General features: G+C 32.8%; 4 protein-coding genes across 7 annotated transcripts in view; 2 read left to right on the top strand and 2 right to left on the bottom strand.

Annotated features, from left to right (window-relative positions):
* Positions 1–7,676, bottom strand: part of LOC134232805 (E3 ubiquitin-protein ligase RNF213-like) — a 73,122-nt gene extending 65,446 nt beyond the window's left edge. For both annotated transcript variants that reach the window (XM_062714781.1, XM_062714782.1), the window contains exons 1-2: positions 7,597–7,676; positions 4,756–4,928 (exon numbers count right to left, since the gene is read on the bottom strand). In XM_062714781.1, coding sequence (XP_062570765.1) covers positions 4,756–4,918 — 163 coding nt within the window. In that variant the 5' untranslated portion in view covers positions 4,919–4,928; positions 7,597–7,676. The remainder of the gene's footprint in view (positions 1–4,755; positions 4,929–7,596) is intronic.
* A 5,216-nt stretch (positions 7,677–12,892) lies between these two features.
* Positions 12,893–19,477, bottom strand: LOC134232818 (pre-mRNA-processing factor 17-like). Its single transcript, XM_062714797.1, has 14 exons — positions 19,130–19,477; positions 18,862–18,948; positions 17,858–17,987; positions 17,669–17,707; positions 17,032–17,174; positions 16,771–16,867; positions 16,112–16,326; positions 15,541–15,688; positions 14,636–14,751; positions 14,289–14,422; positions 14,081–14,157; positions 13,589–13,689; positions 13,436–13,479; positions 12,893–13,171 (listed from the first exon to the last, which is right to left on the bottom strand). Exons 1-14 carry the CDS (start codon positions 19,289–19,291, stop codon positions 12,994–12,996), a joined length of 1,671 nt encoding a protein of 556 aa, XP_062570781.1. The 5' UTR covers positions 19,292–19,477; the 3' UTR covers positions 12,893–12,993.
* On the top strand, positions 19,346–47,654 carry LOC134232817 (uncharacterized). Its single transcript, XM_062714796.1, has 14 exons — positions 19,346–19,469; positions 28,547–28,835; positions 29,073–29,226; positions 29,622–29,745; positions 30,483–31,374; positions 31,617–31,784; positions 37,572–37,916; positions 38,137–38,334; positions 38,423–38,618; positions 43,811–44,082; positions 44,585–44,738; positions 45,701–45,824; positions 46,198–47,050; positions 47,255–47,654. The coding sequence occupies exons 2-14, from the start codon at positions 28,568–28,570 to the stop codon at positions 47,413–47,415; spliced, it is 3,909 nt and encodes a 1,302-aa protein (XP_062570780.1). The 5' UTR covers positions 19,346–19,469; positions 28,547–28,567; the 3' UTR covers positions 47,416–47,654.
* Positions 47,655–52,443: 4,789 nt separating this feature from the next.
* Positions 52,444–57,275, top strand: LOC134232804 (actin-binding protein WASF2-like). 3 transcript variants are annotated; one of them, XM_062714780.1, is made up of 6 exons: positions 52,444–52,549; positions 52,993–53,271; positions 54,944–55,097; positions 55,627–55,759; positions 55,870–56,716; positions 56,950–57,275. In XM_062714780.1, exons 2-6 carry the CDS (start codon positions 53,007–53,009, stop codon positions 57,126–57,128), a joined length of 1,578 nt encoding a protein of 525 aa, XP_062570764.1. In that variant the 5' UTR covers positions 52,444–52,549; positions 52,993–53,006; the 3' UTR covers positions 57,129–57,275. The 3 variants fall into 3 exon arrangements, with proteins under 3 accessions (XP_062570764.1, XP_062570762.1, XP_062570761.1); XM_062714778.1 differs by lacking the exon at positions 52,444–52,549 and adding an exon at positions 52,621–52,759; XM_062714777.1 differs by lacking the exon at positions 52,444–52,549 and having other exon boundaries at positions 52,803–53,271.
* The last annotated feature ends 225 nt before the right edge of the window (positions 57,276–57,500 follow it).

Raw genomic sequence — 57,500 nt, 5'->3', positions numbered from 1 at the left:
TTCAATGGGTGGCACTGTAGCTTTCCGGTCTATCAATATATTATGTTTTTTTTTCAGAAAGCTACAGTTCTGAAGCTAGTTGTTTGCTTTCTGTCAATTTTAAATTGGTACAATCTTATAAAAATACTGACAGGGGATTTTATACAAAAAGCTCCATAAAGGAGGTTAAGAAAATGAAAGATGCTGGAGTTTACTCTTATCCCACCTCCCGAATCAAACAATTGTCTTCTTTTTCATGTTTTTTCGCTTGGCAAATTCTTTTCAGGTAAGTTTAATTTAAAGTTAAGTTAAGATATACATTTGTATATTGTTTATAAATTTGTTTATTTAAGGTGATTTAATATAAAATAAAATAATATAATACGTTTTCCGTTCCGTTTTCCTTTCCTCGTTTTAGCAATTAGAACCCTTATCATTTTTCATTATTTTATCCATTTCAATATTAGTATGTAAATTGTGGAGAGGTGGATGGGTTAAACGATTGGGTACTAGATACACTCGTATATTTAATATCCTGACCTTGATTGACTGACACGCCCCCTCCCCCAACTGTTTTCAGTGGATACATATAACATTAAAAAAAAAAAACAATTTATCTCTGTCTGCAATGGTACATGTATTAATAACACCATTATGGTTATTCAGAAATAGTATCAAAAATTAATTTACACAGCCTCAAACAATTTTATTAATAATGTTTTGGCAAAATTTGATAGCCCCCCTCCCCCCAATTTGAATAAATATGAATCCAGTTGTAACGTGAAGCGGTCACCCATCCAAGGGTTAAACAGGCTCGCCGTTGACTTAACTTGCCTGGAATAGAGGGAGACACTACCGCATCACCAGAAAAGCTAGCTCACTGGCGAGACAGTATAAGTTCCCTATGTACTGTCCGCTACACAGTCTTTTATCGTGTTTATAGCCAGTTTTAAATTTTTACCACTTTGTACTGCAAACTAGCAAAGTTTTGGCTGCAGTAACGACTCATACTTTCTTGGGGAGGGGGGGATAGTACCCTCCCCCGAATAATTTTGCCAATATTTATCGTGGAGGGTCCTATATCGGTGGGGTACCTAAATTGGTGGCATCTCCTTTTGAGCTGATGATTTTTAATGTGAGGTCTGAACTTTATCAATATATGAATGTTACGTAACACAGTAGTTTAAAGTATGTAATGTAAAATTAAAAATATTCCTAGGAATGACGGTGTTTGGTTAACTCAAAAACACACTAAATTTATAAAACTTCAACAGTTTACACGTAGATTGAAATTACAAATTATTTTTGAATTTGTTGAGAGTATGCAATCAAATACCGGTTTGTATTCTTATATTTTCTCAAATGATGACAAAACAAGTTGCTAAGACACTAAGAAAACTATGTGCGTTTATATTGAAAATATATGATTTTAGTTAGTCATTCCTCCATGATTTTTCGATCCCTCATTTATTTCATTTTTACATGTTTCATATGTGTTTTTCTTTTCCTTTTCATATTCTGATTATGTATATCATATACTTGTCCTCTGACCTGAATGTATATGTTGCAAATATTTTTCATTTCCTCATGTACCTGAAATGGTTTGAGTGAATAAAATGATCTTGAACTTGAACGGGGCCAGGTGCCTTAAACAAAATATCGAATGTATATTTTGATTAAAAATATGTTATTATTTGATTTAATTTCCTATTCAATTGTACTTGTAAGGAAAAATTTTGTATCTGTTAATTACCATGAAATACATGTAGATTCCCCGAGGACAGAACCCTATAGAAAATATACCTACTACATGTATATGCCCAAAATAAAAAAAAACAACATCTGATGAACTTTTATCTTTTTATTACTTTCTATGGAATTCTTGGGTTTTTTTTATAGTTCATAATGTAGGTTGTCCCCCCTCCCCCACACTGAAATTGCTTCCTATGGGCCTGTTACATGTATTTGTTTATTCAAGCTAAATTGTTTTTTTTTTACATTCAAGTATCTTAAAATAAGTTTTCCCTCTTTCATAGTACAATAATACTCCACAACAACTCCCTAGGTGAAGAAAAAATGATCATACATGACTTTCTTCTTTCCATATTGACATACCTGTCACTTTTTACCCAATAATACAAAAGAGTTCCAACAAGGGGAGATAACAATTTAACTCCAGCAAATTGGTAACAAGAGTGTAAAATAAGCAAAAGAAAGTTATATGAAGTGTCCAAATCAGTTATTCCTCTTCTAAAAAATATATTAGATTAAGAATCTTCTCTTTTTCTTTGAATATCATAGAAATAATCCAAAAATATGGTAAAAGACTGTTATTTAAAATATGTGAAATTGTAGCGAAATATGGTATTTCAAAGTGAATTTACAGCATGTAGATATTATTTCCCAAGCTAAATATTTTAATACAGAGTAGACTTTAGATCATTCTTAAAGTAACAATTAATTTGATTTAATTTCAACCTTGGTCTTGAGAGAAACGAGCGTCTGAAAATGGCTAAAAAATCATACTCATTTACTTAGGATCTATAAATAGATGTGTAAAAAATAAAATATTCATTTGATTTAAGTTTTTCCTCATTAATTGTGTTAATTGGACAATGACTTTGACAATAAAACAAAATTTGAAAATAAACTGATGACAAAAGGTAACTTTTTGACTTGATCAATTTGTATACATTTTCCATTAAAGCCATATATGGCGTAACTGATCAAAAAAATATATTTTTGAAAAATACAAAATTAAGTAAAGAAATATAGTTAATACATTTAAATTAAAACTTTTCATACAATTCTGAACACGAAGAACACCTCGTTTCAACTAATAATACGATTTTATATTCTCTTTAATGTGTTATTTAAGTCTTTTGTATTTTCTTCCGAGTCGGAGAAAATTCCGAGAATCCGAATTAAATTGTGATATCTTTATAACGCAATCGACTTAGATTTTGTAATTTAGGGAAAAGTGCTATCTTTATATAAAGTAATGATACAAATAATAAGTTCTTATAATTTTAGTCTAATAATTTTCATTGTACATACGCCATATATGGCTTTAAATTTTGTGTGATTTTCGGCAAATATGCACATGAGCTGTTACTAAAAATAGATGCAGGGTTCGACATTTTTTTGTGGATATTCTGACTTCTACCTTTATGTAGAAAAATTTTAAGCCACTAAAAATTCTCAAGTTGCAACCTTTCATTTGGACGATTTTTTGAATTTTGCATGGTTTTCTCGCGGACTGGCCCTTAATATGCATTTCTCTTGGGTATGTTTCTTTTCACATTCTTAGATATCCATTGTTTTTTTCCTAAAATTTCCGTACATTGGCCGTCTTCCTGGATACCGATTTATACTTGAAAAAACAACATGTACATGAAAACGAGTCATTTTATATTCTATACCTAAAGGATGCTTGACAAATTAAACCCTTGTGTAGTCAAATTGCAATAGGCGGAGCTTGTAACTATACTTCTCCATTTCATTTATTTATACATGTAGCCTAATTCCAAGAAATTTCATAGCTTTGCAACTCTCTTTAGCCCCTAATATAGACAAGACACGCTCATACCAAAAAAGCACTTTAATTTAATCGTTGATGTTATAACCTCTCATTTTAGCAGGTACCTATATAATAACATTAATAATGGTATATAGTTCAGGGACTGTAGATGTAAAATTATTTTTTGAACAAATAGTACAAAATCTGTTTATAACTATGTGTATTTCGTTTTTTCTAGGCTCCTTCAATTTAACTCTGTCCATCAAACCAATCGGCTTTGAAAAGGTTGTCCAATAAGCGAGGACATTGCTTAACGCTGATCGGAAAAAAAGAGCGAAAATAAGCATTTAACTGAAATCTATGAGGCGCTGTTTTGGTATTTTCTGGCAAATAAGGGATATCACCTATTCGAATTAGTGATATCACTCGTTCAAATTTTAAATTGGTGATGTCGCCTATTGGAAATGAATAGGTGATATCACCTATTCGTGCTGAAAAGGTGTTATCACCTATTTATGCTGAAAAGGTGATATTACCTATTCGAATAGGTGATATCACCTATTCAATTTGAAATTGGTTATATCATCAATTCGAACTGTTGATGTCGCCTTTTGGAAATCAATAGGTGATATCACCAATTCGTGCTGAAAGGGTGATATCACCTATTTATGCTGAAAAGGTGATATCACCTAATCGATTAGGTGATATCACCTATTCAATTTGAAATTGGTTATATCATCAATTCGAATTGGATATATCACCTATTTGTATTATTTACAACAAGAAATATTGAATGCTCCCTAGACATGTAGGTGGAATCTCTTTTTCGAATAGGTGATATATGTATCACCTATTTAAAATCTGAATTATGTGACATCGCTTATTCGAATAGGTAATAAAACTTATTAGAATTGGTGATATCAAAAATTGAATATAGGTGATATCACCAATTGAATATAGGTGATATCACTTATTTGAATAGGTGACGTCACTTTTTGGCAGTAAATACCTAAACGGCGCCTCATAGAAATCTGTTATATCAGGTTTAATCTGTGGGCAGGGCTTGCAGCTGCTAAACCTCATGGTTAATCGTAGCAGTGCCGTCGTCAGGACCCAGCAAAACAAATAAAACTATGCAAATATGAATTATAAAGATACAGCAACATGCAGGAATAATAATTGTTTTATATATATGTAGTATTTAAATTTAAGCTTATATTTTTTTTAAATAAAACTTGCAATTAAATCATCCATACCATCTAGAGGATGCCTTTCTGCAGAAACAGGAGTTTGTGTAAACCATTTTGGATCAACTTTCTTTTCACATGCTGGGCATCTTTTATACCAAGATAAAAGGTCAACGTCGCACGTTCTTCCATCTTCTCCCTTTGTAGGGCATTTCACTTTTATTTCATCCATTTATCTCCATCTACGGCACCAAAGGTAAATTTATAATTCATCTAAGTTATGTTTAGATAGCTACAATAACTACGAGGGCGGGGTATTGGCCAGAGATCTTGTATTGCGATGTATTCGATATTTTAAACAGCAGTGCAGTATTTTCAGCGTTATTTAAATGGCATTGTACATAACTTAGCTGCAGAAGTGTAGCTCTCCGAAAAAAAATTAGATAATAGTAATTTTAATAATATATAATAGACTGGAGAGCTACAGTTCCACAGGTCGAGACCACTACCTTATATAGAAGGCAATTTTCAACACGTGACGATGTCTTCGTCACGCCCGTTCTCCAATCAAGTGAAAGAGTCCCAAAGCATAACAGTCTACCACGTGTTTACGATTCAATGGCTACACGTGGTTTTCGTCGGTTTACTGCACAAAATTTAACTCGTCAACGGAAAAACTGTAGAGCTTCTTTATAACTATATAAGACCGAAATTGAAAGATTATATTATAAAGACACTGCTCCATGCTCACATTTAATACTGGGGTTGTTTTAGATGATTAACAGTTGCTTCGAATATCGTACAAACGCTTTGACTTTTGCATATACATAAAACACTTTCTGATAATATTGAGGGGTTAAATAATAATTGCACACTTTCTCCTGCTGTCTAAAAACAAGGACAACGATAGCACTTATGTGTCTCTTTGAACAAAGATAATACTATACTAGGCCGATGTATTATAAGTTGATATAAGGCTTCATAATGCAAATTTTGTAAATGTGAGCATAAAAATGAAAGATTATGCATCATTTTAAATATTTCTTTCACAAATTTCAAAAAAGAATTGAAAATAAGTTTCCAAGGGACAATTCAAGTTGCCTTTAATTTTCAACACAGCTATAGGTACTTGTAGTAGCCCACAATGCATTGCGGCTCATTCAGCAGTAGGTAAAGTAAACATATTAGCTAATTTACATGCAAATTTATTCTGACGTCAGACAATCTAGTGGTCTCGACCTGTTCCGCCCATCGCAAAAAAAAAAAACAGTATATTTTTTGCGCACAAAAATTTGCGCTTGATTCTGGATTAATTCTTCCAAATTCTCAATCTCCCATGCGCCCGCGTGGCGCAGTGGTTAGAGCGTCTGTTCTAAAGTCGCGAAGTAAAGATTCAATCCTTACGTCGCGGGTTCGAATCCCACTGCGGGACGTGGAGACCGGTCCTTCGGATGAGACCGTATAAACCGAGGCCCCGTGTCGCAGTAGGTGCTGGCACGATAAAGATCCCTCACTGCTCAAAGGCCCTGAGTGCCGAGCATATAGGACAAAATTTGTAGCCCTCCACCGGCAAGTGGTGGCGTCTCCATATGAGTGAAAAATTCTCGAGAGGGACGTTAAACAATATACAATCAATCAATCAATCTCCCATGCAGAGTTGTCGTTCGTTCCTCTCTCATACACATCTCCCATGCAGAGTTGTCGTTCGTTCCTCTCTCATACACCTCTGCGATGGGCTCACGTCAAGATTTTTGACATAACCTATAAAACGTGCTATTTGAAGGATCGTTTCAATTTAAATTAATAGTTTTGTATTGATTTAGTCAATATCTATCTCAAAAATCAGACATAATCATAGAAATTGAATTATTATGAATTAAAACAAACGCACTATTTCTCGTGTTTAACACTGTGTATACGCGAGCCAACGACAGAGGTGAATGTATGAGCCGATGATAGAGAGTGCCAAATTCTTACCTCAATTGCAAAAAATCTAACTTTCCAAAAAGTTTTTCAAAAATATTTTTACGGAGAGCTACAGTTCTGCAGCTATACATAACTATGATACGTAACCGGAAGGGAAAAAAAATCATGTTGACTTCATTACAGTTACACAGTGAAATATACCTACATGAAGGCCTATACAACAGCTTCTGTCTTATGGTTTGGCTCAATCACAAAACTTTCTGACAACTTTCCTTTACATATAATGATAATTACTAGAGTATATATTAATATTACAATGTATTGCAATACGATATTTTTGTCAATGTTTTGCATTTTATCGAAATATCGATATTTTTGCCCAGCCCTAATAACTAAAATTAATAATTATCTTTTGTAAGTGTCTATGTGCTAGATTTTTTTTCATTTATTGTGTTACATCCAACTTACTGATAGTTCTCAATTCGCTTTTTAAGAATTCTTTTATATATAAAATTGTGAAACTTGTTGTAGAGTATGTAAACAGTTTGGTTTTTAAGGACATTTCAAACGTCGTATCATAGCCCACACACTCGGCCATCCCACCCTTGTTTTACATATTTAACCCCCAACAGGCATGTTGCTTTTAAACGTATAGCTAGTCAATAAATGTGTTTGTATGCACTATGTACAATTAAATGAGTATTTTTCGATTCAATTTGGTTCACTACAAATAAAAACATAAGACAAAATAGGACAGCTTTTATACTACATTTCTAATACCAGTACATATGAAAGGAGACGAGGGTATATCTGCTGAACCTCTAGGACATTTCTTGTCCGCATGTAGGCCTACATACGATTTAATATTCTTTCCCCAAAAAAGTTTTGATAACATTAAACAGTTAATTAATACATGAGTACGAAGAACAGCTAATATTTTGAGGAAAGAATTACAGTACTTTTACGTAAATGAAAACATCTTACCTAATCGGAATCCATTTTACAATACTGTTGAATAAACATTTTTTTTATGTATATATCGTCATTCTTTGGAGGCACATCCCGGTACGTTACTACATAATACATTACAGATATACAATTATAATAATATTCTCTTTCTAAACATAATGAAACCATGAGAAAATACACGAGTTATTTCAAAAAATCTTTTCCTTTGGCTAATCAATTGTGCACTATTAAATGAAATATACACAAATATTCCCCTGATTAACCCCAAACTGTTGTTATAGTCATTTTTTAAAAGTCAGCTAAAACGAAAGTATGATTCCTTGAATATAAACTGAAACTTAAAAGTCAATCAATAGTATAGGTTTAGCTATAATGTGCAGGAATCACTGACTATGTTGCACACGGGTGATCTATGTACCGATACTGGCGATAGAGATCAGTTGGGCGTATTCTAATAGGGCCTATATTTTTTATTTAACATAAAACAACAAACAACAACAACACACCACCACCCCCACCACCCAAAAAAAGAACAACAAAGAAAATGAAACGATAAAAATACTGAAATGTTTCCTTTAATATACAAAACAAAACATATACAAAGTTTTTTTATTTACAGATTATTAGATAAATGAAGAGTGGTGTGGGGAGTTCACCGACGGGGCTAGAACACATGTGCTTAATTGAGGACAGGACACCCCCCTTCGATATTGACCCCTGGGCCTTTCCGACTTTTTTCTCATAAATAAGCTTTCATTGACATATCTGCGATAAGATCTCCTAAAACAAATGTTTGATAAAATCTACCCTACATTATATATATATAAAATTCACATTAATTTATATAAATAGAGTGGGTAGAAATTTTTATAAAATTTTGTTAGTGTAAGCAAATTTTCCGAGTTGATAGACTGTACATATATCATAAATGCGTCATGTGAAAAAGGTCTACAAGGCCCGGGGGTCTATATGGGGGAAGGGGAGGGGGCCGGGGTCCTGTCCTCAAGCACCTGTGGGCTAGAAGAGGTAAATGTGTTGTACATTTTGCAAATGCTTATTTTTATGCCCACGTAAACGAAGTTTCGGGGATATATATACTCCCCGTCAATGAAAACGCAACACTCTAATTTTAGGGTGGAAAGTATATACGGGAAATAACTATGTACCAAAAAAGTTAGGACATCTTTTACTTTGCCAGATCAGTTATTTAATGGTTGAATGGTTTTCATTCCATTATCAAAAGTTGATTTTTTAGTCCTCTTAACAGATAACATTTAAATAAAACACCCCCCTTCCGACCATTTGATCAAAACATGCTAGTCCGCCATGTACAACATACATGTACGCAGTCCGATTTCTACCATGAATTAGGTTTATCAATGTCTTTATATGAAGCGAAATAAATATTCTTGGGCATTTCTAATTGCCTGTTGTTCAGATACTGCGGTCGAATTTTCTCTAACATGGCGTAGTGTAGTAACTCTTGGACGTTCGGTGAAGAAACTGTTATTTATGCTATTGAAACACATGAGCCTGATGAGTCGTTAAATAGTGTACATTTGCATCTGCAGCTCTTTTTTCTTTATTTTGAGAATCTCCAGTATTAGCAATGAAAATCAGTCATTTTGAGGAAATATAGGCATCACATCCGGTAAAGAAAGAAGGATTTTTTTCCCTGGGATTTTAGTACAATACTTATGATAAACAGCTACAAAACCTTGAAAACCCAAAATATTGTTAAAAATTTTATTAAAAATGCAAAAAATTGATTTCTGTTAAAAGGGCTAAAAAGCAACTTCCGGTAGAGGAAAGAAATTCATTCAACCGTTAAATAACTGATTTTGGCAAAGTAAAAGATGTCCTAACTTTTTTGGTACATAGTTATAACCTTTATATACTTTTCACCCTAAAATTAGAGTGTTGCGTTTTCATTGACGGGGAGTATAGTTTTTGTCGTGTCTGTCCGTCCGTATGTCTGTCTCTCTGTTTGACCACAAAAACTTTAACCTTGCCCATAACTTTTGATTTAGTGAAGCTCTGACTTTTACATGTGTATTTCTTGTGACAAGACCTTTCTTTGGGTACCACCAAATTTGACCTTTTGACCTTGGACTTTGACACACTTTAACACAATTATTCCAAACTTTTACTTTGGTCATATCTTTTGAACAGTAGGAACCAGGACAATTGTACTTCACATGTGTATTCTTTATGGAAAGACCTTTCATTGGATACCACCAATCTTGACCTTTTGACCTTGACCTTGTAGATTTCCGTACTTATGAAAAAACTTCAACCTTGGCAATCACTTTTGAACGGTGATGGCTAGGGCTTTCATACTTCACATATTTAGACCTTGTAAAAAGACCCTTCATTGGATACCAATAACCTTGACCTTCTGACCTTGGAGTTTGACCTACTTTTAAAAAACAAACCTTGACCATATCTTTCAAATGGTTAGAGCCAGTGCTTTCATACTTTTTTTTTATTTAATCCTTGTGACAAGACCTTTCATTTGATACCAAGACCTTTGAACCTGTGAGGGTGTGGGTTATACACCCTGATGAACTTACAAAAATCAAAAGAAGAACTTAAAAATTTTAACAAAATTTAATAACAAAATTAAAGAACAAAATAAACAGAAATTTTAACGAAGAAAATTAACCCAAAAAAAAGTACAAAGTAAAATAAATTGAAAATGTCTTTGTTAGTTGGTCCTGGTCCACGTCAGTCAGTGCGCATGTCCCTTTGGTATGAAGTGGTCCTGTTTGTCCTGGTCCTTCCGTAAGTGCGGAAATCCTTTAGGAATAGATTTTCCAGTTTCCTTTTTTATGGCTTCACGGAACAATGTTTATTGAAAAAGGACTGCGTGGCACACTGGGTTCCTCTCGGGTTCCAGAGACAATAGTCCGACGCCAGGCTCAACACTTTGAAATGTCTTTCAATGAAACTAAATATTCAGACTTATTTCCAAATTTACAATATTTATAATTCTCAAACTTTCACAATGTTTCGTTCATGTAATAACTTTAACTCAGATAATGAAATGTTCAACGTGGGCCACCCCCCGATGATATAACTCACAGAACTGGTTTTAGAGATGGGTCGTATTGGCCGCCAAAGTTCGCTCACACGCTACGGTCTCTGTCACACACCATAACATGGAAATGGCTACTCTCTAATTAAGAATTACAGTACCCGACAGTTTACATACTCTGTAAAATTCTGTAGAGAGACTTTAGGCATGAAAATAAGGCATAAGACCCATGTGGTTTTCTATGGACAGGCCCCCTGTTAGCACTAGACGAACACATCTATCGGCTGATGTTTTTCCCGGGTACTACCCAGAGCACGCTTTAACATTACTATTTAAAGTAAAATGAGGGCTCCCCATAGGGCTGCTATGTTACTATGGTAACTAAAGGAATTTAGGGGCTTCCCACAGGATTATTAAACAAATTACCGGAAGGGTGAACCAAGGGGATTTATTTACAATGTAATGAAGAATTTCAGTTTGTTACAGACCCTTTGACCTTGACCTCGGAGTTTGACCTACTTTTTAAAATTTTTAACCTTGGCCATAACTTTTGAACTGTTAGTGCTAGTGCTTCCATACTTTACATAATTATTCTTTGTGGCACTACTGTTTATTGGATACCAATAACGTTGACCTTGACCTTGGAGATTTCCGTACTTATGAAAACCTTTGACTTTGGCAATAACATGAACGGTTAGAACTAGGGCTTCCATGCTATGCATATTTATTCTTTGTGGCAAGACCTTCTATTGGTTACAAATAACCTTGACCTTTTGACCTTTACCTTAGAGATTTCTGAACTTATAAAAAAAACATTAACCTTGGCAAAAACTTTTGAACGGTAAGGGCTAGGGCTTTCTTACTTCATATATGTAATCCTTGGGACAAGACCTTTTATTAAATACCAATAACATTGACCTTCTGACCTTGATCTTGGTTTGACCTACTTTTAAAATAATTATTTGAAAAAAATAATATAACTAATAAAGCTTACAGTAAACTGAATAGTTAGAATACCAAAGTGATAAGAAGTTTTGATTTTTATAATTGGCCAAATGTTTATAAATAGTGTTATTTTTTTATTTAGAGCTCTCATCAGTTGCATTGGCATCAATCTTAATTATTAGTATATATGAAATCATCAAATGTGAAGGTCAAGGTCAAAAAGACGTTGGTCCAGGTAGGGCTTATATTTACTTGGGAATGGACATACACCTAAAACTTGAAGCGGCACACTGAAACCAGTGTTGGGGATCTCACTTTCACGAATGTGAGCTAAATATTTGTAAGTGGCAGTATCTCCTCTCTATCTAATTTTCTAAAGGAATCTAAGAAGAAAAACACATTCTTGAATGTTGATGAAGGTGGGTGGGCACTGTTGAAGATAGGAGAAGGAGATAGGGTTGCATCCCTTCCTAGTCAAAATATTAAGTGTTTTGAAATGACTCATGATTACCTTTCAATAATTTAATTTTAGTTGCAACACATCATATGATTCGATAAAAGATTTAGTCCATTTCCCACAACACAAGTTGCCTATGTCACAATGAGTTAGGTTGAAAAAATATTACTCTGCTTGATGTTTCTTTTAAAATATGCTCAGTTTGAAGCCTTTTCCTGTAGGAAACATTGTCTCATTGTCAACACTGAAATAAAATGATAAGGAATGAAGCTTATTTCAACTTATCTTAAACAATGTAACATAACTAGGGGCAGTTTACGCTATATAAACAAATAAGCTTCATTCCTTAAATAACCTTTAATATTTATGAGCAATTTTATCGAAGTTGTGACATTACTTTTGGATCAACCCTCCTATATTGCAAAAAAGCTTCGGATCCATATTATTTTCTAGTGTAAAAGTAAGTCATCAAATTCATTTGTAACTTGGATGTTGTTCTAAGTCAACTTTTGCTCCAAATTAATTGATTCAGACATTTCTAACAAATTAACAGAAATCTTAGTTTCAGTTATCGTTTCCTTTTATTTTTAATTGCCATAATTATATCTTAAGTATGTGGATGATCTGATGAATTGAAATAGTTTGAATATATTCATTTTAATGTAACTTTAAAGTAAACAATTTTGAATATGTATTCAGTAAACAATATTACATACTTTGATGAAAGCCTTTTCAAAATATTTATTAAAACATTCCTTTTGTATAAAAAAAAAGATCTACTTCTTTTGCTTTCTTATTCATATTTCTTATTCATATTCAGAATATACTTAAGTCCTGGTATTACAAATTCTTAATCATTAACTGCATAATTCCTGATGTGTATTTCATCACAAACAAAGCTGCCCTTTCACACTTAACACATATATCCATTTGACGAAGTACACTATTATTCTTCATGGAGAACTGTTTCTCTTCAATCCCAGTACTTGATGACGCCGTCCCAGCCACACGTCGCCACTTTTGATGTTTCATGAGGATGCCACAACGCACCGATACACACATCGTCATGTGCCTTGAATTTATTGTACAGTTTTGTTGTCTTCCAGTCCCAGATATATAATTTACCATCAGCATCACCAGAGATTAGGTAGCTAGTGAGAAAAATAAAAACAAGTTCAACTAAAAATTTTAAGTTTTCATGTAAAATTCATAAAAATATGAATATTCCTTTATCAACAAATGGCCTTTGGTTTAATTCATATTTAATTCATATATATTAATGCTTTGAAAAATGGCCAAAAAAATTGATTTAAATTTAATTTTAATAGTTTCTAAGCATGCATATGACATTTTTTTTTCAATTCCAGAATGAATATATACTTGTAAATGTTAAAATTTGGCAAAAAAAGTCCTACCTCATATCAGGAGAAAAATCCACACCACATGCATAACCTGCCACCTGAAATATTTAACATCAATATAAAGTAAAGCAAACCAGAGTTCACCTTGTTTAATGCATGAAATGGACAACTCTGACATTGCATTGACTTATCTGTTCAGTTACATACCATGTGACCTGTAAATGTCTTCTTCCTCATGTATTTAAATCTGTTCAGTACGTTAAAGATGATTATCTTGTTGTCCATGGATTGACAGGCCAGCCATTTACCTAAAAGAAACAACACTTTTACTGGTAAATGATGATAAAATATTTCTGAAAAATTCAAATTATAAATTATTTTGAGTAAATCCTGTCATATATTAATAAATATATTTACATTAATTTCACATATTTATATATGGAAACTTGCATTCCTTTTTAAGAACTTGAATACTATTCTAATGAAAGCTGAGGAACTTCCACTGCATTTTAGCAATGTTGCAAGTTTTGACCGTGAATAGGTACAAAATTCTCGTGTTTTTGAAATGTAATAGCCAATCAAAAGAAAAATAATTGCATTAGAATAAATGATTTAGATCTGCAGTGGCATTTAATATATAAACACTATTTTTGCTGTCACTTTTTCCCCTATGCCTTGCATTGGTATACATGTACTTACCATTCCTTGAAAGTTGTACTGCAGGACAGGAATGCATACTAGGATCAGCAATGTACTTAAAGTCCACAGGAACGTCCCTAAAAATAACATTGATTTTCAATAAAATTCACCAAAAAATTACAGTAACAATTTTTACAACAGTTGGTGTAGATTTTATAAGACAAGATTTTTATTAATGGGTTTATAAATTCCGCAGATGACTACTTGCCATTCCCAGACTCGTAAACTTTTGTCATCTGAGGTAGACACGAATCTCCGGTTCTGATCTACAAACGTGATGGTGTTGACGGCTCCTAGATGTCTGTCATACTCCTGTACAATCTCCCCTGACCTAATGTCCCACTGGTTATAAAGAACAGCAGGATTAATACAAAAGTTTAGTCATAATAATTTATAGATATGGTTTTCAAATAAATGAACAACTAAAAATCTATTTGAGAACCAATTTACTTAAAAAAATACATTTTTCCTAACTTGCTCTGAAAAAAATGTTCATCAATTTCTGACAGGATTTTAATTAATTTCCTTCGTCCGAGTTCACACTAGAATACTTACACAGACAATTTTTTTGTCTGATGTTCCTGCAACAAATAAATGTTGTTTGTCCTCCTCTGGGTGGTATTTAACGCAGTAAGGCACTTTCCGACTAGTAAAGCGAGATTTGCATTCACCTGTAAAGACATGATAAAAATTGAGATTTATCAGTTATAATTAAAAGATTACAGTTATCATGGTTATTTAGCATTACTGTTACACCAACAAAACCTTAAAAATTTGGTCATAACCCTATGTTGAAAAAAACAATGTTATACATATATAAATCACCAAACTCTACTGCAACTTTTGCCAGAGTTATGTCCCTTAAGCAATGGTAAAAAAGTGTGAGAGAAACTGAAAATTTTAGAGAGGAAAGATGCAAAACAATCGCAGCTGTCTAAAATTTGAGGACAAAAATAAGATTGTTTTTCAAAATTCTCTCCTTCTGACATAAACCTATTGTGTTTCTTTACATCGTACTTAATACTACTTATCAGCACTAAGGAAATGTTTATTTCATTAAATATTGTCTTTGTGAATTGGAATACAACGTGCAGGGCAATGGAATGAAAATATATTGGGACTGACAGACAGTTAATCAAAAGAATGGAGGCACTTTGGGGACATAGAATATATATAGAATGCATTCAATTGTATAGCACATCCTAAATAATGACTGTGTATTATTTTTTAAAGAAGTTTGGAGAGAGGATGGAAGTTGAAATAAGGAAAGTCTTTTTTATTTTCACCAGATAGTTAAAGGACTGGAGGCCAAAAAAACATTTAAATTTGTGACAAAAACTGTGTATTCACTTAAAATATTACAATCAGCAGATTATAAGAAAAGAAATCAAAGATGGGTTTTTTTTATGAGATATAGGTGGAAAGAGACTTGAATGAGGAGAAATTACTGAGATCCTCACCTGTTTCTGTGTCCCACAGTTTGATGTACCTGTCATACCCACAGCTCAGGAACTCCTTCCCAGAGTTGTTAAAGGTGATGTCCCTCACCGCCTGTTTGTGACCACTGTAGGTACGTATGCACCGCCTCTCGTTGTAAACCTCCCAGATCTAAAATACATTCACAAGTCAAGGCATTTTTTCTGTAGAAGATCATTTTTGGTACATAGCATCCTTACACATTTTTCAAATTTTCTCCATAAAAATGTACATAAAAACAATTAAAAACAGTGAAAGGAAGGTGACTTTGGCTTTCAGCTTTTGAGACTATATATATTTTATACTTTTGCATTTGAAAATAAGTACCGGTACAGTAAATGTAATTATTTCCCACATAAATGTACAAAAATCACATTACTTCAAGAAATGGGGAAACTCATACCTTTACATGAAAATTAAACACATCCAAGTTTCAAGATTTAACCTTTTAATCTCAAAATTGAATAACATTATCGTCTTTATAAAATCATGAGAAAAATTTCAAAACACTTTTGTGCTCAATACATAAAATCAAACAAAGAAACCATACAATACCTTTATTTTACAGTCCATACTGCAAGACAACAGTAAATGTGCTGACAATGGAAACCATCGAATGGCAGAAACCCCCTTGGTGTGCCCCGTCCAGGTGTGAATGTGTTTTTTGGGCAGGAAGCACTTTTCTGGTGGATCCTCTGACTTAAGGTTGACCCCAACATCTTGAGGGATGTGTAAGAATGATCTCCCTTGGTAGTCATAAGCATCTTTGACTGAAATTCAAGAATAGCAATATTTCTTATTTCTGTTATCTATAAATGTCTGCATGTTCTGACCAAAATATACTAGGTCAAGATAGGAAACGCATTTAAAAAAATTTTTTCACAAGGGAAAAGTATGAAGGACCATGGTCATTTCTATTGACCTAATAAAGTCCATTAAATGAAACCAAAAAAAAAAACTTGTTTTATGCATGTGAACATATTATAAATTTACTATTAATATGTAATCAATTCAAGAAAAATTTTAAAAGGCCAGGATAAATTAACTGAACGTGTTATTTTCATGTATTTTCCCTACTGAAGTAATTAACAGCTATATCTATTCACTTATACACCTGCATCACAATTTTAACATCAAATAAATTAAAGTGTGTTTCATGCATGTATTACATGTGTATTCCTGAAAGTATTATGTATTCCAAAAAAATTTCTTACTGTGAAGAGTGGTCTTTTCATCACCAGTCTTTTCTTCTGTTTGTTTTGTTGTTTTGCTTCTTTTTGCCAGAATTTCATCAAGTTCTTTTTTCTCTTCCTAAGAATGGATAAAACACAAAAATGACTTAAGGCAATGCAAAGCACTTCTATTATGCCCTAACTCGTGCATCCATTTTTTTAGTTGTGAGAAGGGTAATATTTATGTGTTAAAATCTAAAAATGGAATCTTTACAATTTTAAAGATGTTACAGAATATCTTACCTCATTTGGTTTCATGACTGTCTTTTCATCAACAAATTTTCCCCAGGGTCCTAAATATCCTTCAATATTGCCCGGGTCATCATTACGTAATCTCTTTCTTTTATCCTCGGGCCTTTTCTTTGTGGATTCAAACACTGTCTTTCCTGATAGTACAGATTTTACATTGAAAATTTTCAAGTATTAATTATTAACTCTAATAAGAATTACAGATTGTTAAAGCCACTTCTGTTTTGAGTGAACCTGTAATCTAATACATACAATCATACATGCGTTACTGATATCTTTATACATGTATAACAGAAGTTATGCCCATTTTCATAAGTCAATAACAAACTAAACTGATTAAAAAATACATGAGAATAGATTTTTTTTTTATATTTCCAAATAAATCTTTATACATTACTTTTATTACAGCCAGTCTTAATCATGATTTGAACCAAATTTGAATTTACACTTTATCACATATGAGGAAGATTTCACATAATTTTTATCTTACCAGCTCAGTGGATCTTAAGAAAACAAAATTGAAATGACCTACTATATTTTTATTATTCATTTCTATGCCATCATTTTGAAATAAGTATATTGCTAAAACATTTCTTTGGATATAAAGAACTTCTATGACCAAGTTGCTCACCCTTATTTTCGTCTTTAGCCCAATAATTACATTTATCAACTTTGGGGGATAAAATCCTACACAGAAAAAAAAAATCATTCTGGTACCTTATTGTCGGTTTCTACTTTGTGGCATTGTGATGATTAATCAAAACATGATTTAATGAATTATATAAACTTAAATAAAACACAGTCAATGCAATGTACATACCATAACTATGAAATGTTCTTCTCTGGTTCTCAAACTCAAAGTTACTGACATGTGCAGGCTCTGCAAACCCTGCCAGGGTGTTCCTGGTGGCCAACATCTGTCGAGTTTTGAATGGATTTGTAGGCCCAACCTATAGACAAAGGACACATTTTATAAAAGAAATACGTGTCTATAAATCTAAGACTTTATTAGCAATCATTCAAAATCATTTTTCTTTTTCAATTACATGAATCATATGCTTTAGCAGTGACATCACCAATCATTACTGGCTTTATTTAGCTACCAAATCAATTTTTCCATTTTTCTGAGGGTGTGCCATTTTGATGCAGTGATCATTTTCAACTTTGAACTCATCTGAAAACAATCATCAAAAATCCCTCAAGAAATGTCTTTTTCTGCCAATTGCAATCAAAGTATATGGTTCTGGGGCTAAGTGATAAGAACAGTTACTCCTTGAAAATGACAATGATATTTGCAACCAATAATTAGGCACAATGTGAATAAAACACAGTCAATACAAAGAGAGGACATAAACCAAACAATGGAATTACGTTTTGCTCTAAATTGTCCAAATGCAGCAAGTCCTTCTCTGCTTTGAACCTCCCAAAGTTACTGACAGAAAATTTTTGAAAAGTTGCATTGAAATAACTAAACCCCGTAAATAAAGGTGTTTTTCCTGGTGTTAGATAGAATGCCAACATCTGTCGGGTTTTGTAATGGATTTGTAGTGCATTTACCAACCTATGGCAAAGGACACATGTTATTGGATTTTCATTTTTATGGATTATTTTTTGGGATAAAAGGCATAAGCAATCTGTTTGTTTTGATTATTTTGGTAATTCCCAGTGCAAATCATTTTATATTCTTCAGCAATCATTCAAAATCATTTTTTTTACAATTACATGAATCATATGTATTCAAAATGCTTCATGATCATGATTTGTACAACAACATGGTAAGAATACAAAATAGTGATAGGGAATGATTGAATTCCCAGTTTTTACCTTTGGTGCATACAGTTCCTCATATTTAGGATTATATGTAACTTCTTTAACAGAACTTCCAATATGTCTTTTTTGTTCAATATCTTCCTGAAATGAAAATAATTAAGTTTTCATTAAAGACCAAATCTGTTTTTAGTCTTACCTACAAAAAATCTCTTATGAGATAAAGATGAAAATATTACATAACATCCCAGTTAAAAATGTTTAAAAAAAATTTAACACAGTTATTTTTCTTTTCATCGAGGAAATTCGAAATACACATTGGAACCTTTGTTGCAATGGCTGGAGCAGCATTTAAAGCCAGCGTGGTTATGGACTTTTTATCTTGATCGATTGGCTTAAGATGAGCTGTAAAATCTTCTGTTGAATCTGTTTTTTCATCTTCTGCGTCACTGGAATCGCTGTTGTCGTATTCTTGCAGGGAAAGCATTTTTACGTTTGATAGACATCCATTTCAAATCTCGCACCTTCTACTTCCGTTTCGCAAGTCTCGTCAGGAGAACGCGAATTCTCGAGACATCGCCATTTTCTGTTGACTTCCCGTAAAAGATGATAGACTGATATTTACATCCTTGTAATGGCTTGACAACATCTAAGCGTGGACACAGGTAATTCACAATTGAAAATTGAAGGTTTGTAGTCTTTGCTAACACATGTTCGCGTTGTATCCCTTTTTTGCTTCTTGAAAAAATTACCAAAAATAGCAGGGTGTGCCCTATGATCATGAAAAAGGACTCAAACTGTCATCATCTGTCTCAGATATTCAGCTTATGCATGCTGTTGTCGCAAAGAAGAAAGAGGGTGTTTGTGAACTTACTAGTTTGGTAGTTATGATTTCATTTCAGTAGGCTGTTGTCATACAAGTTTGTCCACTACAGCCACTAAAAAAAGATAATTTTAGGTTTTGAAGATCTCCAGTATTTCCTATTTGAATCATTATATTGGATCACACAGAACATTCAGTCCTGTTTAATTAATGAACACATAGGACTGAACTAAATTTTTCAGACCGAAAAAAGTTAATAATATAAAAAAAAAGTTAATTGCGTGAAAATGCAGAACCAAGCAAATCTTACAAGCATTTCTTTTACCAGGGATTGCTCTGACATAATGCTGTAGATGGTCCATGTGGGTTTAATTGCATTAATTTGATTGATCGTTTTTGGATTTGTTGATGAATTTTTCTTATAACAAACACTCCTTGTCAAAAATTGTAAAGCTCAAAAGTGGACACTGATATGACATCAGACATCCCAGTCCGATTTACAAAGGAAAATATCCATCGGACCAGAGGTACTGCACATCAATCAGGTCCGACAGTCCAATCTGTCTTTTGCATAAACTGGATCACTTAGCTATGATTCAGGGGACCTTGGTTCGAATCGTATTTTATTCTCTTTCCTGTTATTTCCATTACTAATTCTTGATCAGCTCTGGCCTGGTTGTTTTTCTGAAGCAAGCATTTAATTTATAAAAAAGAAATGTTAAATTTGAGCCAGTGTTTACTATTTTGACAAGGAGCTATTATAAAACATGTGTTTAAATAAAACGACATTGCAGAAATTCAAATACATAAAATGAGTTTGATCAGAACTACACTGACAGTAAGATTTTCTTGGTTCTGTGTTTTCAAGTGTTTTACTTTCCTACATATTAAGTGTCTCAGTCTGACAAATTTGGTTTGTTTCTGTGTTTTCATCAAATACACAGGACTAAATATGTTGTACATGTATGTCATGATCCAAAAATCTTTCACATGTCAGACTGCACCATGAAACATTATACTTGATTCATGACCATTATTACAAAGACTTAAGGTTTACTGTACACTACATGTGTACATTATGTATAATTACTAGCAAATTAGGCTTTGATAAAAAGTCATTTAAAAACTCTCTAAAGTGGCTTATGAACATGATGATATGGGAAATTTAGATGGAAACTTAAGTGTTCGGTGCTAAGTATCATATGCGTCAAGCTCATCATGTGTTACAAGTTGAGAGAGCAATTCAGCTTAATGTTAAAAATAAATGAAATTACAACCAGATTAGTTTCATTCACACTGAAATTATGTTTGTATACACACATCAATGATTCTACAAGTCGGGGTTGTCACTAAGAATTAAAATAATGCTCAGCTAGGAGATGTACATTTGAAAAAATGAAAGGATTTAGGGTATGAATGGATCCTCTTTTAACAGGGGGATATGGGAGAATACTTAAAGAGGCTGGTGGGTGACAGCCATTTTCAGACTATTTAGATCTTCTTTAAAAGAAGAGCTTCATATAAAGATATACAAAAATGATCAAATTCTAAAACTAAAATGTATGAATTTTTTCTTTGCCAAATGATAGTTGACAGCTTTTAAGATACCGTAAATCTGGTGGTTAATTTGTAATTAATTTGTTGACCCCCCACCTCCTTAAATAACCATTCCAATTTACTTTAACAGAGCATGCTGATTACACAGAAATTAAAACATGATACATAAGACTAGATCATAAAATGTAGAAAAGTTATAATTTAGTCAGGATTGATGATATACATGATATGTACTAGCTATGTGTTATCTTTCTGTGAGCCAGACAGTATTCAAACTTTGCATATATAGTACCTTACAATATATGGAGTTATGTTCAGATTATTAAAATCATGCTATACCACTGTAGATCATCAGATATTTGTGTGTCATGTTTAAGAAAAAGTCAAAAGGTGTAATAATTCAATAGCAATACGAACTTTTCATGAACAGTTGAATTCTTGTTATTGTATGCAATCTGTACGTCAACAAAAAAATTATGTGAGAATTTAGCAAGCAGGGGGTCTTGAGGTTTTTTTTACCCAAACGATGTTTTGCAAGTACCCTGGTAAAAAAGCGATTTACATTCATGACTGTACAAGATTAGAAATGGAGATATTTCTACTCCACTTGTTATATTCTAGCTTACTTTGTACTGAAATAAAACATTACCAAATTATATAAGATGAGGAAATTTTCTTCCTAGTTTGAGTAGTTTCCAAAATATTAATCTTGTTGCTAGTGTATGGCTGATGTACAAGTCTTCCTTTTATTAAATGCAATCTTGAATTTTTAAAAATCTAAATTTAATCTTTTAAGACACAATCAAGTTTATAATTTAAATTGTTTTGATTGATTTTACCAAGAAGGAAATGAATTATTTTATAACAAAAACAAGAAGGATGTTGATATAAATCAAGGATAAGGAATAAGTTATCTTTTATAATTTTTTAAAACCAAATGTAGTGCACTAAGCAAGTGTATGCAGGGTTTAAGTAAACCTTTGTTACCCTGTGCAGTGACCCTGTCCCCCCCCCCCCCCCACACACACACACACACAACCCTTACCTACCCCGACCCCAACAACTCCCTCCCCACCCTTACCCTCTAAAGATAGGACCACAATCTCAATATACAATCCCAGGAATTAAGACTTAGGGGGACATTAATTGTTTAAATTCCAGTACAATTATGTTGTGCTGAGTAAGCTGTAAACTTTTTTTGATTCTCTGAACATCATAATTGAAATTTTTCATTGGTGGTCCAGAAAGGTACTTTAAGGTAGATATATATGTTGTAAAGGTACACTCTATTATTGAGCTTCAATAGGCGTGTCCTGTTTCCTCTCTGTGTATTCACCATCTATCTGATTACGTTAGAAGATCTAGCCTATTGTGTGTGTGATGATTCACTTGTAAATATCTCCCTCGAACAGGAAGTAGATTCATACATCAGCTTGATGTCAAGTTCAGTTTACTGAAATAGCTAAAGATAATTGAACAGCCAGGAAACTAATTCAAGCATTCCTCTTTAAATTTATTTCAAATGTTAGATGTTTGTGGTTTTCATTACATGTGATATGAATAGATAGATTGGAGGTTCATATTTTCCATCATGTTCATATCAGCTTATTATTGTAGCAAATCAACATTTAATTTGTACCACATGTATATATTTTTATTGTGACTGGATGGTGTGCATATTTCAAAGGAACATGTTAAGTCATTGTCAGAGCTGTAAGTTGTAAGTGTTGAGTTGTTGACAATTTTGTGAGGAAAATCATTCTCGATTTATTTAACTTCTGGGTTTTAACAGTTGCTTGATTAGTGTATCCTATTTACATGAATTTTGTTCTCCAGCACATTGAATAAGTGTTCCTATATGTAATATAAATAGTTTTAGCTTACTTAGGTTAGACCATGTCTGCTTTAAATGATTTATACATAAATTATACGGTTTATACCACTGTATACTATATTGACACATATAGTATATTGTAGGCAATGCTTCCAAAAAATCCCTTCAAAACAGTGGTTTTTTAAGGAATATTTCCATTTCCAATTGTTTTCTCTATGATAAACACTACAAAAGTGTTTCTTGTTAATTTCATGATAACACCCTGTGGTATGTATATTTCTCTATTACTGAAAGGTCAGGTGTCAACCTGCATGTATATCACTGGCGTATAAATATACTCAAGAAAAAATAGATGTTTTAATTGTTTACTGAGTAATTTGATATGATATAATTTTTCTTAACAAACAAAATAAATAATGAATTATCTTCGGCTCGAAAACAAGTCAATTGTGCAACGCTGTCCACTATGACCGAGGTCTCGCGAGTCCGAGAACATCACTTCCGTAACAGCCACGTGGAGAAATTGACATTGCCACATGGATCTGCACGTACTCTATCATCTGATACAGACATCGTCCCTTAGTCATTACCATCCGACTTCTTAAGCAACTCAACTTCTTCTGTTATTATAACATCCATACAAATCGGTTTCCTGGCCATGCTGACCAGCTCCCGTTTCAGCAACATTGCATTCAATATGGCGGCGGAGAAGTGACATAGTGCTTATTTATATTCGTGCTTCAGACAACCTGAATCTAGGTCACATATATAATTAAAATCAACAAGATTACTTTGATCATCATTTAAAATTCTTTTGTTGTTTATTTTATAAATGTTGATATTTGACCACGGTAAATATAAATTAGTCAATAAATTGTTTCGTTTTTTGGGGGACTATTTTTTATTGTAAAATTTGACGTCATGGGGCCTTGTGCATTTCAAATCTACTCAATTAGACGGTATTTCGATTTATTTTAAGATTGTTATTTCAAGTTAAAATGGAAATATAATGTTTAATCACTTTCCTCTAGTTTTGAGGGTATGCCAGTTATGTCTACAGTTTTATGATACGATGTTAGTGGGAAACATGGGATAATTTCAATAACGGGCTTCGCCCGTTATGCAAATTATCCCATGTTTCCCATATTGTTGATGCCCTTGCATACCCTCAAAACTAGACAGTGATTCCTTAAATCACTGCCTAGCTTGTTGGGTATGTCGGGGCATCAACCATAGTGGGAAACATGGGATAATTCAAATTATCCCATGTTTCCCACTATTGTTGATGCCCTTGCATACCCTCAAAACTAGACAGTGATTCCTTATATTTCCATTTCATTGTGAAATAAAATTATAGATTTAGACTTTAAAAATGTAGATAAATAGATTTAAATCACATGATGACTTCCATGCCAATTTCAATAGTCCTCTCCAACCGACGTCAAACACAAAGGCAGCCGCACGAGATTTACATGCATATTTGGCCTCCTTAGCGTCAGACACAGAGACAGATGCGCACGAGAATTGCATGCGTATTAGGCGTTTTTAGTTTGTTATCGACCTGCCTAATTTACATTCCGGCAGAATTATCAAGAAATAAACTACCCCTAACTTTCAAAGAGTTATCACAGAGAAAAAAAATTGAAATGGAAATATATGAAAATTACTAACATTGGTTACCCATAATGGCCATATATTAATTAGATACTGCCTAGCTTCCTGATTTAAGAGTGCAAACATTTTTGCTAATTGGGTTAGAAGCAATTACATTACGGTCTGTTTGAATGAAGCAAGCTATCAGGAAACAGCTATCTAATCAAAGAGTTGGGATATTTTTAACTTTCATTTTTTTTTTATCAATTTTACCATTGCACATGTTGCAGTATATGAACAAATTTAAGTTTTTTTTGGTTTTTTTTTTTTGGAATTCCCTCATGATTCCTTCATATATATATTATTATAACAAAAAAATATAACTATTGTTAAAAATACTTAAATATTTCAGATTCTCTGATGTGCATTATTATATAGCTGATGGCAATCCAGTTAATGGTTAATCAAAATTATTAAGTACTGTATAAATTATAAGTACTGTTAAATTTCCTCATTACATATTGTCACCAATATACCTACATTTAATTGTTAGAGGAATTCATTTTTGCAACATATGAGCCATCCACCCTAAGTAACACTCCTGAAAAGTAATTCATAAAAATGAATCAGCCTTTATTCAGGATATATTGAAAAAATATCTTTCAAAATTATATTTTTTATAAAGAATTTGCAATGTTTTTATAAACATGGGATAAGTATTGACTACTGATAAATTTAACTAGCAAGTTTTCAGTTTATATTTTGAATCCATTTTATGTTAGATTTGAAATGCAGAAATTTGCAACTTGCATTCTTAAATTGACCTGATTTTCTACATTTCAATATTAAAGTATAGATATGTAGGAAAGACACACAAAAAAAAAAACAGGAAAGAAAGACGTACATAGTTAAGTGTACCTAAAATGATTTATAGAATGTGGATGTCCTTGTAAAATTGCTTTAGAATTAAAGTCAGGCTTTCCTTCACGTGCTATCTCTACAATGATGTACATTGATGTACTTCATGAATTGCATTTAGATATTTCATTCAAGTAAACAGATAGATAAATGTTTAAGATCTCCAATTTCCTTTGAGCTCTATCCTGTTGTTTTCAGTTAATTGTCTAGAGTTTTATGGTATGATGTTGTAGTCTCGTCTTATGTGAATCAATCCTGTACTGTAGAGACAGTGTGTCATGAGTGTTAATGTACAAGCAGTCTTACAAATATTACATATTATGACAATACTGTTATTAATGGTTTAAAAACTTAATGGTAAAACATTGTCAGTGTGGTCAAGAGAATCATACAGAAACATAAGAAAAGTTATTCTAATTAAATGAAAATGTTGAATGTATATACACTACAGTAAAACTCGGTTATAATGAAGTCACTGGGACCTCTGAAATAACTTTGCTATATCCATAATTTGTTATATCGATATACGGAATTCATGGAATTTACATAACTGGGAAGCCAAGATAAATTCGCTATATCCGTGAATTCGCAATATCTATGTTCCTACTTAACGAGTTTCACTGTATAAAGCTTTGAAAAACACTACTAGACATGCTTGCATTTTTATGTAGTTGATTTTCTTTAATGAGACTATATGGATTCTTCAGTTGCATCTTGCAAACACCCAGCAATTAAACTTCCTCATGTTCAAAATAATATGAAAATCTATAATGGGTCTTTCTGACCTTATTATTTGTCTCCATGGATAGATGATGCTGTTGACAAAAAGAAAGATCATACAAAAGAGTTTAAAATAGAGGGGGGGGGTCAAATTCTGCAGATGGAAAAGTTAAATATCTGACATCTGGAAATTGAAAACAAAATTGTTTAAAACAGTATTTTAGCGATATTTTTAGTCAATCCAAAAGATCAGATGCCTCTGTAGTTGGACATGTTCAACAAAATGCACCATATGCCCAAACTAACCTATTGCCAGTAGGAATCTTCCTTTTTCTTCTTTGTTGACATACAAGAGTGTACCTGTTTGATTGTGCTAGATAGTAGATGGTATATGCAGTTTATCAAATGTTTACATGTAGCAGCAGAGTGTCCCTTCTTTTAAACTCTGCACAAGGAAGTTCTCATTAGTTTGTATGAATTAAATTTGTATTTAAAGAAAATTAAATAGTATCTTTTGATCATCATGATCATGTTGACGTTACATCAAAGTAAACATTTAGTCACTGGACTTATTAACCAATCTTGTATAACTTGTATAACTATGATGACAGATCATTCTGTAAACCTACAAGTGAATTACTTTGTCAAATTCAATTATATACTGTTTTCAAAGAAAAAAAATTTAAAGAGTTGTTGAGAAACAGGCTTGATTGCTGTCGGCCGTATACTCAGTAGGTAGAAGTCACTTGCCTTCCAGGGGCATCTAAGGTTGAGTTTAAATCTTGGTCTTGTCCATTGCATCTTTCCTCAAACCAGTTGAATACATCTGGTACCTTGAGAGTGACAATTTGAGGGTGACCTAACTGCCAGTGAAGAGCCTGGGTTGGTGTCTTCAGGGTAAAGATATTTGTAGAACAGGGGGTCAAACAGGTTCGATTGCATGTGGCTGGATGGCTCAGTTGGAGGAGCCTCTGACCAGTGATTCAGGGGGGCTCAAGTTTGTATCCTGGTCTGTTTTTCTTTGCCCATTACATATTCTTGATTTCATTTGCCCAAATAGAGTGGGAACTCTTTTTACAATTTGTATCACATTGAAATGCATACCTCTTGTTAGCAAATATATGTACATTTGCATATCTGTGGAGGTTTTTTTCTGATTTATTCACTGAAAAGTTGAAATGTGTTTTGATTGGAAATAAATTCTAGGATATCTGTTTTATCAGTCCTGTTTATTGTTTTATCATACGGTGTGTAGGGGAAATGGTTTTCTTTTTTGAAGATAATGGTTTGGTAGTTAAAAGTAAACAAAGCAAATATACTTTAATACTTAATTAACATTAATTAATGAGGAAAAAGAGTGTCCATTTCCAGATTTGGAATATTGTGATCTTTCACTGTAGATCCTGAAGGGAATACACTTGAAAAAAAATTTTTTTTGACCAATCATTTACACTGGAGTCAGTATTCTAAGATTTATGAATTATTTCTAATGATGATTATTCACAGTGTCAGGTTCTGTGCAATTGTTCTATATTGTACCTTAATAAGTTCATGATTTTTTTTTGGGGGGGGGAGGGGGGGGTATGATATACACACAACTTACTGATCACTGTATATATCTTACAAAGTCAATGTGTTTTAATCAAAACAGATTAAATTTTATGGACAAGTTATTAAAAGAAATATCTAAAAAAAAAACGGGGGTTTAAGGGAAGGGGGAAATAATTATGCATGAAAATTGTCACTAGCCATGTAAGATTGTAGATTAAAAATTGTTGGAGTTTTGAGAATTCAAAGAAAATTTTCTTGGCAAAGGAAATATTTAACAATGTTTTCTGCAAAGATATCAATTTCCTCAAAATAGAGAATGATGGTTTCCTTATCACATATTTTCTGAAGTTACATTGTATAAAGTTAATGAACACTCAATGAATTCATTGGTAAAACATGATGGCAGTATTGATGCATATAAAGTTTCTACATACATGTGTATGTAAATCTATTCATTATTTTTATGGCAATGGAGTTAATTCAAGTACATGTACAAGTATATACTGTATACAGGGTTATTTTCGCCCCGTGTTATTTTCGCCCTTTTGCACTTGCAAACTATTTTGCCCCGTTTTAAATTCGCCCAATCATAGTTTTGTTTAAGAAATTATGCTGTGTAATTTGAATTCGCACTGTTTTAAATTCGCCCAATATATATGCAATTTTGCCCCGTATACAGTATACAATTGTTGCTATATACCTACATTTAAGAATTTGTTTCATAACATTTCTTATATTTTTTACAGCGAGAGCTGACGTAACAGACCATGCCATTTATACAGCGGTGTTTGGAACCCATCAACGTTAGTCGGGTAGAGGTAGAAAAGGGCATTAAAAATGAGCTGGAATGTGTGACCAATCACACGCTCAGTAACATCATTCTACAGCTCAGCAGCCTCAGTAAGCATGCGGAGGACATGTTTACCGAGCTGTCACAGGAAGTGCAGACGTTCACCGACCGCACGCGGCAGCTCCAGGGTAGAATAGACCATCTACAGGAGAAGGTCACCAGGCTAGACGCTGCTGGAGAGCTAGGTAGGGTTGATCTGAATCACATTCTAAAGTGTTGATTGAGGGGGCAAATTGACTCTTATCATACATAGTCCTTTTTGAAATGATTGATAAATAAATATGTATTTTGTATACCCCTTGGTATTAAAGATCAATAATAATGGTGCTTTATGTTTTGAGATTTGAATAAAATTTTGAGGTTATGATGATTTAATGATAAAGTCTGAATTGGAATATAACATTAAAAAATGTTCTTCGTAGTATCCATCCATGATATACACCTGAGGAAACCTTACAAGAGTTCTACCCAACATGACCAACAGGTGGTGTCCCGGTCTACAATACCACGGTGTATACTGAAGGCTTACAGTCAGTGTGAGGCCACGCCGGCGCTGGACAAACTTAACCCATACAGGTAAATATGTACTTAACTCAGGTAATTAAACAAACGGTAGGAACATTCATAAGAAGTACAGTTGAACTTCAGTATCTCAAACCTTAAATATTCTTGATATGTCAAAGTGATTTGAATGTTCCAACCTTTTATTCTTTGAATATTTTACCCCTGATATCTCAGAGTTTTTCCTTGGTCAAGTTATATTTGAGATAATAAGGTGTAACTGTTGTGTAAAAAAGGAAAAAAAATATTACAGTCAAACATTTTAACACTTGACAAAAAATGTGCATAGTCAAGGCATCCAGCTCCAAAAGAATTAAATTTAATATTTATCAATTGATCAAAGACTTACAAATTTATTGTTTAAAAAGAAAATACAATACTTTAACATTTGCTCTTGACTTGCCTTTCAGAGAGGATGGCCGGGACAGTGTGAAGTTTTACACAGATCCAGGGTATTTCTTTGAATTATGGTTCCAAGACATCCAGAAAGATATAGAAAATAGGAAAACGGAACTAAAAGCCAAGAGAAAAAAGGTAAATTCTCTCTCCCCACTCAATTTCTAGATCCACACATGAAAACACCAGAATTTTACATTCAAATTGTATTTTTATGTTTAGTGGATCAAAACTTGTTTTTTTCCATATAGCTCAAACAAACTCATTCATTCTGTATTTGTATCCTAATGATATCACTGGTCCAGAATTTCATGTGATAAATTATATAAATACTGCATATACTTGGTAGTTGAGGGTAACATTGAAAAATTTCCCCCCAAGAAAACTATTGACAACAGGCGCAAAATCAAGGTTGACAGTCGTTTTTGAGGGGGGGTGGGGAATTTTCAGTGTTATTCTCAACTACATGCTGTATTTATTATAATGTCCTGAATGTTTTATAAAATTACCAATATTGTTGAACCATGAATTTATATCTTGATCATCCAAACAAAATATGTCAGGAAATAAACATAAAAATTTAATATAATATCATTTTCCTTGAAATATTTGATAAAGATTTGTAGCATAACTTTGTTGCATTCTATTATTTTTTTCAATTCATCATCAGTGAGCTTTTTTTTTTCACTGTATAGCCTATTGACTGTAAAAAAAATTAGTAAAATTTAAAAATATTCTAACTTTAAACATAAATATTTTTTGCTTTATTTACATTTATTGAACATTTTTTTTTTGCTTGAAAAAAAAAAATATCTTGGAACAAATACATGTAATCAGCTATTGCCATTTAAAACATGATCCCTTAATATTTGTAGAGACCACAGAAGCCAAATCAACAAAAGAAAGCCCCGCGACAGGTGCAGACAGTAGTGGAGAAATACCGAGATATGAAGCAGGGAGTGGAGTTCTCCAACAAAACAGATTACGCTGATCCAGCTAAACTAAACATACAAACAAACCAACCACGACCGGGAAGTTTGGAGGTGCAAACAAGAAAACCAGACGGAGACCATAGGGGCTCACGGCCTCCTCAGAATGGGCCACACTATTCTCAGGATGTGTCAAGACAGTCTAACTTTCAAAATGAGAACAATAATTACATTGGCCAGCCTGGAGGTCACCATCCTCAAAGCATTCAAAACCAGTTATCGCCTCAGCAGAACCGCATGTCAAATATGTCACACAGAGGATCCTCTGGGAGTATTGGTGCCTCAAGGCCCAGTCAGCCCCCTCCTGCACCTCCTCCTTTGATGTCAAATGCACATCTTCATCATCATCATAACAGTCCAAACAGGGACAGTCTACCACCGCCACCACCCCCTCCACCCCTGGGTGAAGATGAGGATCCAAGACGGTACCACCCTAGTCCAGAAATTTCAAGAGTGCCCACCACTCATCGACCATCACCTGCAAGGCAAGAGGTGGATCTGCCTCCCCCACCCCCTCCCCCTCCAATGAGCCCAGAACAAAATCTACCCCCTCCCCCACCCCCACCACCTGTGGATACGGGGATGGCACCCCCTCCACCCCCACCCCCTCCACCACCCATGCCTATGACTAATGGTTTTGATGACGAGAGTTCTTCAACTGGTTCTAGTTCCTTAAAAATGGATCTTAGCGCTTCTCCACAACTGAAACCAACGCCCAAACCACAGCCCATGGTGGATGATAGAAGTAACTTATTGGCACAAATTCGACTGGGCACTCGTAAGTTTTCATTTTGTTACTGTGTTTGCATTTTTTTAAGCTAGTAAGAAACTATTTTAAAAATTTTTTCATCATCATAAATTAGCTTCACATGTCCGTGTATTGTTAAGTAAATGATTTTTTACGGTAGTTAATGCATTGTTGCTTGCACCAAAGCTTTATGAAGCCTGATAAACACATACAGAATAATAATTATGTGTTCTTACAATAATAATTATTTGAAATTGTAATATTCTTTTTAGATAAAGATAAATTGCGCAAGGTGGAAGAGAAGAAACAAGAGAGAGACAAGTCTGCACCGGGCGGTAACTTTGACGTTCATTCCATCATGAACAGAGCATTTGAAATGCGCCGTAAAGTGATAGAAGAAAGTGAAGAAGAAGACGGTTCTTCAGACGATGAATGGGACTGATCAGCATTAACTCCAGACTTGTATAATATACAATGTACACCATAGGCAGCAAACGCTGCCGAGATCTCTTGTTGATTGTGTATCCATGACAACAGGATTTTCTCCAAAGACCCAACTTTGAATGAAATATATTCAAGGAGATGAATGAAGTGTTACTTGAACTGCATGTGGCTTTATAGTCAGCTGATGCAGTGAGAATGTATTTGTAAACACATAATACAGGACAAAAATATTATCAAAAGATTGCCATTAATCCATGTTTTATATATTAATTTGTATAATCCAAGGAATGTCTTGTAACTAATCAAAGATGACTGCTTTATTATGGCATAGAGAAACTTTTCTCCATTACTTCAGTATGTTTCATTTCATTATGTGTGTAGATCCATGATCATTATTTCTAATATAATACCCTGATTTTACAAGACAAGACATCTGTGTAAAACTGATTTATTATGATATCCAGGTATATCTACTTAACCAGTATAACAAGTATAAATGAACATAAGCTCTTCATTAAACTTCATAGATATATATCTTGTCCATACGATTTAATTTCCTCTGCATAATATCAGGATGTGATAAGAATATTTGAACATATATTGCTCTCTCTCTCCCTTTCTCTCTCTCTCTCTCTCTCTCTCTCTCTCTCTCTCATCGACTCATACATTCACCTCTGTCGTTGGCTCGTGTATATCACGGTGATAAACACGAGAAATAGTGCATTTGATTTAATTCATTATAATTCCATTTCTATGCTTATGTCTGAGTTTTGAGATAATATTTATTTAATCAATCCAGAACTATTAATTTTATTTGAAAAAATTCTGCAGATATTACGTTTTATACGTTATGTCAAAAGTCTTGACATGAGCCCATTGCAGAGGTGTCTGAGAGAGGAACGAACGACAACTCTGCGTGGGAGATTGTTGTATTGTTACATTATGTGTAAGCTATCTTGAGAAAAGTCTTCATGTTGGAAAGAAATTCTTCATGTTGGTAAGGGACATTCCTCAGTGTTTCATGCTGTGTGTTATTGCCTGTAATTATCGAATTTGAGATGTTTAAAATATGATAAGAGAACAGTATATCCATACTACTGATGAACAAAACTGAAAGATTTTTTTCAAAGTGTAAAATTTATATTTATTACACTCAACTTATAACATAAACTTCACTTAATAAACGTACAATATGACAACTATTGCATGATACATGTAACAGTATGCTATCAAAGTACAGTGCAACAATACTCAAACAGCAGTTTAAGAATAGTACTACTTTTTAGATTATTTCCTGTAGCCAAAAAAGAACTAGTGTATTTTCTTAGCCCTGTATGTAAACTGTAATTTCATCACATGACTAAGAGAGAAAATCATTTATTTCATAATTGCTGCTGTTTTTGCTTAACCTTCAGTTGTCTTCCTTGAATAAACATACTTGTTAATTATCAATTTTTATTTAGTGAATGGTGAAAACAGATCTACAGTACTGTAGTAAATATCTGTAGATTAAGCTATGTTTTTCCCATTACAGAGTTTTATAGTGTTTGTGTACATAACTTTAATTTAAAAAGTCAATTTTTCATGTGCAATATTAGTGTTTTCACCAGAAGAAGGAAGATACATAAAACTTTCCTCGTCTTATGAAGAGATATGTCAAAGGAGGTATATATAAAAGTAATAGCTTTCTAAAATTCACGTGAGTTGTTTGACTTATTTGCAGAATCTTTACCTTTTCAAGTTTAATTCTTTAATAAGTACTTGTCTGAGGGCAAATGTGGAACATTTCAATGGACTCTGTGATCATACACAGTATGTCTTAAGCCTTTAACAAGGCAAGTTTCTCAAACCATTAATGTAAAAAAAAAGGTAAAAAATAATGCAATTCTTTTTATTCTATTGAGAATTTGAAATGAATGTATATCAAATGTTAAAAAGTGTTTTTCTTTATTCCGCACCTCTTTGTAAATTGAACACATTTATTTTGCTCACTACAAAACCCAATTTTGAAATATGGAATGCATTTTTGGACTCAGGTATTCAAAATTTGATCAAAATCTAATGAGACAGACTCTCCATGTAGAAAAAAGGCTTTAATTTTTTAATAAAGGAATTCTTATATACTACCTCAGACATATTTAGTATGCTGTCTGTATTGAGCATTTTCTATGTATCTGCTTTGAATATTGTCATTCCCATTTCAATTTTATAATTTATTTATTCTGAAATTCTGCACATACGCAAACTTTTTTAACTTGACAATTTTTCTTAATGCAATACTGGACCTACTACTATTCTATGAATCAATAGTTCAATATCTTCACATATTTTAATCTCATTTTCTCTGTAGTGCAAAAATATAATTATAATGGATGAAAATTTTCTTCCAATACTCTATGTCAGTTTTAAATATTTACAAAGTATCAATAGATATGTATTTATCCATTACCTACATAGATATACTTTTCAAATAATGTGTCTTTTTCTGCAAATGTTAAGACAGAGTAATCTGGTATGAAATAATCATGTGATATGAGCAGTATGCCCCCATTTGAATGTTAAATACTTGGTCTAGTACAAAAAAGAACTGAACTTATTGTACACACTATAATTTAGATCAGTGATGATATGATTTCCCTTTCAAGAAAAGATAAAACATAATTTTTATGATGAATATTTAAAGATTTCAAATATAGAATGTGTGTAAATTTCTTTTAATATGAAAGAGAAACGTTAATATTTTGTTGCTGTTAATTTATTTCAGTTTATAATATTATTCAAAGTGCTGCATTTCTTTTAAAAAAAATAGCATCAAATAAAAGATATAAATGTTTAAGTTTGCAGGTGTCGGAAAGTTTTTCATACAAGTCCACTTTTTAACGTACGGATACATGTATTTACACTACTTTGAATTATAAATTGTTACTGAAGTGCTTATTGATAATGCATATGTTAATTGACCAGTATTTGTATGTGGGGATTTTTTTCTTCTTCTTAGATAAAACCATGGTGTTAACTACGTTGTAGTAGCTTTTTTTCTCATGCATATGCAATAAACTTTGCTTTATTTTGAATGCATTTTGTTGTGTTTTAAAGATTTTCTTTTCAAAGTTCCCGCAGACTATTTGAAAAGAGAATTTAAATTTTGACAAAGTCCAAGGTGCTTTTTAAATGCGTATAAAATAGTAAAAACTAGAGGTACTGTAAGCAATGAGCTCACTAAATGATCCTCTTTATTCAGCTTTTCATATATATAGTTTTAAAACTGCACATTCATGACCAATAAAGTTTATTCAACAATTAATGTTTTATACCGTACTTGTTACAATGGTTCAAAGTACAAAAACTGCATTTATTTTTATTTGATATACTTAAAATTTTTCAATTATTGCAAAAAATTTTCTCTCCTGATTCATTATTGCTAATGCAATTTGAGCAGATATACAAACAAAAAACTTCTTGAGCATCTCCAGGATTGGTATATATTTTTATGCTGTGTTGCAATTTCATTGAAATGATGCAAATAATAAATTTCAATAGAATATAAAGAACTTGTAAACCTTCTGTGATGTTAAAAAGTCTGCCCTTTTGAAATAATTATTTCAAAGGTGATTAAAATACAGATTTCAAAAGTGATTGAAATATTGATTTCAATAGTGCTTTAAACAATGATTTCAAATTTAATAAAAATTTAAAAACTTTAAGGTGACAGTTATCTATTTTATTCATTTAAACATGATTTTGTTATTTTTAACAACTATGCCAAAGGTTTGTTTGTACAATTTATTCTCCGAAGAACTGGAAAATGAAATAATTTTGGGAAATAGTAGTAAAATTTCAATAAAAAAACAAATATTTTGTAAATCACATATGAAAAATACAGTAAAAAAATTTGCATAATGCTTGGCGCTAAAAATTCATAGTTATAAGAGAGGATTTTTTCGAATTGTGAATATCTGAAAGGACGTCACATGACTTTATCCTTTTGCGAAGTACAATAAAGCAAATGATGCCTGAATGAAGTACCATAGAAGGAGTTAAAGCCCTTGTCAACATTTTTTAAGATTGAATTTTTGATTAAATAAAAAAAAATATGCATTTAAAAATTCTTTTACTTAACAATATTTATCGTTACACCTATTGCACAGTATTCTTTCAATATATATTGTTTCTTAGGTCTGAATTTAACCTAATTACATTTTTGCAGAAACTTACAACATCACAGGAGGTTGGAATTACCTTAATTAATTAACCTTTGAACTAAAAAAAATAAAGTAAACAATTAAAATACGGCATATACATGTATATTAACTGATTTTGTCCTACATGTATATATATACATTACAAAAAATTAAATATCACATAGGCTGATTTTTACCATTTAAAATTTCCTTAAAATTATTAGTGCTGTTGATTTTTTGATTGTATATTACACTTTTAGCACCATGTTAACATATCCAGAAATTTGTTTTCACTGATATGGAACCTTTACTGAATGTGATTTGTCTATATTTGTTTTTTCAATGATAATATTACATTTTTTGCATTTTTTCATATTTTGGCAATGTAATCTATCCACACATTTCTAAACTTGTGACATGATATTCCAAAACTTTTTCAAAGGGCATACAAATTTGTTTGCATAACAAGAGCCGGTTTAGTTGCCTGCAATTATTTCAATAACAAAAGAACATTGCAATACACCAAAATGTTATTCATCAAAATTTATGAATACACATTATGTACCCAAACACATCGCCCTAATTTATGCCGCGGTTTAACAAACCCGATACTATTATCGTTTTCCTTTTTGTAAATACTTTATACACAGAGACAGTATAAACTGTTCCATACTATGATAGAGATTGTGTTGATGATCAATACAAAGAGCACAGGGAAATGGTGGACATTGTTCAGGTGTGAGCAGGAAACAACAGAAAAGCAATTAATATATGCAAGCTTGAGATAATTTTGTTATATAAAGTTCATTTTTGTCAATGATTTTGAAAGGAAAGGATCATAAATCCATCTAAATGTAAATGTAGAAATTAGAATACATGTATCTATATTAAAAAGAAGACAGAAGACTGATAATTTTGTGTACAAACTTTCTAATGAAGATATGGTTATTTTTAATTTTAAAAATATAGAATTATATTCTTTTTACAAAGACAGAAAAAGACATGATACTGAAATACAGTACATGCACTTTGTATAAAAACTCTTTTTCAAAATTCGTTTTGTCAAAGATAGATGGTTTAATCTTGTCATATACATTAATTTTGAATTTCTTATTTACCATAATAACAAAGTTGATGGCCGCAGCTGTGTGAAGATATAAACCAATCCAATTTTTTTTCATCGAGGTATGATTCAAGGAGACCCAGAGACGCGGATATATCAAGGATTAAAAGAAAGAAGTTAATGCAAGTACATTGTTAAAGGAAATAAAGCATATATAGTGTTATGTTTCAGTATGAATATAAGTATTCTTTGCTGTGACTGTGTGGTTACACCCCTTTTCCAAACAATTTTGATTAAAATTTATGCTTTATTATGTTTCCTTTCAAAACAACTAGTGTCAGGACATCAAATACTCTACTCTGGAAGAACAAAATTTATTTGGGAGTAGCAATAATCACAACAAAAGAAGTTGATAGAAGTCTATTAGAATGGAAGCCAGTGAATGAACTTTTCATAACAGCAAGAAAGCTGAGCCTTTGCCAAACTTACATCATTTTCAAATTCACCAACAGATGATGCAGAAGACCTTCTTTTTTAAGTGTACAGCTTACAAGAAATAGTAGACAATACACCATTTCACGATGTCCTACTTATCTTGGGAGACTTAAATGCAACAGTTGGGAAAAGCAACCAAGGAAGAGAAAGCATCATGGGTAAGCAAGGCTTAGGAGAATGTAACAGCAATGGAGAGAGACTGTGCACTTTCTGCCAAGAAAACAACTTGATAATTGGTGGAACTATATTTATGCACAAAGATATCCATAAGACAACATGGAACTCCCCAGATGGACATACGAAAAATCAAATTGATCATGTCATCATCAACAAAAGATGGAGAAGTAGCCTCCTGTATGTGGTTGCAAAGCAAGGAGCAGACGTGGGAAGTGACCAATCAGTTTTCTCTCTTTTCAAGCTGAAGCTAAGGAAATCAATATAATTTTTTGCCTCAGGAAGACCGCCTCCTATTAACATCCGAAGGCTTAAAGATGCAAAAGTTATGAGATCTTTTCAATTAAAAGTGCAGAACAAGTTTGAGGCTCTTATGGAACACCCAGATGAAATTGACAAGAAACATTTAATGAGATACTCTTACAAAATGCGCAGCAAATACTTTGCCCAAGAAAGAGGAAATGAGAGGAATGGATCTCGGAGAACACATGGAAAATAGTAGAACAACGAAAAGAAAAGAAAAAGAAAAGAAAAAGAAAATCCTGTCCACTAAATCAAAGAGACAAAAAGACCAGCTCCAAGCAGAATATCGGACTATAGACAAAGAAGAAAAATGCAAGCGCAGACAGAAAGGCATACACTGAAAAACTAGCTAATGAAGCAGAACAAGCAGCTTCAAAACAAGATATGCAAACCCTCTATCGTATCACCAAAACACTAGCTGGTAAATTTCAGACAGCAGATTTACCAGTAAAAGATAAAAGAGGAAACGTCTTATCCAAAGAAGAAGATGTACAGAAACGATGGAAAGAACATTTTGAGGAAGTGTTCAATATAAATTATACAGGAAATGAGGTCCTGATAGCACCAGCCATTAGCATACTGGATATTAATACAGATCCACCCAGTATGAAGAGGTAAAAAGGCAATAATTATAAAGAGATTAAAAATGGAAAGGCTGCTGGCATTGACCAGATAAATGCAGAGCTCCTCAAGGCCGTTTCCTGGACATCTCCATCATTTAAATATTCTACAGAACATCTGGGAATTGAAGTTAATATTTTCTGTAGATATCAGGCCTATACATTTAAAAAAAAGGAGACCTTTCACACAAAAATTAATTAAAAATTTCTATTTCCATGAAAGTGCTAAAAGTTATTAAACAGAATCACATTTTTGCAGGTCTTGCAGAAAGACACAGGCAGGACTGAAATGGGAGATATGATATGGAATTTCAGATATATAAGACAAATTTACATATATTCAAAATGACTTAACTCTCCACTTTACATATATATCGACTTTACAAAAGCTTTTGACAGCGTTAATGACATCTAGCCTTAGAAAAAATTCAGTCATTTTAGGTAACTGAAACAAAATTAATTTTTAAGACCATCATTAAAGATGTTGTACATGAGATTTAAATGCCAGAAATTATCTTTTAAATTTATCAGAGGAGTTCAAATTGCAGACTGGAGTAAAAGAAGGATGTCTGCTCCTCCCTCTTTTCTTTACATTCTGCATTGACTGGATTATGCTAGAAACCATCAAGAATAAGCGGACTGGATTACTTGGGCCATGACAGAGATGTTAGAAGACCTAGATTTTGCAGACGACATAGCACTGCTATCACACCACCATCGTGACATGCAAGAAAAAACAAAACATCTAGCAGAAACAGCAATTGGCCTTAATATCAACAAACAGACCAAGATCATGAAGGTCAATCTAAATCAGAGGAGCACATCACCTTAAATAATTTTAAAATTTTTGAAGTGTAGGATTTGTCTATCTAAATTGACAAGATAACCACAGATTAACTCAGAGGTAGATGTACTAGCTTGAATTTCAAAAGCCACAGGAGCGTATGTTGGTAAGAAACATCTGGAGGTCAGCAAAGATCAGCACAAACACAAAAATAAGGATCTTCAAGAGAAACATGGTTGGGGTCACAATTGATGCTGAAGCATAAAGTAAAAACCTTTTCAAACAAGTTCAGTTTATCATTTTTAATCGTGATTTTCTTTTTAAAAATATACCATCTCAAATTAGGAGCTGTACAAAAGGACCAGAGAGTTCTTTCTCAAGTTTGAAAGAGAAGAAAATGGCTGTGGATAGGGCATGTATTAATGCATAACTGTTTATGTAGAAAAATAGAAGGAAAGAACAAACGTATTATTTCTTAAGAGTGTAATGATAAACAGGTAACGTTCACAGATTAGAACAAATTTTTTTAAAGCTCAGGTTTCATAGAAATTGAAAGTGTAAATAAAGGAAGATCAATTTGAACTCCCTTCATAAACTTTAAGAACTTTGATAGAACAATTGGATAGCAACAATGTAAGTAATTTACCAAAGATACAGTTAGTTTACAATTTAGATTGTATTACATTTAAACACTGTGTGCACATAGTTGTAAAATATACATTGCAAATGTAGAAAATGAGTCTATTACTAGTATTTCCAAATTAATTTTGTATGATTATACTTGTGAAGTACTAACCTTAAAAATCCCCAAAATCTTGATTGAATTTTTAAATGATTTTGAAACATACAGTCATGTAGCACATGAACTCGTTTTCAGGAAAAGTCATGTTGTCAGAGATATGCCTTAATTTTATCATAAATAATGCTTAATAATTTTATGCATATGTACCTTTATTAGAGAGTTGATTGCCGCGAACGTTTGAAGTTTTGCACCAATACAAGATATTTCATTAAGCTATAGCTCATGGATATCCAGAGTGATATAAGGATAAAAGAAACAAGAGAACAAATTAAAGATTAAGAGAAAGAAGGTAATGTGTTGATTAATATTGTCAGTGAAAGTAAAGAATATAGTGTTATATTTCATTGGAAATATTAGTATTAAAATGACCTGTAAATACTGTAAATGACCTGTACATGTCATCTACACCAATCAATTATGATTAAAATTATAAATTGACAGTATAAATGCATTGCTTGACACTTTTTTTTTTACTGTAGAGAACCAAGAAAGACGTTTTTTTTTTGTTTTTTTTTTTTTTTTAGATTTTTTTTATAAAGAGACCGCCTCTTTTTCTTCCAAGTATAGTACAGAAATATAAGCAAGAAACATGGAGTGGAGTTTTCATCAAATATTTCTGGTTCTGCTAAAGAGAATGCATTTAATAACCAACCTAGATCCTTGAACCTGCCAAAAAGGAATCCAGATAACAAATGCAATGAACATAGGGGCCGACAGCCTCATCTCATTGAACTTCAGTATACCCATACCCATGATGTAACCGACCAATCTAAAATTCACATGGAAAAAAAATAATGCTTGGTTAGCCAAAACTCCCATTTCAAATTAACATCGACAATCTTCAAAGACAGATTTCAATTTTTTTTGTCAGTTTTAGCAATGCCTAGTGAGCTTCAAGCACCACCCGTCCCACATTGACGCTACTTCCTAAGAATATAGCATTTCACCGACTGTCTCCCTCCAAGCAAGATTTATCATGTTCAACCCAATCTAAATTGAGATCAAAATTCCCCTTTGTCCTAATTTCAATGTTTCAATATAGGAAAGCTACGTGCGGTAAATAAGCCTTGAGAGGAAAGAAATGGAAGAAAGGCATATACCTGTAACAAACATTGATTCACATACCCATATGGAAGAGATATTGAGTAAAATGATACCAAGTGAAGAGGATGCCGAGGAAGATAGTTGAATTAATCATGTACAGTGAACAATGCATTGTTTCTTTAACAGTGAAACTTTATGAAAGTCTTTGGATGTACACATGTGAGATTTTAGTTTTTTTTATGACTGACATTCTTTTTTATCATATTGTTAAAATGTCATGATATAGGAGAAGGATAAAAATATTTTATTTCTGCATTACAGAGATTTCCATATATAATAGGAACATATAGGGACAAGTTTTATTGTGCCACTATAATCGTCTATTTACTACATTTGACATCATATACAAAAGTAATGAAATCTGATTTGTCCAGCTTACCCCTATGACTTCAGGTGTGATCAGATCATTTGTGATTTTCTGTTCCTGTCATTTGCATAATAATAATAATTTTTAAAAGTAGACACACAAATATAATTACTTTATCTTCCTGTATTATGATTAATATTTCACCATATCTACCGGGTACACGTACTGCACAAAAACAGGACGTTTAAAACAGGTGAGGGTGATCTTTTTTTATTTACATTTCGGATCATATATTGTGTATGAGCTAAGATACACGTACAATCAGACCCAATACGATTTTTATTCAATTTACATCAAATCGTATTTTGTGTTTTGAAATTGTGGTACATGATATGTAAGTTTTAAAATAGAATATAATTGTGAAAATATATCATATTGTGTCTCAAGAATAAATTAATTTAGTGCCAGTTAAGCAGATCAACATTTGTGTTTATTTAAAATACAATGCAAATATCTTCATACTTTATCCATTTTCCTCTTAAAAATGCAATATAAAAAGTTCAGGTTAAAGTTTTCTTTGCTACCAGAACAATGTGTTTAAGTTATACACCCTTCGTTCTGGTTTATTTCCTTGTAAATGTGGCAAACGAAATGCATTGTGAATGCAAAATACTTTTTCATTAGGTTCATTTTGATTTCATTTGAGGGCGAGAGTCTAATGTGCATCCTGCTACATTAATCAGCTATTCACAGTATTCATATGTCTTTTTTTTCTAGATGCTTTTGACAACAACTATTTTTGGGTCAAAAGAAATTATTTTAAAAGTATCGATAATGATTACCATTAGATGCATGATTATTTATGAAGAGTGAAAAAAAATATATGAACTAGAAATTGAAAAAAAAACATGACCAATCATGATCAGTTGCTGATAAGAATATATATAATTACTACAATTTTTTTTATGTGTATGTACTGTCATTATAATAGAAACAAGATGGGTTTTTTAGCGTTATAAGCGTGAACGCGTCCCTTCTTTTCAACTCTATATATATGAGGAAGTTCCAAGTATGTATAAATCTCATCTATGAAAAAAACAAGTGTTTAGTCAAAATTTCTTAAAAGGTGCCTTTGGCTTATGATTACATCTTTATTTTGTGGAGAGAATACATGTTATGTTGGAGAAAAAAATATTTGGTTTGGGCAACCTTTTGTAAAGGGCAATATTCGGATCTAAATTGGCTGAACGATATTAATTGCAGAGAAAATTCTCAAAGCAATGGAAAAACTAGTAGGCTAGATTTTAAGCAAACATAATTTTCTATCTTAATGAATAAACAAAGTTTCTAAATCTTAATATGTATGATGACTGTCTATCAAGTTATACAGTGTAAATAGCATATTAAATAAATACTAGTATATAGAACATATGTTAAAACATTCAGACATTAAGATATTAAACATTCTGACTTAATTGCCACTAAAATAATTTAGCTTAATGAAACATATGGAGATAACGTATAGTACTCCAGATCAAAAGTCCATAAAACAATTCAAAATAGGAGCAGAGCAAACACAGACCTCCAAAACATCAGGAGTGGGATCAGATGCCATATGGAGGAGTGAGCATCTCCTGTCGTGTGCCCCTTGTCATGATCGGGAAATAACAAAAAAACCCGTCGTTAATTCAGTGAATGAATAATGGACTAAGAATTAGTATGAAAAACGTCAGTAAGCATTTGACTCAGTGATAAATTATATTTGATGACAAGGTCATTGCATCGACCATAGAAAATATATAGAACTTACGAAATGATGACGACTTTTAACGAGACTGCTGAAATGTTTGTGTCTCCAACTTGTTTGTCAATAATTTACCTCTTTGTAAAAATTGTTCATACGTAGAGCATGCTCTTGCGTGCGTATCGAATCAACTGAAATATGTAAACGCCGTATGCAGAAAATATATAATTATTTTCATCATAATGGAGTTCGTCTGCCGACTAGTCACACCCGCTTTGTGCTTCTTGTCATAATGGGGCTGTGTTATTAAAATGCTAATTTTCGTTATAGTGGAGTTAATACCAGTATAATATTTCTAAGTACCTGTACATGTACTTTTGTTAGTATGCCAAAGAGTTTGATTATAACAATTTTTACATTTTTTACAGCAAGAGTTGACGTAACGAATCATGCCATTGATACAAAGATGTTTGGAACCCATCAACGTTAGTCGGGTAGAGGTAGAGAAGGGCATTAAAAATGAGCTGGAATGTGTGACCAATCACACGCTCAGTAACATCATTCTACAGCTCAGCAACCTCAGTAAGCATGCGGAGGACATGTTTACCGAGCTGTCACAGGAAGTGCAGACATTCACGGACCGTACGCGGCAGCTCCAGGGTAGAATAGACCATCTACAGGAGAAGGTCACCAGGCTAGACGCTGCTGGAGAACTGGGTAGGACTCAACTAGGGGGAGGTTTTGATATATGGAATTAACGAACAGCATTCGATCAAACTCAAGTCCATAAAACAATGCAATATAGGAGTGGAACAAACACGGACCTCCAAAACATCAGAGGTGGGATCAGGTGCCATGGAGGTGTGAACATCCTTGTCATTATGGGGTTGTGTTATTAACATAATAATTCGGGTTAAAAGGTTACAAACGCGACAATCTAGACAAAAAATAATGCTGTCAATGGGTTGTTAAAGAAATCTTTTGTCTAATACCTTGATCTATGTATTTTTGACTTAAATCGTATTTAATATTAATCACTGTCATATTTAAATTTTTGAAATTATTTATAATGCTAATTTCGTAAGGTCCTTGGTGAGATTAATGATAGTCGTGCTTAGTTTTTGGGATTCAAATGAAAACTTGATATTATGACAAAATTTCATGATTAATAAATATATTGTTTTGACATGAATTATAACATTTGAAATGTTTTTTGTAGTGTCCATCCATGATATACACCTGAGGAAACCTTACAAGAGTTCTACCAAACATAACCAACAGGTTGTGTCCAGATCTACAATACCACGGTGTATACTGAAGGTCTACAGTCAGTGTGAGGCCACGCCGGCTCTGGACAAACTTAACCCTTACAGGTAAATATATACTTATCTCAAGTGAATAAAGGTAATACAGTCGAACTTCGGATATCGAAAACTGATATCAAGAATATTAGGAATGTATGTCAAAAGATTTGAAATTCCCAATGACTTATATGGCACGCCAAATTCACAAAAATCAGCTAATCATAGTTTCACAATCGATAAACTAGGTTTATCGGTTGTTAACCATAGTTCACGGACTGTAAACTGTAGTTAGCGACGTAAATCTATATTTTACATCTGTAAACCATAACTAACGCGATAATCTATGTTTCACAACCGTAAACTATACTTAACACCGAAAACAATCATATGGATTGAAAAACATAGATTATCTGATTAATACAGTTTCACGAAACCGATAACTATAGTTAACGATCTGATAAATATAGTTTAAATATTTTATCTTAACAATAGTTTCCAATTGTAAACTATAGTTTACAAACGTGAATCTATGTTTATCAACAAAATCTATTGTTAACGTTTTATTACAGACAAATAAACTTAGATTAGCATTCGTTAACTATAGTTAACAACCGTTAAATACAGTTTTAAAGATGAAAACTATATTTAACGAATCGTTAACTATAGTTTACGGTTTGTAAACTATAGTTTACAGTCGATAAACCTAGTTTATCATTTGTGAAACTAGGTTTAGCTAATGTTTGTGAATTTAGCGTGCCATAGACTTATTCTATAAATATTTTATCACGACTCAAACGAATCTTTAGATAGATTGAGGTATTTTTTGTTTCATCGAGTTTGAGATATTGAGGTTTGACTGTATGGAGATTTGACTGTAAATTAAAAGGAGTTAATCGTTCTAACGTTCACCTAGGATAAAATGTACAGAGTGAAGACTCCCCGTTCCAGCTGAATTTTATATTCATTATTGATTTAAGATATACAAATTTATTTTAGAAATGAAATATTACATTTTGTTCTTGTACTTTCAGAGAAGATGGTACGAATAGTATGAAGTTTTACACAGATCCAGGATATTTCTTTGAATTATGGTTCCAAGATATGCAAAAAGATATAGAAAAAAAGAAAGCGGAACTAAAAGACATAAGGCAAAATGTAACTTCTCTTTCTCCACTTAATTTTCAAATCAACTGAATAAAACATTATGGAAATTCAAACATGATAAAAGTAAATCGTGCTTTTTTCTGAAGTATTTATAAACAATTTTAAGAATGACGTTCTTGAATTTTATGATTTTTTTCAATTCATCTTTGAACCAGTAAGCATATTCTTCACAATATGCCCAATTGACCATAAAGAATTATATTATTCTAACCTGAAATATAAAAGACTTCTGCTCTCTTTACATTTATTACATGTATACATTTCGTTTTGTTTGAAAATAAAAATATCAAGAAACAAATACAGTTATACACGTAATTGTAAGTCACTATTTAACGTGGCGTGATGCCTAATTTTTTCTTTCTAGAGACCACAGAAGCCAAATCAGCAGAAGAAAGCCCCTCCACAGGTGCAGACAGTAGTGGAGAAATACCAAGATATGAAGCAGGGAGTAGAGTTTTCCAACAAATCATATAGGGCTGATCCCGCTTTACTATATATACAAAACAACCAATCACGACCAGCAAGCTTAGAGGTGCAAATGCAAAAAGCAGAAAATAATAACAGGGTCTCAAGACCTCCACAGAATGGGCCACAGTATTCTCAGGATGTGTCAAGACAGTCTAACTTTCAAACTGAGAGCTATAATTACATTGGCCAACCTGGAAGTCACCATCCTCAAAGCATTCAAAACCATTTATCTTCTCAACAGAGCTGCATGTCAAAAATGTCACACCGAAGATCTTCTGGCAGTATTGGTGCCTCGAGGCCCAGTCAGCCCCCTCGTGCACCCCCTCCTTTGATGCCAAATGCACAACAGTATCATCAGAAGAGTCTAAACAGGGACAGTTTACCACCGCCACCACCCCCTCCACCCCTGGGTGAAGATGAGGATCAGCTTAGTCCAGAAATTTCTAAAGTGCCCATCACTCATCGACCTTCACCTGCAAAGCAAGAGGTGGACCTGCCTTCCCCACCAATGAGCATAGAACAAAATTTCCCTCCTCCCCCATGTCCACCACTTGTGGATGCAGGGATAGCACCCACACACCCTCCATCACCCATGTCTATGGCTAAAGGTTTTGATGATGAGAGTTCTACTGGATTTAGTTTCCTAAATATGGATCTTAGTGCTTCTCCACAACTGAAACCAAAGTACCAACCTCAGCCCGTGGTGGATGATAGAAGTAACTTGTTGGCACAAATTCGACTGGGCAAGCGTAAGTTTTCACGTGTTAATTGGTTGTAATAATTACCCAACCCTCAATGTAGGTGGTTTTGTGTTACATGTAGAGCAACTGCATGAGTAAAATCTGTTATGATTAATTTGCAATTTCTGAGATTCTCCTTGTGATGTTCAGTACATTTGTTATACATAGAGCTATTGCTGAGAAAAGAAATAAAAGTTTTAAATTTATTTTTAGAATTGCGTAAGGTGGAAGAGAAGAAACAAGAGAGAGACAGGTCTGTACCAGATGGAAACTTTGATGTTCATTCCATCATGAACAAAGCACTGGAAATGCGTCGTAAAGTGATCAAGGTACGTAGAGAGGAGGATGACTCTTCTGAAGGTGAATGGGAATGATCAGCATTAACTCCAGACTTATACTATCCTAAAATGTAAACGCTGCAGTTATTTTTGTTGATTGAGTATCCATGACAACAGGCTTTTCTCCAAAGACCCAACTTTTAATGAAATATTTGAAGAGATGAATGATGTGTAACTTGAAAAGATCTACACGCGGCTTTGTAGTCAGCTGATGCAGTGATGATGTATTTGTAACACATAATAAAAGTATATAAGAAAAAAACATTAGAAGATTGCCATTAATCCATGTTTTATATATAAATTTGTATAATCCAAGTATATCTTGTAGCTAATCAAAGATTTCTGCTTTATTATGGCATAGAGAAACTACTATATTTTGAATATGTTTCACTTCATTTTTAGTTTAGATCCGTGATCATCGTTACTTGTATAATACCTTGATTTTAAAAGAAATACTAGTGACAAACTGAATTATTATGATATCCAAGTATAGCTACTTTAACTTTTCCATCAAACTACATTGTAACCTTATTTTGGCAAAATCTTCTTCTATATTAATTACATGCAACTTATAACATAAACATCTTTTTGAAAATAAAGTAATAGAATGGCATCCATTGCCTGTTAATAGTTTTCTATCAAAGCATAGTGTAGTAACAGTTCCCGAATGCAATGCTTTCTAGATTATTTCCTCTGAACAAAGTACAATAATACTGTATTTTCTTAACACAGTATCTTTACTTTAATTTCAGCACACGACAAGAAGAAAATCATGAATTGATAATTGCTGTTGATTTTGCTTAATCCTCGGTTGTCCTCCTTGAATAAAAGTACTTTTATATTGTATTTTCTCATTTAATGTATGGTGAAAACACATCTGTAGGACAGTAGTAGTTATATTTAGATGAAGCTTTCATTTTCCCATTACAGAATGTTTATAGTGTTTTATTGTGTACATGGCGTTTATTTAAAGTCAATTTTTCATTTGCAAGTTAGTGTTTTTACCAGATGAAGGGAGATACATAAAACTTTCCTTGTCTTATTAAGAAATGTTTCATTAGAGGTAGATAAAAAAAACGTAGCTTTTGTACATACCTGATCTTAGTTTTCTATAATTCATATTAATCGATTGACTTATTTGCAGAATCTTCCCCTGTTCAGGTTCAAGTTTAAATCTTAATTCTTGTCTGACTGCAAATGCAGGACTTTACATTGGACTCTTAACCTATACGCAATTAGTTTTTAATCTTTAATAAGGTATGTTTCTCCGAAACATTTGATTATAAAAAGAGAAAAAAAAGCCATGCAGTTTTGTTTAGTCTAATGGGAATTTGAAATGAACATACATCAATTATAGGAGGAGATTCTACATTAAACACATCTGTATTTTTCACTACCCAACTTTATGAAATACGGAATACTTTTTAGACTAAAGATTTCCAAACCCGATCAATCCCTCATAAAATGAACTTTCAATACACAAAAACGTTTTAATGTAGGTATTTTTATAGACTACATCAGGCATATTTGGTATGCAGTCTGTATTTGCTATGTATCTGTTTTCAATATAACCATTCCCTTTTGCTATCTTAATTTATTCATTATCCTTTAATTCTGCACAGAAGCAACTTTTTTTTAATTTTTCTTCCTTTACTCTTGAATGTTGACAATGCAGGTAACAACAGTGTCTTCGTTTGTAAGGTTCATTACATTAATTGTATTTTTGTAGAATTCTTCAAGTGGTAATTTACCTTATACTCATTGTTCCCTTTCTAAGGAAGAAATTCTTCAAAATCTTGTCAGTTTTGAATATTTTTTATACCTCAAACAACCAAAACGAATTTGAACTACCATATATATCTTTATTGGATTCCAAAACTTCAGAAAAATCCTTACATACAAAGATACATACATGTAGCAGGTTTCTTATACGTCTCTGGTTTTAGTAAATGTTTAACCAAGCCTCTTTCTTTACTTCCCACTAAGATATTAACAACAGTGGAGGAGAAACTTCAAGATTACTGTGCAACAATATATTTGAAAAGTGATAAAAATCGGATGTGGATACTTAAAAATTCCAAGGAACTTTAGGAAAAATTTAAAATCACAAGATTTTACCAAAATCAACAGCTTAAAAACTAACAATTTTTCAATTTTATACTTAATCATTCCCGAAGATAAATTTAAGTCCAGCCTTTTTATATTTCATTGAAAGCTGTTTCTTTTCAATAAAACTGGAACTCGTAAATTTACTTATCTTGTCAATAGTCATTTGCAAAATTATAACAAAAAAAAAAACCATTTCTGATGCACACACAAGTACTCTGAAGTTGCCATAAAAAGGATGCTTAAGTTTCTGAATGACAATATCTATTTTGCTTTTGGAGACTAGCAGGTCTTCCAACAATTTATTGGAATTCCCATAGGTACCAATTGCACCTCGTTATTAGCAGACCTATTTTTGAATTCATTTGAAGCAGAATTTGTTCAAAATCTTATGCGTGAATAGAAGAAAACACTTGCTGTGACCTTCAACTCGATATTTAGATATATCAACAACGTATTGCCAATTAACAATAGTTATTTTAATTCTTATGTTGATACGATATATCCCGATGAGCTTGAGATAAAAGATACTACATCTGACACTTCTGTTTCATTCTTTGGATATATTTCTTGAAAAAGACGTCAATGGTAATCCAACACCCAAGCTAAATGATAAACGTGATGACTTCAACTTTTCAATTGTCAACTTCCCTTACTTATGCAGCAATCTACCTTAATCACCTGCATATGGTGTTTATATACCAGTATCTCAGTTGATTCCACACACAAGAGCATGTTCTACGTATGTACAGTTTCTAAAACAAGAATTTTTTATCAGCAATACAATGAACTTGTCATAAAATACAATTTATAATTGAGCCAAATGCTTAAAGTCACACACTTTCTTCTGTTATTTCCCGATCATGACAAGGATTACACGCCAGGTGTGACCGCTCCGCAGGGGATGCTCACTCTCCCATGGCACCTGATCCCATCTCTGATGTTTTGGAGGTCCGTGTTTGCTCTGCTCTTGTTTTGTATTGCTTTATGGACTTTAAGCTTGAATACTGTTCGTTATCTCCATATATTTCATTCATAATTGAAATTTCATATCTAGAACATCAATATCTTGAATACCGTGGATATGTTGAAGTCTTGAATATATATAGTTTAAAAAATCTTGCCACAATTTTACAGAGATGTTATGTAAGTATTGTTATTTGATAAAAGGTCATTAATATATCTGAATGTAGAGTTGAATTCACGGCCAATGTTTTGTGTTTCTCGGGTAGAAGTTTCTGAATACTTTAGTAAACTTTTCCTTAATATTAGGAGAATTAAAACAGTTCGACCAAGAGAAGAACACTGTTGCAGCCATTGGTGTTCCAGCAGTTTGTTGAAAGACTCAATGTCCAAAGACTACATAAATGTAGATGTTGTCAATGAGAAGCCTCAGCATACTTTTGATATGAACTTCACAGTACATGTGTGTAAAATCAGAGAGATTTTCAAGAAATTAAGTAATTTTTTTCATGACCAATCGCAATGTGTGAAGATTTCTGCCTTCTATTGTTTTATCAATGATATTAAATTTCTATATACTATTATCGTAAGGATTGATTGGGTATAAAGCGTTGAAAAGTGATAGGTTTTAAAACTACTTTTACTTGAAAAAAATGTGAATTTAAATTTTCTGCAAGTTCTTATAAATTTTGAGAATCCACTGTCATTTAATTTAAACCGTGCCTCAAACATCTGCACGACAATATGCCTAAAGATTTCTCCTTTACAACTTTTAATGTTAATATATACATGTATCTTTATTTGTAAAAAAAAATGTGATTTATATGTATATATATTCTTTAACACACCTTCTTTACTGGAATGTTTTAACTGGCAAATTCCTTACGTCATTTCATTCGTACAATCAAAACATTCAGTGATAGACAATGAAATGGGCGTCTCCAAAAACATTTTTTCACAACAATATGTACGTTAAAGATTTCTCCTCTACAAAGACTGTAATTTCAATTTTGGTACAGTTTGAATTTTTTTTGTTCAGTGTTTTAAATGAATAAATATTTAAGGGAGAAACATTTCATTTCTGTTTGGTAAATATATGTATAGCTTTGTGTTGGTGATGGGGGGGGGGGGGGGGGGGGGGGGGGGGGGGGGGGTGAACGATTTTTAAATAAAGTTGTCCAACAGTTTTCAGTGAGAATAAGTATAAAACTCATGCACTCTTATAATCCTAGAAATAAAATATATTGTTATGTTAAGCCATGACATGACTCTACAATTTTTTACCCCCCCCCCCTTCTAGAATCAAATATCTCCTAAAAAATAATCTTTGTCCTGTAATATTTCCATTATTATAAGCTAAAACTCATATTATAGTCAAACAAAATGTTTTTGGGAGTTGAAATATAGTATTTTTGGACACACATTTCTCTCTGCTTTGAATATTAAAAGTGTGGATTGAAAATGAATTTCGATCTGCTATTTCAATCCGATGTTTTCCAAACGTCCGCGTCGAACTGTATACCCACCCATTTCGTTGTCTATCACTGAATGTTTTGATTGTAACAGATAGAAATGACGTAAGCTGTATATTTCCAATTTTGCAAGTTAATGTTCCGCGGTCTTAAGTGTTAAAGACTGGATTGTGTTTTTAATGTGTACTCTCTGTTCTTCTTAAATACAGTCTTACCAAGAAAGACCACATTTATAAGTTCCTTGTCTGCTGGAACCATCACATATTGTTCATGTAGCCTTCTTTATTCCCCTGTCACCTCCGATATGGTGAAAACAGAGGGATATATGGTTTTAGATATTGCTTTTTAATTTCTTAATTGTTGCTTTAATATACAATTTACACGTTTAACTAACATACCTTTGTTTTTCAGATTCGAAATGTTATCTTTTTTTAATCATTTTTTATGATCCTGTAATTTTCTCTTTGAGGAAAACTTAATCTTAAACGTAAACAAACAGTTAAATTGTTCCTTCTGAGTATAAAATTATTACGATAACGCGTAGTAAACTGTTCATTTTAATATATAACTACAACATAGAAGGAAAAAAAACATATTACGTGATTTTCGTCGAAACTGATGATAAACAGGTAATTTTTTCTATTTACACAAATATTGTTTCTAAAAGCTCAGGTTTCATATATAACTGATGGAGTAGATATATAGGAAGAAACATGATATTATCTCTCAAGCTTAAAGAAAAGTAGCCATAGTCTTATCAACGTTGTTATAAAATATAAATAACGTGAAGGAAGGAAATAAAGGGAACTCCTTGTATTGGTCAATTGGATGTCAACAATGTAAGTAATTTATCAAAGATAGAAAATTACAGTTTGTAAACAATCTTGGATGTACTACGTGTACATTTACATTTCTGTAGATTATAAACATACAAAATTATAGTTTGTTATTTCCAAATTGTTTTATACGTGTAATTATGAAGTACTATGATCGTATCTAAAAAAGAATTATCAAATATTCCATTTTATTTCTGGGAATTTATTTTATTTATTCTTATTTTTTCTGTAATAAGTCGAATAAAGGACTATGCCATTTATACAGCGGTGTTTGGAACCCATCAACGTTAGTCGGGTAGAGGTAGATGAGGGCATCAAAGATGAGTTGGAATGCGTGACCAATCATACGCTCAGTAACATCATTCTACAGCTCAGCAGCCTCAGTAAGCATGCGGAGGACATGTTTACCGAGCTGTCACAGGAAGTGCAGACGTTCACGGACCGCACGCGGCAGCTCGAGAGGCGCATCAGGAATCTAAAGGAGACGGTTACAACGCTTTATGTATCTGAAGAAGGTAGGGTGAAACTATCATAGGCATATGATATACCAATTGAGATAAGGATGTGGCTTATAAATATGTAATTCTTAAATGTTTGTTGATCATCAACAAAATTAATTCGCTATAATATTCACTCTGGCTTTACAAATATATTCCGCAATACTCTGAATTGATATTCAATCCATTGGAATTCCCATGGGTGCTAATTGCGCCCTGTTATTAGAAGACCTATTTTTGTATTCATATGATGTAGAATTTGTCCACAATCTTATAAATGAAAGAAGAAAACACTTGCTGTGGCCTTCAGCTCGACATTTAGATACATCGACGATGTATTGTCAACTGATAATGGTTATTTCCATTCTTATGACGAAACAATATATTCTAATGAGCTTGAGATAACAGGTACCACAGAGTCTGACACATCTGTTTCATATTTGGATATTTTACTTGAAAAAGACACAAATGGTAATCTAACAATCAAGCTCTTTGATCAACTTGATGACTTAAACTTTTCAGTCGTCACCTTCATTTCCCTTCCCTGTATCATACCTTCATATATCTCTTAGTTGATTTGACTTGTTAGTTGATCTCTTAGTTGATCATGCTCGAGCATGCTATAAGTATGAACAATTTCTAAATTAGAATACATAAATGACCAACAAGTTGATGAATTAAAAATATCAACTCTCTTGCTTAGGGTTTAGTCAAAGGTCAACATGTCTAAAAAATTATTTCTAAATAGCTCCAAAACTATGTGTGGTATAAAGTTAAAACCTTTACAGTTTTTAAATATATCATTGATTAATAGATATAAAGTATCACTTGATGACAAATCTTTCTTAAAATGATATTTTTTGAGAAAAATTGTATCAGGAAATGTGCATATTTTAAGAAAAATGCACCTGCTTTATTCTGTCTTTTTTGTGAAAACCATCATTGAAAAAATAATATGTGTTTATCATTGAAGGGCAAGTTGGACTTGAATGGTCTCTGAAAGGCTGTTATTGAAAGCACGACAAGTATCAAGACAAGACCCCTATAAAATCTGCCATTTGCATTGTACTTTCACTTTCAAGTCTTAACATTTGGACAAAATAAACAGGGAAAACAAGTTTCCAGAGGCTATCCAAGTCCAACTTGCCCTTCATTGATAAACATATTTTGTTTCTGCAATAATGGTTTTCACTAAGATCTATGTATTAATTAGGTGTATTTTTTTGAAAATATATGCATTTTAAGAAGAATTTTTCTTAATTAATATTTTTTCCAAGTATTTTTTTTATCAAGTGATACTTTGTATCTGTTAATCAATGAAAAATTTATAAACTGTAAAAGTTTTAACTTTATACCTCACATAGTTTTGGGGCTATTGTAAAATTAAAATTTTAGACATGTTGGCCTTTGACGAAACCTTAAAGTCATTATTTCTTAAGTTCTATGATCGATACATTTTTTTTATTCCGGGTCTACGCCAGTAACTTTGACAGATTTATTCTTTGAGATTTAAGGCTTTTATCCCTTTTTCGTAAATGTATACGAAAGAAAGAAATATGTTGCTTTAGTATACTAGCAGTACTTTATTCTAATTTTGTGATGATAACTAATTTTTATAAACAATTGTGCTATGAAATTGTTCCTCAGTATCTTGACGTTGAATGTAGTAAATGAAATCAATTCTTTTTAGTTTCCATCAACGATGCTACAAAGAGGAAGCCATACAAGAGTTCAACCCGCCTTGACCAACAAGTCGTATCTAAATGTACAGCGCCACGATGTGTACTTAAGGCTTACAGTCAATGTGATGCTAAACCAGCATTAGACAAACTTAACCAATACAGGTAAATACAAAAAAGAACCTAACTAATATAGGTTAGTACAAAAAAGAAACAACTGTGGTATTTTGCAAAACATATACAGTCAAATAATGAAAGTTAATAATAAATCGTGGTCATCCTGCTGATGTTTGGACAGTATGACTCTATAACATCTATACAAACATTATTTTAGGGATAACGAGTATCTAGTCTTAATTTTATGAATTCCTAATTTTGCCATTCAAAGAGAAAAGGACTACCTATAAAATATTTTAATCAAATTTGTTCAAAGGGTAAATCATTTTTAAAGGAGAACGCGGTTGTTGACTCCAACAAATTTATTTTACTATACGCTCTATCAAACCATATTTTCATGTAACATTTGGGTAAGTAAAATACCTGCATGGAAATTTTCAAAATCCTATGTTATGAATGATTTTGAAATGCAGTACATGTATTTGGTATAATAACCCAGAAAGGTCATGTTGCCGGAGATAGGCGCCTAAATTTCATCACCTAAAGTACATTATAGTTTTATGAACTGTTATTACAGAGTTGATGGCCGCGATTGTTTGAAGTTTTACACCAATCCGGATTTCTTCATCGAGTTATGGCTTAAAGAGATCCAGAGAGACATCAGGAATAAAGAAAGACTTCTAAGAAAACTCCCTCTTCACCAAAGAATTGTAACTAAAATCAATTTGCATCAATATTGTTTGTAATTTACTCACTTCGATTCCTCTTCTCTTAAGAAGTCTAAAATGGCAGTATAAATGCATTAAATATTTCTATGCAGGGAACAAAGAAAGACGGTTATGGGAAGAGAACACCTCGATCTCTTCAAAGTATAGTACAGAAATATGAGAATAGGAAACATGGAGTGGAGTTTTCATCCAATAATGCTGGATCTATTAAAGCAAATGCATATAAAAATCAGTCTGCTAGATCCTTGGACGTGCATGAAAGGAAACCAGTGAACAAAAGCAGTGAACAAAGGAACCAACAACCTCATCTCAATAAACCTCAGTTTTCTCATGATATACCTAAACAATCTAAAATTCACAAAGAGAAAAATAATGCTGGGATACCTGAAACGCAACATCCACTTATTATTCAAAGTAATATGTCCAATCTTCAGAGACAACTTTCAAAAACGGTGTCACTCCGAGCGGCAGCAAGGCCTATTGAGCCCCCACCGCCGCCACCTCCCACATATAAGCTTCTTCGTGACACTACAGAAGTAAACCCTTCGTCTCCAATTAACCAATATCCATCACCTTGCACCCATCTTCCCTTTCTAAATCCTGAACAAAATTTTCCCCCTCCACCTTCACCACCACCGCCATATATGGACCAAGAGGAAGCACTTCCTCCCCCATCCTCATTGTTTATGGTCAAAGAGGTGGCGCCCCCTCCCCCACCCCCACCATACGTGGAACCAAAGATGGCACCACCTCCACCACCACCACCCTTGCCACCTACAATGGGAAAAACTAATGAGGTTGATGATGAAAAATCGAACTGGGTTACTTCCTTAAAGGGTCTTCTTTCTGCTTCTCGTAAACTGAAACCGACTCCAAAGCGACAACCCAAAGACGACAATAGAAGCAAACTGTTACAAGAGATAAAAGAATTTGGCCGTGGTAAGTTTTTCATGATAGAATTTTACAGTATATGTGCTATTTGTATAGTACCTGCATCAGCAAATATTCTGATGAAATTGTTGCCTCAAAGAAGAAGCTGATCTTTTTGCAATCATGAGATATTTAAATTAAATTTTGATATGCAAAAATGTATACACTAATATTTCTTCTTTAAAATACTTATCAGCTAGTACTATTAACTTGAATAATTATTTCATTATTCTTCGACAAAGGAAAATTACGTCCGGTAGATAGGCCTTGGGAGGAAAAAGTAGAAGAAAAGCCCATACCTGCCGCAAACATTGATGTACATGCCCTTATGGAAAAGATGCTGAGCATTAGTGAAATGATACAACCAAGTGATGAAGACGATGAGGAGAATAGTTCTGAGGATGATGATGATTGGAATTAGTCACTGTAAATAATGCAAAATTTCTCACACAGGGAATCCTAAAGGAAGTCATGTCCTAGAACGCGAAAGTTTTGTTTTTATGACGGATTTTTTTTCTCTCCATATTTTTAAGAAAAAAAGTCACTACGAGGTTGATAGGGAAAATTGTTTTTTTTTTTTTTTTGGGGGGGGGGGGGGGGGGGGCTTGTGGAGATTCCATATTTTAGGTCTTTATGTTCCATATTGTAGGTTTTTATTGTCAATTTTATTTCGCTTTACAAATATAATCTTTGCACTAAATATGCAAAGATATACAAAATAAAAAAAAAAAATAAAAGTCAAAGTATCCTGGTTTGTAGTATGTTTCACTGAATTTAAGATGTGCTAGGAACA

This window comes from Saccostrea cucullata, unplaced genomic scaffold, assembly GCF_032062105.1.
Source record: "Saccostrea cucullata isolate Sc308-1 unplaced genomic scaffold, CSIRO_AGI_Scuc_v1 ctg190, whole genome shotgun sequence".
Classification (NCBI taxonomy): Eukaryota; Metazoa; Mollusca; class Bivalvia; order Ostreida; family Ostreidae; genus Saccostrea; species Saccostrea cuccullata.
This window is presented reverse-complemented; position numbering and strand designations above follow the sequence as displayed.

Coding starts and splice junctions, on each gene's coding strand:
- LOC134232817 (XM_062714796.1), top strand. CDS start 28,568: ATGCCATTTATACAGCGGTGTTTGGAACCCATCAACGTTAGTCGGGTA. Junction 31,375..31,616: donor ACAAATTCGACTGGGCACTC/GTAAGTTTTCAT, acceptor TATTCTTTTTAG/ATAAAGATAAATTGCGCAAG. Junction 45,825..46,197: donor TAAAAGACATAAGGCAAAAT/GTAACTTCTCTT, acceptor TTTTCTTTCTAG/AGACCACAGAAGCCAAATCA.
- LOC134232818 (XM_062714797.1), bottom strand. CDS start 19,291: ATGCTTTCCCTGCAAGAATACGACAACAGCGATTCCAGTGACGCAGAA. Junction 14,752..15,540: donor ACTGTGGGACACAGAAACAG/GTGAGGATCTCA, acceptor ATGTCTTTACAG/GTGAATGCAAATCTCGCTTT. Junction 13,690..14,080: donor AGTACAACTTTCAAGGAATG/GTAAGTACATGT, acceptor TGTTTCTTTTAG/GTAAATGGCTGGCCTGTCAA.
- LOC134232804 (XM_062714780.1), top strand. CDS start 53,007: ATGCCATTTATACAGCGGTGTTTGGAACCCATCAACGTTAGTCGGGTA. Junction 53,272..54,943: donor GCTTTATGTATCTGAAGAAG/GTAGGGTGAAAC, acceptor AATTCTTTTTAG/TTTCCATCAACGATGCTACA. Junction 56,717..56,949: donor GATAAAAGAATTTGGCCGTG/GTAAGTTTTTCA, acceptor TCTTCGACAAAG/GAAAATTACGTCCGGTAGAT.